We start from the raw sequence: 70,632 nt of genomic DNA on the forward strand, positions 1-70,632 counted from the left end.
TGGGGTGGCTGGGTTTGGTGGGGTGAGTAGGGGTGGCTGGGTTTGGTGGGGTGAGTTGGGGTGACTGGGTTTGGTGGGGTGAGTTGGGGTGGCTGGGTTTGGTGGGGTGAGTAGGGATGGCTGGGTTTGGTGGGGTGAGTTGGGGTGGCTGGGTTTGGTGGGGTGAGTTGGGGTGGCTGGCAGGCGATAGGTGCATCCAAAAGGTTTCTCAGAATTGGGGTGGGCACCCCAACTGAGTCTTGTAAGTAGGTTTCATAGCACTCTGCGACCTTGCACACAATAAAATCAATTAATAAAAGGAGCAGACAGATTTTAAACACAGCCTTCATCTATGTGACCAGCCCCCACCCAGATTTAGAAAGTAACCCCCCCCCCCCAGTATTTGGTTCCAATCACCTGGATTTGCTAATTGGCACAATTCTCCAGACCGGAGGTTGAACTGATTAGTGAAATCAGCTGGCTGAGTTCATGGGTGGAAGAAACACTCAGCTGGACTTTTACTTTCTGACCCCTGGACCCCTTCCACCTCAGCAAGATGCTTTGATTTTTTTTTACAGGTGAACTTTGTGTTTTCACTGGATATTTTTGACTAGGTTTTCGTTTCCCCAGCACGGTCATATTTGCGATGTCATAGTACCTGGCTACATGAGAAAGAAAGACTGTGGCCTACGGTGTCTGTTATGGCCTTATCGAAAATGCAGGTGACTCACACACTCAACCTGTCCTCAAACAGTGGGTGTCACCTTGTCCTTCGCAGGTGCAGGATGTTGAATGCAAAGACGGGTCGCTTTGCAGAAGCAAAAGTGCTAGCCAGCGCTGTCTGCATGCGTTCGTTACACCAAAAAACATTTTGTTAAAATAAAAAAGAAAAATACCAATTCACATCACACTCTGTGTTCAAGTACTAACACAAGTCTTTTTAAAAAAAAAACAGTTTTATTTTGGCAACTTAAGTCATCTGCTGTACTGTATACAAACACGGTACAATTAGTACATGATTTAAAATGTCGAAATTGTACCCCCCACCACCAACCCCCCAAAAAGCTGGATTTAAAAGTAAAGGGTGACATCTTGAGAATCTGGTGGGCTCTGAACATTGTAAGCCATTGCAGTCATCCCACTTTAGTCAACATCATTACGGAGTCTGCAGCAGTTTACGGGCATACAGAGTAACACACAGACTTTTATTCAGGCTTGTACATTACATCTCATAAGACAGAGTTTCAGGACTTTTAGTTTTGGTCCAATCCAAATATTGGCCAAATATTAGTGATGCGGGTTTTATACAAAAATGTAAGGCCACAGTGACCAGTCCTTGGCTTTTTTTTTTTTTTGGGGGGGGGGGGGGGGGGGGGGGGGTGTATTGCACAGCACAGCATGACAATATATCCACACAAGTACAGAGAGATTTTACAATGGCCATTTTAAGTGCTACTTTTTATAGGTGTGCATAGATTGACGTTGACCCACACCACCAAGTCAGTCACAATCTGTTGTGCTACATGGTCTGGGCTTGGTGAAACAAGGGCTCCTGCGTTCCAGTTTTTAAATATCTGCATACATACAGGCCAGGCAGACGTCAAACGACTTGATCACGTCACTGGGTAGCCAATGCCATTACAGGACGGAAATACTTGGCCTATAAAGCACAATCGGTCATTCCAGTCATAACAATGCAACTGTCAACTTTTATAACTGCCCTGTCAATCAGCCAGTCCGACCCCAAAGCGGGTTTCAGCAGTGCACGGCGCTCTCCGACTCCGCTTTCGAAGTCCGGACGTCTTGGAAACGGTCGCGCGCCACCGGCGTAGGACCTTCAGCGTGCTGCACGTGAGCACGGCCGCAGCCATCCACCTCGCAGCTTTAAAGTCGCCAGCTAAGCGACACGGCCGGGTGAATTAACATCTCCGGTTTTATAACCTCGCCCCTGCTCGCAGTCAAAATAACCTAGTCGGTTCGTCTTCTCCCAAAAACTGCAGACATGCTCCGTACGATGCCCTTGAGCCCGGCTGGTCCCTTCTTAGTGGTCCTCGCCTCTCGGATGAGGTCGAGCAGTTCGTGGAAAACCAGCAACACGCCGTGGTAGGTCTCGGCGACGGAGATCTCGAAGAAGCCGCAATCCGAGGACAAGGCGAGGAGCGTGGCTTCCTCGCTGGAGACGGTGCGGCGGTGCTTGAGGTCTCGCTTGTTGCCCACGATGACGATCGGCGTCGCGCCCGGAACCTTGGCTTTGCCCTGTCTGATACACTGCACCTGTCGCCGCACCAGGTTAAAACTGGCTCGGTCGCAGATGCTGTAGACCAGAATGAACCCGTCTGCCCACTGAAGCTGCTTCTCGCTGATGCATACATCCGCGTCGGACTTCTGAAGAGAAAGGGAACGTTGGGTTTAGCTGACCGAACTTTAATTCAAATCAAAGTAAAGAAGCCAAGGCCTGAACATCCCCATTTTATGAGCTTACATTATGTATGCTGAATGATGCATGGTGTGTAAACAATGAATGGATATCACGTAGGCGAAACAATTATTCGAAAAGGGTTATTTGGCTTGTCTTCATAGGGGAACCTCTTAGTTATTTTAGGCCAATAGAAGCCTGTATAATAGGTGTGAAGAGAATGACAACTCCCAGATTGAACCTTTGAAACAGATAGGGTTCCTCTATGGAGACAGAGTGTAGCCTATGCTTTTCATATTCGACATCCCAGGAAAGCTACACTGTAAAAAAATAAAATAAAAAAAACCACTTATTTTTTATTTTTTTACAGTAAATTTATCGGATTTCATCGTTTTTCAAAATGCTGCCTTATAGAATAACAACTCATTATTTAACAGCCACCCCATAAAATAACAGGATTTGTGTACACGTATTCAATGCAGGATTCAATGCAAATTTAGTGGCTAAACGACTGAGTGAGAGGGGAATAAACAGTTCTTACCTGCGGGTGCAACGAATCCCAGATATTGAAAGAAATTTCCCGTCCGTCAATTCTGTCACTGCGGCTGTATATGGATTCTGGAAGGGAAACGGGAGACGTTTTACTCCTGGCTACAGAAATGCGAACACAAGAAGCCCCAGTTAAGATGATCCAGGTGCGGGTTGGACTTTGAGACACTTCGCTTACCCATGTTTCCGTATTCGCCGATAAATCTTCTGGTGAGGAATCTCACTGTGAGCGCTGTTGACAGAGGAAAGGGGACAATAAGTATGTCGTTGAATTTTCTTTCATATAACATGTATTGCCATCAGTGAGCGTTAGCGTATGCATGCAAACTTTATGCCATGATTAGTCTGCATGAGCAGATGTAGATTAGTAGCCTATTCGTTCTAGTCAAAAAACGATGTTTTCAACAAACAGTGGAATGTCAAACTACAGGCTATATATTTTAACAATAATCGCAACGAGCTTACCAGACTTCCCGACATTTTCTGCGCCAAGTAGCAAAACATTTGCCTCCAGTTTTTGCTGGGTTCCGTCCATCGCCTTGCTGTTGCTGCCCGAGTTGGATTTGACTTGAATAACCATTTGTAGGCTACCATACACAAGCAAGTGATCCTTTGCTTGTCTTCGCGGGTGTACAGCGAACGCTTCGTTCCAGCACGATCTACGAACCTACTCTGAATTTTTGACGCTGGAGAATTTATAGACAGGAGGGCGGATCCACTGTTCGATGGAGGCATGAGCGAACCAATGAGAGGGCTGAGCGTCTGTTTGTGAAATTGACAGCTAAAGTGGAATTTTGAGCTAGGTCCCCTCCTGCTGTGATATGTGGAATTGCGTGTGGAATTCATGGAACATGAGGGAGGGGGCACGCGAAAGATTATTAGACCGGTTTGATTACCTACCTAACGCGACGGAGGTGACAAATTCAGTGAAAGCAACAGGCTTTCTCGCTAACCACAGCGTGTAGGCTAATCAATTTCAGTTGACGGCTACGTTGGTAACCAGTCTAATCAGGATCTGGAATTCTGCATACCGGAGCCAACGTTTACAGACGGATTCACGCATTTGAATACGCTAGCCTGTAGGACCTACCCTGAACTGAGTCTATATGCCCCCTGGGATCAAAATAGACTATTCTCATGTCCACCATGTTCGTCACCTACTGTTTCACATTTTAAACAATGCTAAATGTATAGGGTCTATCAACATGTTTCTTCGTCCCTGTTCATTAAGAGAATGTGCTAAAATGGTTATAGGCTTACTTGGGCCTATATTGTTTTCGACAAAAAAAGTTTTTTTCTACTGGTTTAAGGAGAATAGCCTGAGTAAATGAGTATATTACATGAAAGAAAATTAAACTGCAGAAGAAATCGATTTCAACTATTATAAGAACAGACTGGATCAGCAACTACAAACGCCCCATGGAACGAGACGGTCGGCTGTATCCCGCCGTTATCTATGTAGGTGAGGAGTGAGCGAGCCCCCTTGTTTATGACAGACAGGAGACTGCGTGGAGATTATCGCTTCTGCAATCCTGGCGAAACGTAAAACCAAACAAACACAGACATGGTTGTCCAGGCAAGGAAGTTTTTTTTTTTGTGTTTCCACGCAGCAGAAACAAATTCACCATTGTGGGAAAAAAATCCAAGATTACAAAATAAATAAATAATTCCAAAATGACGTATCCTAACCTGCAACACATTCTGTCCCTAAACGCTCTTTGTTCTGAACCATGGCAGGTGCCAGGAACATCAAATTTACTTTTAATATCATGAGCGATAATGGGCATATGGCTATCGTAACACATTTGAACAATAAATATTAAATCTGAACAACGCAAGCCGGGGTTGGGGGGCAAGCGTGGAATCTTTCACAATTTTTGGACATGCTCATTTAGCCTACAGTGAACATCCCGCCTGCATCACAGACAGTATACATACGCGAGAATCTGGTCGTTAAGTATGAAAGTATCCCTAGCGCCCTCTCTTGGCCACATGTCGTCATACAATGATAACAGGGGCCACCGTCCACAAAACGCATAAGGCCGACCGTGTGTTACTACACTCAAAAGTAGACAATTATAAAATCTACAAGAATTTAGAAGGGGCACAGGTGTCAGTAAAATGCTTGCAAACTATGTAACAGTCCAATTTCATACGCCCACATCAAATCAAACTCAAGACAAAATGTTACATTATTTGACATTACAATCAACTTAGTATATGCGGTCCTTATAAAAGTGGTCACATTAGCGCATGTCTGAGGCAGACAGAAGTGTGATTATCACCAAAAGGGCACCGAATATTACAATTGTTTATTATAAACAGTGATAGAAAAGACAGTACCATACAACCAAATAAAAAGCAGTGAGCAGTGGTTTCTCTGTGAATAATGTCCCCTTGTCCACCACAGTACAAGAATAAGAATAGAATACCTGAGTTATCTTCCAAAAAGTGCATTTATGCCACCTGGTGGCCAAACACTGGTATTGTCTACTTTGGAGGATCTGTCAACTCGCAGTGAAGCAAGTGAGCCAGAGACACCACTGCTCCTAGCACTCGCCCCCCCCCCCCCCCCCCCCCCAAAAAACAAAAGGAGGAAATGAGGCACATTCATGGTAATGTACTGGAATAAAATGGCGCCCTTCCTCTTCTCCCTCTTCCACCTCCTCCATCACTCCATCCCTCCCTCCCTCTCCTCATCCTTGCAGAGTTTCTTCATAGACGGCTCCAACAGCTCCTCCTTAACAGACTCCTCCTTCCTCTTCCTCTTCATCGTCTGCCTCGCCTCCTCAGCCCCCTGGGCTTCTGCGCCCCCTTCGAACCCCTCCACCTTCTCCCCCGGGGGCGACTCCAGGAGCGAGGGGTGCAGGCTGCTCCCGAAAGCTTTCCTCAGCCTCTTCTGGAAGGTTCTCTGAAGTTTCGCCACAGGCTTGATGTCCTGAGGGACAGAGGGAGGGGGCTCAGCGAATGAACACGCACGTGCGCGCTAGGGTCGGGTTATCGTTTCGATTCCCGTTCCAATTCTGCTCGTCGAATCCGGTTCTTATCGAATCCTGATTCCGATTCTTGTCATATTGTTTGAGTGCGAAAAGAATACAATGTGTGTTGTATGAAAAACCACCGTTATTTTTAGCAGATTTACGCTGCTAACAAAAAAAAGTAAAACAGAGATAGAGCCTAACGCATCGCACAAAGAAGACAACCCCCACGATAGGGGAAAAACAACTGCTGCGCTCCAGAGTTATTATAAGCAGTTGGTGGATTATCAAGATTTATAAAAATGATGAAACGTCGTTGTGTGGTGGGCTCATCACATCCTACAAAAAAACAAGCAAATGACTGTTTCTGACACTCTTAGCTACAGCTACTGAAAGTTAGAAGTACTCACCGGGGAGAAAGTGGCTAACTTAGTAGAGGAATAGATGTGGCTTGATTCCGGCTTTCTCCTTCGCTATTTTTTCCTAAGTGGCTCGGTGTTTTAGCACAGGAAGACACAAAGCTTAAAATCTGGGATCTTGGGCTTTGTTATTTGTACAGCCTAATATACAACAACGTTTCAGCATTTTTTATAATCTTGATAATCCACTGGCTGCTAATACTAACTAATCGTGGGACCGGGGCCTATTACAGGCACGTTGATGCATACTTTTTACGTAACCAGCCATGTAGATGTCCTGGCTGTTGAATAAAATTCTTTGCATCTCACTCAGGATTCGATGAGCAGGTTCGATATGCACATCTCTTAAGGAATTCCCGGTTCTTGGAACTGGTTCCAGATAGGAATCGACTCTCAATACCCAACCCTAACGCACACACGCAGGCAGGCGCAAAATGGCCACACAGAAAAGTCTCTCACTTCCGGACTCTTCTGAAGGCTGTTCAAGAGAAGCCAGACGTCGGACACGAACTCTGATGGGAGGTACGCCGGCGACAGTTTCTGCAGCAGCCTATCACGGATCAGCGTGATGTCCACGTAACGTGAGGAGGGAGACAGGAGCTGAAGGAGAAACACGGGACAAAATCCCATTGGCCAACACACCTGAGCACCAAAGTTACTATCAGCCAACCAGAGCGCACCTCGCTGCCATAGTTACCATCAGCCAACCAGAGTGCATGTCGCTGCCGAAGTTACCATCAACCAACCAGAGCGCATCTTGCTGACATAGTTGCCATGAGCCAAGCAGAGTGTATCTTGCCGCCAAAGTTACCATCAGTCAACCAGAGCACATCTTGCTGTCAAAGTTACCATCAGCCAACCAGAGCGCATCTCTCTGTTACCATCACACTTAGTGGCTGCAAGTGGTTTACCAGTTTGGACTGCCCACACTCAAATACACACCTCTGGCTGCCGGTACAGGAGAGCGCTGTGCTTCTGACTTATCAGGGTGAGAAAGAGACGTTTGCATTTCTGTGAGAGAGAGAGAGAGATGGTGAGAGGGGTGTGAGGGAGCGAACGAGATATCATTCTTCTGAGAATATACTTGATATCACAGGGTTCCTACACTATTTCTGAAGGAAAATCCAAGGACTTTGCAGGGACATTTTACAATTTGAATGTTCCCACACTTACAAGGCACCTGCAAGGCTTTTCAACGAACCTGTAGGAAGTTAGGAACCCTAGGATCACAAATATGTGATTAGAATGTTATGAAAAGAATATTCTAATGCTGATGTAACGATTACTGCTGGCAATCGAAAGCATTGGAGTTCAAGAATGCAGACTTATGTTGGAAAAACATCCCAAAGAATCTACTCTTCAAAGGGTTAAAGTAAGAATGTTTCCGTCCCCTGTTCACATTGCTCGGATGCCTGGAGAACCACAAGACAAAAAAGACTCCTGGACACTACATCTCCTGCCGATCTCACCAACCTAAATGTATCATAAATAAATTTGCTCAAACTACATCTATTCATTTGAAGGTAGAAAAGAAGGCCATTTCCTTTGATATGAAAAGGGGGTGAGACTGGCAGGAGATCCAGTGTGTCATTTTACTTCCCCCATGATAATTACTTCATGCTTTGTAGCCAGACAAGCTCCAGGGAGACTTACGCTCTGATCGGGCAGTCCGAGGGCGGAGTCTTGCTCTGACACCCTGCTCTGGTGAACCTTGACCTCCCACAGGTCCTCACACACCATGCACTGCCAGCTGTCGCTACCCACAGAGAGAACGTGAGTCCAGGTTAACACAAACACCGTAAGGACCTCCCCCACCCATCCTACGAACCACATGCAGGTCCCAGTCTTAGTCAACAGCTAGGTGAACAGTTCAAATCATGTTACAAATGCAAAGCCAGGGTACAAATCAGTTTGGTAACACTAAAAGAAACCCTGCGAGGGGGGTTTTAAAATAAGCCATCTTTTGCGCACTTGCAATCTTAACGAGTCACATGACGCGCAATGGCTCCGCCCACCCCTAGCCTCCGTTTACCGAACAGCTCTGACGGGTGCATGTGTGTGAATGTGTATGTGTGTGTGTGTGTGTGTGAATGTGTGTGTGTGTGTGTGCGTGCGTGCATGCATGCGTTCGTACATGCGTGTATGCAAGTGTGTGCGCCTGTGTATGCAAGTGTATGTCTGTGTGTGCATGTGAGTGGGTGTGAGCCGGTGTGTGTGCACCTGTGCGCGTGTGTGTGTTTGTTTGTGTGTGAGAGTGCGCACGTGTCTATACAAGTGCGTGTAGACGTCCTGTGTTGGCCTGTGTGTGCGTGAGAGTGTGTGCGTGAGTGTGAGTGTGTGTGCGTGCATTGCTCACCTGTCGGTGACGGGTGTGAGGTGGCAGTCTGCGTGGAAGCTACTCCCACAGTCCGCGCACTGGCTCAGCTCCCCAGCTTCACGGCAGACGGCGCACCTCACCTTCCTGGCCTGGGGGGGCCTGGGGGGGTGCGACAGCGGGACGGCGGCCCCAACAGCCGACTTGGGAGTCGGAACAGGGGAAATGTGGTAATGAATGGATGAATGGGTGAATGGATGAATGGGGGGTTAAAGCTCTGAACACAGACATGCCCCTGAACCACATGCCCCTGCACTTTCTGTCAACCACCTCTGTTATATTTCACCCTGGACAGGCCGAGCAACAGGAATTTGTTTGTGTGCACAAATGGCCTCGCCAAATACCACTGTGGGAAACAGGGGCCCAGCGGAACTTGCTGGATTCTACCGGACAGTTTCAGGTGCATGGACTTCTAGAGACCAGGATAAGCAACCAGGCTTTAAAGACACTCACACTCACATTCGCACATGCACAATGACAAACAATGTGCACAAACACCAGGAGTCTCTTGTTTCAGACACACTGCAGGCGAGGTCACAGCAGAGTTGAGCACAGTGAAGGGAAGCTCCCACCTGGTCCTCCTCGGGCATCTGCTCCAGGTGAACTTCCTGTTTGTTGGCCTGAGGGATGAGGCGGAACTGGGGCAGGGGGCAACCCGGCGGGGGGAAGGAGATGGGCAGCCGCACCAAAGAGACTCTGGGAACCAAGGGCCTATGAAAGGATCACAGGGTTACCAAGCGCCTACGACAGGATCACAGGGTTACTGAGCGCCTACAACAGGATCACAGGGTTACCAAGGACCTACGACAGAATCACAAGGTTACTGAGTACCTATGAAAGAATCACAGGGTTGCCCAGCACCTATGAAAGAACCACAGGGTTGCCAAGCACCTATGAAAGAACCACAGGGTTACGGAGCACCTACAACAGGATCACAAGGTTACCAAGTTGGCTGGCTCTCTCTCTCTCACACACACACACACACAAACTATGCACGTACATACTCACTCTCAAACACGGGCATATGCTCGCACACAGGTACTCATACACATTCTAAAACACGTACGCACTTGCTTACACGCACACACACACGCATGCATGCATACACACACAGTCTCAAACACACATGCATGTGCTGGCACACACTCATGCACTGGTACACACAAGTACATGAACTCTCCATCAAGCAAAGACAGTCTATCATACTGTATCTTATGCACAGCAATACATTTACCATTTCAATTTTTATTACCCATTGTATTGACTGTATTTGTTGTGATTTTATTGTTTTTAAAAATATTATTTATTTCTGTTTCACGTAGTACAACACCCCTCTATTTAGTACCTTTGGTCTTCCTTCCTTGGTTCTTGAACACCTGGGAGTGAGAGGGAGAGGGGGAGAGAGAAAATGAGAGAATGAAGAGTCAGTTGAAGGCAGTCTGGAAGAATACAGTGTGGCTTTTGTTGTGTTGTGACCTTGGTGATGCCTGCCTGCACTCTCTCTCTCAGGAACGAGGAGCCCCAAGTTAAGGTTAATCGCTGCGTCATTCATCACAAAGAGCGCGCCGTTCACTCCCGGTGAACATTTCTGTGGTGAAAATTCGGTGAAACGCCATCTAGGTGTTCCGGTGAAAACCCGGGCTACATTTGACTGAAAAGCGAAAGTTTTATAGCGGACTAGGAAGCAGCCAGGCTATAGCGGACTAAAAGTTTTAACAGCATTCTATACCATGTCAAAGCCTCTTCTGTAAGATTTTTGTTTTTTAACTTCACAAATTGCTTAGTTATTTTTTATTTCCATTTTTGGTATTTTTTATTTTCATTTTCTTTCACTTACTCCCAATGTCTGCGTCCCCCGTCATCTGGCTGTCGTTTTCCTGTAGGACAGTCAATAAAGAGCTAGGTTACTGCCAGGGAAGCCGAGGGCCTGACCGATGGGCCAAACGAAATGTTGCCATGGCACACTTACCTCCATGGGACGCCCCAACAGGTCACTCTCGTCCTTGCACCCAATCGGGTGGGCGCTTTGCAATTTTGACCCAACCGAGTCAAAAAATCTCACCAGCGCCCGTGGGTTCAACCCACCCAAACCTGGAGAGCTGACCGGAGCACTGGCATTTGCCGCAGGAGGGTTCGGGTGAAAGTGTGTGGAACACGGTTCGGACTGGGATGAGGGTATGGTGGAGGCCGTGGGTAGAGGAGGGGCACTTGGGAGGCACGGTTTATTTCGATGGGGCGGTCCAATATATTTGGGCCGACAGGGTGGACGGGGACTCTCGTTAACAAAGAGAATGAGAGATCTGATGTGAGGGGATAATGGAGAAACAGAATGCGGCTGTGACAGGGTCGAGGACAGGGTAGACTGGACGTGAGGGTTTGAACATAGAGCTGGAGGACAAATCTGGGCCTCACTGCACAAGGTGGGAGGTGTCTGAGAGGAAGTGGGAGGGACATGAACGAATGTGGGAGGAATATGAGAGGAAGTGGGAGATGTCTGAGAGGAAGTGGGAGGGATTTGAGAGGAAGTGGGAGGGACATGAAATAATGTGGGAGGAATAAGAGATGAAGTGGGAGGTGTCTGAGAGGAAGTGGGAGGGATTTGAGAGGAAGTGGGAGGGACATGAAATAATGTGGGAGGAATATGAGAGGAAGTGGGAGGGACATGAAAGAATGTGGGTGAGATTTGAGAGAAAGTGGGAGGGGTCTGAGAGGAAGTGGGAGGGATTTGAGAGAAGGTGGAAGGGGTCTGAGAGGAAGTGGGAGGGACATGAAGGAATGTGAGAGGAATAAGAGAGGAAGTGGGAGGGATTTGAGAGGAAGTGGGAGGGATTTGAGAGGAGGTGGGAGGGACATGAAGGAATGTGAGAGGAATAAGAGAGGAAGTGGGAGGGATTTGAGAGGAAGTGGGAGGTGTTTGAGAGGACATGGGAGGGACATGAAAGAATGTGGGAGGAATATGACAGGAAGTGGGAGGGATTTGAGAGGAAGTGGGAGGGATATTAAAGAATGCTGGAGGAATATGACAGGAAGTTGGAGGGACAGGAGAGGAAGTGGGAAGAACATGAGAGGAAGTGGGAAGAATATGAAAGAATGTGGGCGGAATACGAGAGTAAGCAGGAAGTATTTGAGAGGAAGTAGGAAGGATCTGAGAGAAAATGGGAGGGACCTGAGAGATAGTGGGAGGCATCCGACAGGAAGAGCTGTCAGCAGAAAGCTTAGGAGAGGGAGTGGACAAAGGTTGAGCAGGGAGCACACCTTGGCTCTTAGGGTTCTGGATTTTATGAGGGGGTTGAGGAAGTTTCCCTGTGCAAGCAAAGGGAACAGTTTTAACCACAACTTCACCTGGGAGGGGAAAAACAGACAAGGGAATTATGTCAGAGGAGCAGTCAGTTAAAATAGACAAAGCCATTCCTGATTAAAACCATGAAGTCCACCATCCTCTTTAAACACAGATGAGTGACTGGTTTGTGTTGGCGTACCGAAAGTTTGGATTTTACTGTAGACCATGCCGTCACAGCAGAACGTCGCAGCCACCATGGGGGGATTTGGGGAGATGTCACGGGACGCAACGTCTTGCAACTGCCGCCGAATCTGAGGACGCAGTGACAGAGCTAGTGCAACCTGGAAAATCTGCAGACTCAACCCTTTAAGGTGTAAAATAATAAGAACATTCTGATCGCATGTTTAACAGAACATTGTAAGACATAATAGTCACTGCTACTGGTGATTGTTCAGTGGAGTTCTAGAACCTTGATTAGGAATTAATTAATTAAATAAATAAATAAATAAATAAATAAATAAATAAATAATAAATAGAATTCCAAAACAACCTTCTCATCAAAGGTTTAACACGATGTTCACCGAGTCTGAAAACACACCAAAACGAAGCTATGCATGAGCTGCTTTTTAAAAAGTCGCTTTCCCCTCCAGCGACTGGCGACTATTGCTGTGACCTTGCGGCGATCTTCCAGCTAGGCTCCTGTCCACACATCGTGCTGCTTGGGTCAAAGGTAGACGCAGTACTCATAATCCAATTATAGTTCCGGTAAAGATTTGCAAGGTGAAAAATGGTGACTGTCACAAACGGACCGCCGCCAATCGTCGAGGAATAACTCCTACACAGAGACTTCAATCAAGGTTACCCTTTAATACATGATATCATGGAGAGAGATACAGAGTCTGCAGTTCTCTGAGGAATACACAGTTTATTCAGCAAGCTTTATACAGTACCTCCCAGACAAGCAGAGAAACTTACAGGTCTTAAAAGATAAGAGACAACAATAAATCTTTCTCTGAGGGAACTAGTTAAAAATGGGAAGTTACATATTTGGCAACACGTCCGGACTCTGTGTTGGGCAGCCCGGAAACCACGATAAGGCGCTAAACATAAAGATATACACTCGAAATATGCAATCTTTGTAATTTTCCACACAAAAAAAAAGACTGAAAAATTGATTGATGCCCCGTCCCCTTAATATTTCACCCTCTGATATGGTCCGGTTTTCTATGATGTACATTTTGTCATGATTTGATTGATCAGTTTGACCTTTTGACCTCTGATATGGTTTGGTTGGTGAGGGATAAGGGGATGGGGAAAGGGTGGGGTTGTGGCTGCCAGATGGTGAGGATTAAAAAAAAAAAATGTTTTTCTATATTTTAAATAAAATAAATAAAAATAAAATAAATTTAAATGTTCAGAATGCTTGGTGTAACTACACTCCTTGTGGGGCAAAGTGCTTGTGCAACTTGAAACTTGAAAAAAAATGTTTTATCCTTTACCAGTATAACAGGCAATATGTGAGAATATGTAAGTAATTAAGTTTTAAAGCAGTGCTTTGGACGTTAGTTTAAAGAAAACAAGCCCAGGCATGTATGCATAGTCTTAACAAGCCGAATCGGGGAGTGTTAAAGCGGTATAAGAGAGGTTTTTAAGAAAGCTAAAGTAGAAAAAAGCACGCGTTAGTTACTTAGCTGATTTCCTGCGACAAAACATAAGCGGAGGGTCTCTAGGTAGATGTTCACAGCTGAGTAGCGAGGATCAAAATGGCCACAGCGAGCCGGTAAGCATGGACAGAGTTAGGGAGGAGCCACTGTAGCTTTAGAGCAATGCCCCCCACACAAAGTTTCGAAGAGCCCCATCAATCAATAGTCGACGACGTTTTGTACGCCGGGAGATGCATGCAGAAGGCACAGACGCGCCCGTGACACATAGTGGGGATGTGTCGGAACAGGTGGGGTGTCCGTGTGAAGCGCGGGCCCTATGGTAAACATCAATTCAAATTTCCCGCGAGGAGAATGTTTTATGCCTTTTCTTTTTCTGAATACAGATACAGCCCTAAACTTAAGTTTTTCAACAACCATGTAAGAAAGAAAACATTTCTTACAAACAACTTGATTAGAGTCTAAGAAAAAAAGGTTTTCATAATATTACTCACATTTTTAAGCCTTTAAAAAGGGGTTTAAGTGGAGATTGCACACGTTAGATACCATATAAGGGTGTATAAAACATATTGAATAATTACACTGATCTTCATAAAATGTTGTATTAAAAATATTTTTAGCTAAAGCCTACATTGACATCACGTGTTGGTACAAATGGATGTTTATGGTCTGCTCTAGCCTCTGTGAATCCATGCACATGGCAAAGGCATCCCTGCTTTTCCAACGGGGCGAGTGAAGAAGTAGGACCAGAATCAACTTTTGCCATAACGCAACCCCGACGTCACGCTGCGGTGGCCAATCACGCAAGCCGGCGAAATTAAACCAGCAATACAAATACAGTCTCCTTCTATCATTAAATATTATAGTGAGAAAAAGAAATAACAAAGTATGTATTAACAGCTCGTGTGTACCATCCTACAAAGGAGAGCACTTGCTTTGTTTGTGTGTGCGCGCACGTGCGTCTTTTGTGGCAGTAACGATACTACAGTGATGATAATCAAAAGGAATTCTACAGATCTTTTAAGCCAACGTGACGTCACACAAATGGGCCATGTAGTGACACGCCCACACCTCCGCACAACCCTGCGGGAAGGTGCCGCATTGCCAGATCTGGTCTGAATGCAGCCTAACAGGGGCACAGAGAGATCTTTGGACTGGGGGGGGGGGGGGCAGGGGCGAGGTTTCGGGGGTGTACCTTTCGTCTGCAGGACAGCAGTGCCGAGTAGCCTTCTGTGTCCAGGGCTCTCTCTGTGAAGGACAGGAGGTAGGTCTGCCTCTCCTCGAGTTTCTTCAGCACTTCCTGTCTCTCCAGAACACTCTTCCTCTCTGAATCGCACACCTCCTAACCAGTTAATAGCATCCATTATAACAAAAAACTATTAAAATAAAATAGAATTACTATTTTTCCTGAACGAGCTTTGATTGTGGTATCACTCAAAAAAAGACCCTCGCTTGGGTGTTCTACAAGCCCCAGATGGCTTCTCTAAGGCCTTAAGTCCACGCATGTTAACTGACGACCTCGTCGGAAAGGGGGAGATGAGAGGGGGGGTGTTTGCTGTCGGCGGGGGTGTACTATCCAAACTCTGCCCCCTTGTGGCCTGTCCCACAAACTGACCGCAAGAGACAGCTGAGATATGAAACCAATAAGCCCTGAAGCCTGAGAAAGTAATAGAAAGTAAATAAATAATAATTTCAAACGAAGGTTTCCAGTTCAAAGGCATATGGGTGGCAGTATTTTTTTTCCCTCTTTTTGCCAATATTAGATCTCCTTGGGGTGCAGTACCTTCATCTCCCCAGTCAGGGCCACGGCTCGGGTCCACAGTGCATCCCGAATCCTAAGGACCGCGGCCCGCAGTTCCCCGTTCAGTTTGGTCTGCGAGTCATTCAGATCCAGCAGCCTTGTGGGTCAAAGGTCACAGAGAATTGACAACTTGATGCACGAAAACATGCAAAGACACACACAAACACACACGCACACACACATACAAACCACACACGCACACACACACGCATGCACGCGCAAACACACTCACACGCAGACACAGATGCGCAAACGCACCCACGCGCACACACACTTCACTGACCTCCTGTCCAGGTCTGACAGGCCCTCTCTCACTTTTTTCCTCTGCACTCTTACGTGATCCGCCAGAGGCTTGATGCTTGTCCTCTCATTAATTACAGCTTTCTTGAGAACCACAAGGCTTGGAAAAGAAAGAGAGGAAGACGATCAAACTACACTCTACTGCTGTTGCAGACGGGCAGTCACAACACGTAGACTTACAGTCAGTGGGTTAACATGATGCTTGAAAAAGCTGATTTATTGTTTTAGTCCGGCTAAAACTGGACTTTTAAAAATCATGTAAACATTGTAGTCCGACTGAAATCGTACTAATTCAAATTTTTCAAGGTCGGACTAACATACCTCGATAATGCTGTTGGGAGTCGATTTACTACGGCTTGTATACGCTTCCATTCTGCGGAAGTTTCGTAATTTACATAGCAACTACTGGGGCCAAGCGGAATCGATAACGTTTCAGAAAATATTTAACTTTAAAAGATTTAATTCAATCTTCTACTGGGACTTTTGCCGTTTATTGAGGGTGTGACCGAAAATTTTGGTGCCGCTGACTATAATCGAATGTTTTTCACATTTACCGTTCGATTGAGCAAGTAGCCTACCATTCAAATTTTTATGGGTTAGTGCTGTCCGATTGTACCCTACTTCACATTAACCTTGTACGGCGATCAATAAAGGCTATCAGCACAGTACCACTTAATTATTGTCACTTCTATCACCACTGTAATGAACTAAAAAAAGGCGACAAACAACCTTTTCTGTGAGAAATGCATTGTCGAGCTCACGCGCATACACTGCTGGCGACATAAAGCTCCGTTGTGCCCTCACTAGTATCATGGTGAAAAAAAACATATTTTTGGACGGACGAGGAGACCAACTTCATGCTATCGCAAATAAAGGAGTGAAATATCCTAAAATACATGGATTGAAGAAAAACGCGGAATGACAAACTATTCAAAAAAGTTGCGACACAATTGGAGGAAGCGGGATTTATAAGAAGCCTTCGTCAGACACACCTCCGGTCAATAAATCGATTCTTTCCGAGTCATGTATATTGGGACAACGACAATAATCCAAATAAATCTCATCTTTGGCCAAATCGAGCTATTAACGTAGATCGATTTCAACTGTGCACGTAAACGCAGTGTGTGTAAAAAAGTATTTATAAAACGTAGAATCCTGAAAATAAGGTAATGAGGCCATAAGTATGATGAGGGAAGCTGCATTTACTATTTTACTACATTTTTAAAAGCACATTTTGCAATTTTGTCACAGAAGTGGAAATTTCGAAATTGGTGTCTCAAAGGTGCCAGATATCTATCACCCTTGAGAAACTGACAATATAATTTTATCTGGCAAATGCTGTGCTCAATGCTCTGCATAACCATCGAGAGAAAAACAAATAATATTCATTCAAAGTTTCCTTTCCCTCAAACCCCCCCCCCCCCACACCCCCACCCCCACCCCCACCCCCACCCCCACCCTCCCAAACAATTAACAAAGGAAGCAATTAAGTCCTCGGGGCAATTAAATCACAATGAGGGTCTGTTTTCCTCCCCTCCCCTCAAAAGTATAAAAACAGTCCTGAAGTCTCCCCTTGGAAGGTTTTATTACTTTATTACTTGAAGAGATCAGCCAGGCCACGAGAAGGCCACACAAAGACCAGAGGATGTTCCTTTGATTTTAATGCAATCTGTGACATTTCATTGAAATCACTGATTGAAAATATGAATGTCATTATAGATAATGGTCGTTGAGGCGTGATAGTTGAAATCTACATTTTTAATGAAACCTTTCCAGCTTCAAGTGGAAAGTGGTTTTGGAAACTGCGATCTGGTTTTGTAACATGGAAAATATTTTGACTGAAGCTGGAGATTACAACTGGCTGGCCTTCCCAATTATCTGTGAACAAATGTCACCTCTTTTCTCAGAAGCAGAATTAAACTTTCATGTTTTTTTAAATAGCTGAGCTGGATTACTTACTAACACATTCATATTCATATATCACAGTCAGTTTTTGGTGCTTAACTTCAGCCACTTAACATACATTGTGATGGACATTCTAGCGTCGATATCACACATTTCAAAAATGCCTCGAGACGTGGGCCTGCGGTCAGGGGCGTCATAGTGGGGGGGGGAAGTGGGACTGACTACCCAGGGGCCCGAAGGGGGGGGGGGGGGGCCTCGAAAAGCCTGGAATGATGCGTGAGAGACATGGATCAAGAGAGGAAGGGGGCCCACAGAGGCTGCTTATGTACAGGGCCCAGAATTTTGTGCTACACCCCAGCGTGCGGTACCACACCTGTGACCGCTGTGCGAGGTCTGCCCGCAGGTGCGGCAGATGAGCTCATCGCAGGACCGACAGAGGAGGCTCGCGGCGTCCCCGTCGTGGGTGGAGCAGTGCACCGTTGGGGCAGATTCTGAAAAGAAACGGTTCCAATTGGTAAAATTCACACACGTCGACACACAGCCTGCAGCGTCAAAAACCGCCTGCCAGATTTAAACCTCGGACACCACGAAAGTTAAATCTCTGCCAATCAGAGGTATTAATCCTTCAATTAACTATGGGGAAGAATAGAAAAGCAGTAGTTCTCCTAGCCTCAAGGGCCAGATTTGAGTATCCCTGATACAGGGTATGATGTTAGCGAACACATGACAGTAATATTCATATAATTCCAAATGCTTAGCGATTTGAGCCATATAGGACTTCCTGAAAATAGAATTTGCCAGGAAGCCCTAATGTACTTAAAAAATGTTTTTTCACAGTTTTTTTTTTAGCCAGCTTTTTCCTCTGAACAGTCATTATTTCTAAAACATGACTGAAAACACACTTCTATAGCCTTTCCTACACCAAACTCCCTTTACCATCCTCAGTGTTTTAACACACTTGCCAATGTATCTTTATTAGTGTTTGTGTGTTCAGTTTGATCAATATTTATGTGTTAATGCTCATTTACACTGTCTGTTTTATACCTTTTTATAAGCCTACATGTTTCTAACTTTTATTCTCATTTTTGAACCTTGATTTGTATAGTGTGTCGATGACTTGCTTTTAAATAAAACTTGAAACTTGAACAGGCCCAGAAATTAGAGGTCTCACTCACCAGAGCCACTGAAAGAAGCAGGCTACTCTTGCATTTTGTTTTTCTGAAACAAGTTGTGCGCTGAAAATATGCCAAGTGGGAACGCTCGCAACAACCTGCCTAAATTTGACCGGGGGACTGGTGACAACAGGACGACTAGCCCCCCCAAGCAGCTGACCCAACAGGTCAGGAGGATGTGCGTACCTGTGGGGGGCTTCTGCGGCAGGACGGCGTGTTCGCGGGTCACCTTGACCCTCTTGTGGGCGGAGACGCATTCGGGGCAGAGAGCCTCCCCACACTCGACGCACCAGCCCCCGGCCCCCGCTCCCCCGCAGCCCCCACACTGAGAGAGAGAAAGAACAGGATCAGAGAGAGGGAGGGAGAGATGGAAGGATGAGAACAGGAACAGCCCGTTTACACTGGCACGCGTTTGAGCAGTGCAGTGCAACCAAGCTTGCGGGTGTGACCCAAATTGCCTTCGCACTCTTGCCGTCCAGCGACACGGGGCACCCGAAATGTGTAAAGTCAAGGTAGCACAAGCGCCCTGGCTGTGCGCGGTCTGATTGCTGCTCCTTTGCTAACTGACAGCTAACCACAGATGAACAGCATTAGCTAAGCGGCTAATGAACGCGGCTAACCACAGATGAACAGCATTATCTAAGTGGCTAATGAACGCGGCTAACCACAGATGAACAGCATTAGCTAAGTGGCTAATGAACGCGGCTAACCACAGATGAACAGCATTAGCTAAGTGGCTAATGAACGCGGCTAACCACAGATGAACAGCATTAGCTAAGTGGCTAATGAACACGGCTAACCATGGATGAACATCATTAGCTAAGCGGTTAATGAGTGCGGCTAACCATGGATGAACAGCATTAGCTAAGTGGCTAAAGAACCCAGTTAACCCCTCGAGCCAGACACTCACCTTACTGATTGGCTTGGATGGGCCACTCGGGGAATCCTTGTAGAAGAAATCATCAGTAACACCCATGGGAGAGTATTCCACGCCACACACCAGACATCTTTGGCTGGCTGGGGTAGGAGGAGACACCATTATGACAAGCCAAAATAAAAATCAGCAAATTGACGCTGTAAGACCACAAAAATATGTGATTAGAATGTTCTCAACTTAACATTCTAATGCTGATGTATCAATCGCTACTGGTAATTGTAAGCAATAGAGTTCAGGAACACTGATTTTGAATGAAAAAAAAAACATTCCAATAAACCTACTCTTCAAATGGTTAATATTACATTGAGCATTGGTCAGCTCTCCAGTTTAAAACAGCGATTTTTGAATCTCAATATCTCTGACGATTCAAAACCAATCTCAATTCCATTTCGCAGGTGGACTACAATTGCCATGGCTCTCCAACTACCAATTTTGGTATAGCTATGGTACCTCATTACTGTGCTGTGGATACCCCCTAAAAAATTTGCATGAAAAAATTACTTTTTTTGCGAACATAACTTAATTTAAATCCCGCTTAACCCATTCTATATGCTGTGATAGATCCCTTGTATTTCTGCCACATTCCATTCTACTGAAACTTTACACCAGGCTGGCTGTATTTCTTCAATATTTCTTCCCATTGGGGAGTTTTTTCTCGCTGCCGTTTGAGGGTTTTCTCCACACTGGGAGTTTTTACCTTATATACCTGCTATTAAGATGTTCCGGTCTGGTGTTTGCTCTGTTTGCTATTTTTTCTGTTTCTTGCCTTGCTACTCTGTAAAGCCTCTTTGTGACAGTTCTCTGGAAAAAGCGCTACTGAAAAAAAATTGAATTGAATTGAATGTAGCTACTAGATAGCCAGTTCTATTAACCTCAGGAACTGTATTGTCTTTGCAATCTGTTAGCTAGGCAATTACAGCTGGGGCGTCACGTTATTTTTTTTAGTAGGATCTTCGTGGCAACTTTCATGTCTAGCGAGCTACCTAGCTAAATGTCTAACTTTAACTAATTTCATATGGCTACCTAACGACTAACGATGAACATTAGAGATAGCTAATAATTCCATTTCACAATTTTGTTTTGTGTATTTAAATTCGGTTACCAATGTGTTTAATTCATTTTAATTGGACCAGTGAGTGCATCACACAATTTCCCACACCCACAAAATCACTCAGTGGGTTTACATGATGCTTGAAAAGGTCGAATTATTGCTTTAGTCTGGCTAAAACTGGACTTTAAAAAATCATGTAAACACCTTAGTCCGACTGAAATCGTACTAATTCGAATTTTTCAAAGTCGGACTAACATACCTAGATAATGCGGTTGGGGGTCGATTTACTACGGCAATCGCTTCAATTTATAAGAAGTCTTAGTCAGACATACCTCGGTCAATAATTCGATTCTTCCCGAGTCATGTATTTTGGGAGAACGACAATAATCCAATTAAATCCCATCTTTGGCCAAATCGAGCTATTAATATAGCTCGATTTCAACTGTGCATGTACTGACTGTCTGATTTGATAACAACAGGAGTTTAACTTGTTCGTGCAATTAAGTAATCACAAACAAAAACTATGTTTTAATGAAATGTTTCCGTTTGCTGAAAGCCTCAAAAGACAGGAAATTGAATTGATCAGCCTGCTCTCCATCAAGGGGCATCAGCACAGATCTTTGACTAGAAGAACTACAACCATGTTGCCTACTGTACTTCAAACAACATGTAGCCTACTGTGCAAAGTGTCTCCGTGTATACACCTTGATGGAGAGCAGAATGACGTTAGCGTTAGGGCTGATCAATTTAATTTGCTGTCTTCTGATGCTTTCGGTAAAAGCGAACATTTTACTTAAAATGCTGTATGTTGTGATTAATTAATTGGTAGAACAAGTTACATCTGCTGTAAGAGTAAATAGACTACTGCACAGAAGAAATATACATTTATGCAATACAAATGCCCACGCAAAAAACAATTTATTTTTGTTAAAATTGAAATAAAATTGGTACTAGGCTATGAACTACACCCTGCCGCAGCTGCAAAACTTTACTCTACTTACCCCTGTCGTCCACGCCGAGAGCATGTGGGACACACTGACTGCACAAGGAGTGTAAACACGGTAGAAGTTGGGGACGTTTGTCTGGTCCCAGTTTTGTTCCGCAAGCACCACAATATCCAAAACGCAATACCGGTCGCAGCGATGAGACCGTTCTACTGTCATCATCCTTTTTCACTGGATGAGACTTAAACCCGTCTCCGCTCACACAGCCGTCGAAGAACATTTCTAAACGAAAAGGCAAATTTCTTTGGAAAATCACAAGGCAAGTGTACACAGGTTTTTGAATAGATTGCTCATATAGAAATGCAAATCAAAGGTGAAATAGCGTACCGTAAAAATTTCACAATGTACTTAAAATTTACAATGGATGCAAAATCCTTTCGAGGCAACACTGACTCATTGGAGTCCCCACAGTGACTTCCGGCTACCACATGTGCAAGAGCACCAACAAACTGGCTAACAAGAAACTTCGTACTTCGTCCAGCATTTCAAACTGCTCTACAGGAACACTGGTACTGAGTTTTGAACATGAAGGCTCGAGATTGCAACGGAGAAGTTATACACGCATGCGCATAGGCGTAGATTTCGAGGGTATGCAGAACACGTGCATTAGTCCCCCTGAATTTTGTGTTTTCCATTTCCACCATAAATTGATGCAGAAACGGCACTAATTGGTGTATACAAATTTACCAGAATTTTGAGTGTTTGGCGCTCAAAATTTCATGGGGGAGGACCCTCAGACCCGTCCCCCAATGTTCAAACGAAACCTACGCCACTGCGTATGCGTACCTTTCATGAAACTATAGAATAGCATTTAAACCGTAATATCTCAAGATCCATGCGAGGTTACCGAGGACCGTCTGAAATACTGTGGAAAGGAAGTGCACGTAAGCCTACGGCCATCACCACTATGATCATATCAACATTACTTATTACTTGTACAGTTAAGAGTGGTTAGACCATGGTCAAAGTATAAACAACCAGCAGAAACCTCCACATAATACAAGCACAGTCTCCTATAATGTAAACTTGGCTTTTCAAACAGACAATGTCATGAGTGATAGAACCCGCAGGGGCTAGATGAGGTGAACACCTGTCTTATGTAAGAAAGGGGAGGTGAACACTTATTTTTTTATATAAGAAAGGAAGGGGGCTTGGAAATAATGGTGTAAAATCTGGGCAGAAAGTGAGAAACAATGGTGTATTGGAAAGAGTCAAGTAAAATGATGTAAGCATGTGGGAAGTAATAAGGTTAAGCTCCACAACAGGAGGAGCTAACAAGATAGGATAAAAAGGAGTGTTTGGCCCCAGGGGAATTCAGTGCGTCGTGTGTGTTTTTGTGAGTGTCTTATGGAGTGCTTGGAGAGTGTTTGTATTGATCTGTGCAGATCAGCCCGGGTTCTTGCATGTTATCTTTGAATTGCCTGCAATAAATCCAGTTGCATCAGACTCTGTGAAGTGTATATTTTGAAGAATTATTCAACAGTGTGAGGAGAACACCCAGCGCTTCTGGCCCAGGCTGGGGCCTGGTTTTCCCACATTGAATTGGCGAGCCAGCCAGCCAGGAGAGGCTCGGGGAAGCCGAACGCCTGGACGGAACTACTGACGCCTGGTTCAGCAGTGGCCACAAAAGCAATAAGGTAAGCAGAGCCATTTTTATAAGTCAGCACGCATAGTTGGATCTAAGAGCAGTGTGTATCCGCCCCGGGCCGAGGCAAATACGAAGCCTCTCCTCCAAAGAATCTAAAACTATGGTAAAAAGCTATGGTAAGAGAAAAGAGTCTGATGTGATGTTGTGCCTGAAATAAATGTTATGTGTTTGTAATGAATGTTACGTGTTTGAAAAATATGTAATGTGTATAAATTAAAAGAGTGAAGTGCGAATGTGAGAAATATGTCAGTGTGTGCTTAGGATACTGATAGTCTGTTGGATCCTTGTCTGTGCTGTGTTTGCTGGAGGTTTTGTGTATTTGGCGCTGAAGCAGCTCTGACAGTTCTGCGGATACCGCTCCATGGCCTATGTCTGGTGAGCTTCATCACCCTCGCCATTGTTCTGCCGATCGTCTTGCTCTTGTAGTCGTCTGCAACGTGCCTACATCCATGTTCCAAAACTGTTCGAAAAATGTATGAGGTTTTTGCGTTCGCTTGTGTGCTTATTTACCTGTGTTACAAAATCTGTGAAACGTACGATCAAAACCACCCTAGTCAGAACCGGTCTGACTGTGTAAACTGATGTGACACGGTGTGAAAAAAAGTACATTTTACCCAATCTTCTTTCCGGTCTTATAATCTTATGTAACGGGATATAGCAAAACGCTGTGACAACAAAGGACAAAACAGATCCTGCTTAGAACCGCTAGCCGAGCATTGACCATGATAATTTATTCGTTACCAGAAAGAGCTGACGGAATGCTTCTCAAAAAACATTTCATGTGCTGGGACTTCAGTGACGACTCTGACTCTAGCAACGAAGGCAATCAGCCACGTGAATTGTCCTTGGAGTATCAAATTAATAGCTAAGAGACAGATTTATTTCAGCTTTTATGTACTATATCAGATTTTCAGTGGATCAAAAGTTTACATACACTTTTTTAGTATTTGGTGGCATTGCCTTTTAATTGCTTAACTTGAATCAAACGCTTGGGGTAGCCCTCCACAAGCTTCTCATGATACTTTGCTGCAATTTTTGCCCATTCCTCCTGACAGAACTGGTGTAACTCAGTCAGGTTGGTGGGCCTCCTTGCTCAGACACGCTTTTTCAGTTCAGTCCACAAATTTTCTATGGGATTCAGGACAGGGCTTTGTGATGGCCATTCCAATACTTTCACTTTGTTGACTTTAAGCCATTTTGTTACAACTTTGGAGGTATGCTTAGGATCATTGTCCTGCTAGAAGACCCAGTTGCGACCAAGTTTTAACTTTCTAGCTGATGTGTTGAGGTATTGCTTCAGTATTTCTAGATAATCCTCCTTCCTCATGATGCCATCTATTTTCTGAAGTGCACCAGTTCCTTTTCCAGCGAAACACACCCACAACATGATGCTGACACCCCATGCTTCACAGTAGGGATGGTGTTCTTCGGATTAAAGCCTTACCATTTTTCCTCCATACATAGCGCTGATCATTATGGCCAAACCGTTCAATTTATGTTTCATCTGACCAGAGAACACTCCTCCAAAGGGCTTGGTCTTCGTCCTGGTGATCACCTGCAAACTTCATTCTGACTTTTTTTATGCTGGTCTTGGAGTAGGGGCTTCTTCCTTGTGTGACAGCCTTTCAGGCCATGGCGATGTAGGATTCTCTTAATGGTGGATGTAGATACTTTGGTACCTGATGCCTCCAACTCCTTCACCAGTTCCTTTGTAGTTGTCTTGGGGTTCAATTGAACCTTTCGGACCAAAGTTTGTTCAGCCCTGGGAATTAATTTGTGCCTCCTTCCTGAACGATCGTGTCCCAAGATTTTTATATTTGCATACAGTTGTTTGTAGAGATGCTTGTGGTACCTTAAGTTGTTTGGAAATTGCTCCTAAGGAGGAACCGGACTTGTGGAGGTCCACAATTTTTTTCTGAGGTCTTGGCTGAGTTGCTTGGATTTTCCCATGGTATCAAGGGCAAAAAGGCAGTGGCTTTAAAGGTAGGCCCTTAAATACAGCCACAATTGCCAATTAACTCCCGATTAACTCCTAATTATGACGATTGGCCAATCAGAAGCTTCTAAAATGTCATTAAATCAATTTATAGAATCTTCCAGACTGTTTAAAGGGACAATCAACTTGATGAAAAACAGCCTACGTGTATGTACATTTTTGGCCTCAACTGTATATATTAAAGCCATAAATACAAAGGTATCTTGAATGACATGCAAAGTTAAATTAAAACACATGCTTACATACTTTTCTGTAACACTTTTTAAGCAAATCAAGGTGGTTTAATGACCTAAATATTATAAAATGTGCCAAGAATGACAGTATAACAGTGATTAATAAAAGTGTGAATAAAAGAAGCATGGTTTGTTAGGCTTTAAGAACGTACATGAATTCTGCTTTGGTTTTGATGTTTGAAGGAGAATGAGGGCAATTACGGAGAGAAAAACGTGTCCTTATACAAGCACAAATTAATGAAACATTTATTTACAAACCATTTACAAAGGCAATTCCATATAGCCTAAGTTTAAAAATCTTCAAAAAGAGACACCCATGGCACTTGACACTTCTCAGTCATTGCACATCTGAAGCGTACATCTAAGAATTTTTGTTCGGGGTCCTTGTGGCTTTTTCCTGCACTTTACAAACTCTCTAGAGAGCAACCTGAACCTATTCGATTTCGGCCCTATATACATATCGCCCAACAGATGGTGTTGCAGGAACCCGAGTGCCTGCGAGTATATTCGCGGATACTGTAAGTGAAACGTGTAGTATGTTGCCAGCAAGGTGACCACGGCATCCAGGACCGTGTTGGCCTGGGCGCGTGCGATCACTGTGTCCCCCACGATGAAAGCGTCCAGCAGGCTGTCGTCGGTGACGTGGAGGACGAGCCGGGGAGGGTGCGTTTCTCGGGAGTTCAGCTGTAAGTCGCCGGGAGACGCGGCCTGCGCAGGGAAAGAAACGTTTTCCCGTTTAACCGCGTTTCGCTTCCACGGAAACACATTCCATTTTAAAACAACCGCAATACACGAAGGTACCGTAAGCCTAAATACACATTAAATTACTTGGCAAGTTATAGCCTTGCGATTGTAGCCGGTAAATAAATCTCCATCGTGTGAAGGCGACAATATGCACTTATGTTTTAGTGGAAATCTATCATGATTGAAAAACATCATGACGTAGCACAAGCAGAGTCTGGTTTACCTGACTAATGAGAAATAGTCTTGTCTTGATGTCCTCCATCTACACAATAGGGATGGGTGATTTGATGCTTTTTAGTGCTTGAGTATGTGATAGAAAAATTATGCTTGTGTATATATATATCAATGGAAAATTACTGGAACGTGTGCAGAGCATAGCGTGTCTGAGGACGTGTCAGTTTGTCCTTCCTCAGCCACACAAGGTTGTACCCGCTAACCACAAGAATTTATCTTTGATGCACACACAGCTGCAACACCTCAGGTGACCTTTCAACTTAATTACCCATAAAATAACAAACGGATAAAGCTGCCATGTAAAAACAAAGAATGAAGCTAAGCGTGCTAATTCGCCTGAATTTAAGTAATTTGTTTTCGGTGTATTGTCCTCGAGCAGTCCTCGTCTTTTGAGCACTTAAATGCTTGTGTACTCGTGACCATCCCTATGACAATGCTTTGAATTAAACCTTCAATGCTCACTCTTTGGACGGACACTGCCCTAAAGATTTCCAGTCTAATGAATTCTGCGCCCCAGGAACCAGCGGGGTATTTCAGAGGGGTGTATAAAATGTGCATATAATTGTTATTTTAGCAGTAGTGATGCGAAATGGAACACTTGGCACATTGTGGCGTATAGTAGTTGACTGTTTACCTTGCATACAGTAATCACAGACGCAGAAATTTCCCTTTCAAATTTTGTGTTTTCCTCAATCATCGACAGCACAGGAAGCATCCTCAGCTCACCCTGCAAAAGGCAAAACAAAGCGAAAGTCCTTTAAGTGAACGCAATTAAGCCATATATAAAGTTAACTGCGCACACGTCCTTAAATACAAAACACAAAGCACCCTTTCCACAGTCTTTTAAAGACAAAGTTCTTCTGCAAGAGGCCTACCTCTTTCTGTGCTCCCATCATAGACTCCATTACATTGAGGAAATTTTCAGCTCTCTGTGGAATGGCATCAAATTTCTTCCCCCCCAGCAGCATGGCAAACTCATACATGATCTGCAAAATTAAGGAGCAACAGCAATAAAAACATACATACTGAAAGTAAAAAAAACAACAACTCTTAATAATTTCAGACCTCCTTCAGATATGAAAATATGATTTGCAAGATAACGTACATTCGGAATAGAAAGTTCAGCATGACTAAATACTCACGAACGTTCCCAATCTGAAGCACGGGTAGGGTTTGCAGATGGGCAGGAGTTTGCCAGGAGGCTGTCCGTCAATCCAGGTCCTTCTGGTCTTGAAGGTCTCCTTCAGGACCCTTTTGATGCGGTCTTCGCTCGGTCTCGCTTTATCACACTCCTCTCTGATCTCCTCCGTGATATTCCAATGGTAGTCTTCCGGAGGAGTCCCAGTGGTACCCTGCACGTTCATGGATTTGGCTCTTTTGGAGGTGGTAGCTGGACAGTTGAGGGGAGGGTCTTTCCTTTTCAAAGGCCATCGTATGCGGCACAACTTTTGACTCGGGCATTTTGTCAATGATGACTAGAAAAAAAAAAACAAATGTTGAGCCATTACATTAAAAATACATCAACCGCAAATTTCAGAACAATATGTTGGACACGTAATAGACCGATAATGTTTTTCTGGTATACTTGGCGCTCTGCACAGTAAGTCCAGAGTCCAGAGCACAGCAGAGAGAAGATCCCACCTGGTCCTCCTCGAGTATCTGCTCCAGGTGAACTTCCTGTTTGTTGGCGCTGGGGACGAGGCGGAACTGGGGCAGGGGGCAACCCGGTGGGGGGAGGTAGACGGGTAGCCGCACCAAAGAGACTCTGGGAACCAAGGGCCTATGAAAGGATCACAGGGTTACTGATCACCTACAACAGGATCACAGGGTTACTGATCACCTACAACAGGATCACTGGGTTACTGATCACCTACAACAGGATCACTGGGTTACTGATCACCTACAACAGGATCACTGGGTTACTGATCACCTACAAGAGCATCACACGGTTAACGAGCACCCCATGGGATACAGAAATGTAGTGGGAGGTCACGATCTGCAATGACTGACTTATATGATTGTGTATTATACAGTGACTACCTGAAGGGGCACTGTGCATTGCATTGGACGCTCTCAATTGTTGACAAAACATTTGTTGACAAATCTTGAAACCAAGATTTACTTTAACCTTGTGTAATATTTACTGTATTTGACAATATGTTAAAAGCAGCACCTTTTGTCTGCTTCCCTGGGCTCCTGAAAACCTGAGTTAGAAAGAGAGAATGAAATGTATTCAGAGAGGAAGAAATACATGTATGCACACATCTCCTTCTGTGTCTGGGGTACAGCAGTTTTGGTGCGGTGAGTGACAGAGTTGGCCATTTACTTACTCTTGATGTCCAAGCCTTCAGTCTCCTCACTGTGGCTGATTCGCCAGTCCATGTCATTGCTGTAATCTGTCTTGCCTGCTGAGTCTGCATCTGTTTTCCGTACGACCTCCACAACGGCTCCCACGCAGGTTTTGTCGCTGTCCATCTCCGCCACGGTGGAGGCGCGCCCGGTATCTCCGGCAGCAGGGTTTGCATGTTTCTTCCTGCCTGTAGGGGGAGGCCTCTGGGCCAGGAAGTCTGCCAGCACTTTCAAACAGGGCACAAGGGCTGGTCTAGAGAGAGGTGAGATTACATGAGACCAGACTGGTAAGTTAAAAAAAAAAAACATCTCTGGATGTCACTGAGTAAAAACAACAATCCATATCAAAATGGTGTCCCATAACAACAGCCTAGTTAGATGAGGGAAAGTGGCTCGTCCTCCACTCAGGACTCACAGTTTGACATGTCCAAATCTTGAAGGCTACAACAGCTGTCAGAGCAGATGTTCCAAAACTAGACCGTTGACACCAAAAACAATTCATTCCAAAAAAGTTCTAATACCCAACGGCATTGTGATCTGAGCTGTCTCGAAAAAGTCAGAGAGGATGACAAAGCTCAGGTGTACTTTGAGAAGGAGAAAGTGTAATCAGTAAGACTTGCAATTGTTTTTTAACGTAATGGAGTAAGGTTAACCTATCCAAAATTGTTTTGCAGGGCTGTTCAGAGATTGTATATGATCGCAGCCATTACACTGTTACTTTTAGCAGCTGTATGTGAAATGCTCTCCCTTGAAGGCAAAAAATTTGAGACTAATTTTAAAACCCTTTCTTGTCGTTACTGTAGCACTTAAATGAGTACCTCCTATCTGCCTTCTTGGGTTTCTGATCGTCACCTGGAGAAAGAAGAGTGGGAAACAGAAGCAGACAAGACAATGAGACCAAGACAAAAGAGAGACAAAGGTGTGTTGTACACCTATGGGTGGTATTCATCTGGGGGTTAGGGGGAAAGGGGGAAAAAAGAAAATTAAAATCACTTTGTCCCTCAGAATCGCGTCGCCACACCACGCCACAGCCCCCCCCCCCCAAACCAAGAGCGTCTTTTCCCCCAAACCAAGAGCATCTTTCCCCCAAACCAAGAGCATATTTTCTCCCAAACCAAGAGCATCTTTCCCCCAAACCAAGAGCATCTTTCCCCAAAACCAAGAGCATATTTTCCCCAAGCCAAGAATGTCTTTTCCCTGAACCAAGTGTCTTTTCCCTGAGCCAAGAGCATCATTCCCTCGAGCCAAGAAAGTCAGTCCCCCAAGCTAAGAAAGTCAGCTGGTGGTGGGTCTACTTACCCTCATTTGCAAGGTTTGTCTCTTTGTCATTGTTGTCATCTTCCTGCAGGACGTAAATAAAAAAGACCAAGTCATTTCTGATGGGATTGTGAGTGAGAACTAAGCTGAGTGAAATGCCACCAGAATGATGGATGGTTCTTTCTCGCTGGGCCTCTTACCTTCACAGGACATCTGAAGAGGTCACCCTGGTCCCCCAACTCAAATTGGGTGGGGTTTTGGGGGCTTGATCCAGTGTTACCTGGAGAGCAGGCAGGCATCTGGAGGTCTACCCCAGCTGAATCCAAGGAACTGACTGACAGCCCATTGACTGATGAGTCATCAGTGGCTCTGGAAGAAGCAATCTCACATGCCGAACTGGTATCAGATGTAGGTGTCGCCTCCTCGCTGGGGTCCCCAGCACACTCTGTGATGTCCGCCTCCACCACGGTGGACGTGGGCTCATTTTCAGCGGCAGCAGGGTTCACGGGTTCTTCCTGCGCACCACCAGCAGGGGGAGTCCTCTCACACGGGGAGTCTGCCAGCGCTTTCACAGGGGGCGCCAGGAAAGTTCCGTTGGCAGTCTGGTCTTCTGTGGACGCGGCAAGACCGACCACTGTGTCCAACGGCATAGACTCACTCGAGCCTTGAGCTTCTGGGAGAATGGCTGCCTGTGCAACGGTCTGTGAGATTTGGCTGCAAGGACTGCTGGCAGACGTTTGTATGGCAGGAGTGTTGGCATTAGCCATTTGACCATTTGGCGTGAGAGGGATGGGGATCGTGGGGGCAGCGTTCAAGGAGACAGAGTACAAAGCGACAGGTAAGGAGAGGGGGAAGGTAGAAAGGAGGCAAGGCAGCATAACTGCCCGGGAAGAGAGGTTAGAGTTATAAATATCAGCTATGCTGTGACAGGGAGAAATTGCGGTGTGGGAGACAGCTGGGGTTCCGATAGGTCTGTAGGAAGAAGGGCACAGCATCTGAGAAAGACTGGGACCCTTAGCAGAGGAAGTGGAAGGGTTGAGAGAGGAAGTGGGAGGGTTGCCAGAGGAAGTGGAAGGGTTGAGAGAGGAAGTGGGAGGGTTGCCAGAGGAAGTGGGAGGGTTGCCAGAGGAAGTAGTTGAGATGTGAGAGAATGCCGTTTGAATTTGGGAAGAACTAAGAGTGGGAAGGTTGTGACAGGAAATTGTCAAATCGTGAGTGGAAGTGTTAGAGTTTAAAGTTCTTGAAGTTTGGAAAGAAGCAGAAAGGGCAGAAGCAGCAGATTTATGAGAGGAAGTGAGAGAGTTGTCACAGTAAGTAGGAGGGTTGGGAGAGGATGTGGGTGGAGTTTCGGTGGTGAAGAAGACTTGGCTATTAAGAGTCTGGTTTTTGTGTAGATGAGGATTCTTTCCGATAGCATTTTCATTATTTGTACAAGCAAAAGGGACCTTTTCAACCACAACTTGACCTAAAAAAACAAGCAGGGAAATTGTGTCAGAATACACAGACACACTGTCACAACACTGAACTGAAATTCAACAAATTGAACTAACAACAGCATTCATAATTAAAAACATACCATGCAGAATTTTTACCTTGAAAATAGAAAATAACTATGCTAAGGAATATCTGTGGTACACTCGCAATCTTTGTTTCTATGCCCTTTTGCCAAATCTGTGCATCTTTACCTGTATTTGTTACTCTAAAATGTGTTCGAAATGTATATGGAGAGGTGGGTGTGTCTACAGAGCCTGTGGTTTCAGCGAAGTGTGTTGCTATCCAGCTAGCTGCCGAAATAGTGGAGATGAGGCCCAGATACAGTGAAGCAAAAAGGCTTATGTCTTGGACAGTTCTTTTTCCAATTTCTCAGCCTCATAATGGCTTCCTTGACTTTTACTGACACAACTCTGGTCCTCATGCTGACAGATGCCGATAACAGACTCCAAAGGCAGACAAGACTAGATTCAAGATTCAAGACTAAATACAGAAAGCTCTCTCATAATTGCAATAAAGAAGCAATTGATCAAACCTGACTAATCAGAAACACCTGCAAAGCCATTTGCCCCAGACATTATGACATTGGGGGGGGAGGGTGCTCAACCCAACTCCCCTCCCACCCAGGATGGGTAGCATGCTGCCCATAGCCATGTTTGCTCCCTGCAGTCCGGGCCTCTCCCCGTTTGGTTGTTTTGTTAGCCGCTATATTTGTTTTTGCCGAAAAGCATGTTTGTTTGTCTGATTGGGCCCACGTGAAGTCACAACCGAATTCTGACGTGAGCCAATTTCCCACTCAAGCCCCTCTATACCCATGCCTTTTTCGTCACCCATCGTAAAGCTAGGAGGGGGGGTTTGCCTTGGAGGACACACTCTTTGCAGTTCTGAATCTTTTCGTATGTGCACACAATTTAACTTACATGCCAGCAATGTGTGGGTATGTCAAAATTTTAGGTGGCAACTAGACAGTAGGGTGGCTGGACTTGGAATTTGTCAAAACCAGACAACATACACACTTTTTGGACAGGGGTGGGGTGGTGGGGGTCTTCCTTGGAACTCATGTTAAGGGGGGGGGGGGGGGGGTGTACCGAACGTGGCCATGTGACCGTAGGTGTCCTGCGCGCAGTGGAAGGTCAGGTTCATCATGCAGTCTCCCGGGGAGACGGCGTGAGACATGACGTCCCGCAGCTGCGACTGTATCTGTGCGAGCGAGGAGGCGGGGGAGAGGCGGGGGGGGAAGGGGGGAGTCAGAGAGTTAGACGACCCTGGTAAGATATTTCTTGAATACATGACAGAAAGACTTCTAGAAAGTTCCAGGCAGGGAGGGGCTGTGATATCCTCTGCTTGGTACAGAAAGATAACCGGGACCTCATCAAATATTTGCCCATAAAAGGATGAAGGTTCTAAACCAGCCCACAGGAATGTCAACTTAGCTCAAGTTACAAAAATAAAGACATAATCACCATCTTATTATTATGCATGCATTTGAAAGTGTAATCCAATAGACTTCTTGCAAAAGGGCATATGGACACGATTCATCTTGGATAAGCAGAGCTCAGGTGCTTCCCTCATTTTTAATGCAACAATGAACATTAGTGGGACTGTGCTGTATTCCTCCGGCAGAAAAAAAATCCGTTATTGATTTTTTCAAAATGGATTCTCTCCCCCCCCCCCCCCCCAATGTGTGCAGTGCTTTGCATCACATTCAGTTCAGTCAAGACAACTTGCATATTAAAAAATACATGAATATATAAATACATTTTTTAGTTTGGCACTGAATGGATCTGCTTCAGGTACTACTACCCTGTCTAACAGGGAGTACTATACATGACCCCTACTAAACAGGAGGAATTCCAAAAAAACCCCCCCAGTATTTAGAAGCAGATCCAAACCACAGGTGGTGCTGGGTCAGCGCCATTCTGAGCAGCTGCACACAAGAGCAGCACAGGCAAGCAGCAGCACTGAGCGGTCTGAGCAGAGTGTTGGTCTAAAAAGGCACTCCATTGGTGATGTGTGCCTGCGATTGGATGGGTAAGAGAAAAGTGTTGCGTGTATGCAATTGGCTGATTATGGAAACGCGCAAGGATGTGGTTACTGGGGCCGACCGATTGGTCGGCTGCAATTTCGAGTTTGCTAAAAGAACATTCCATGCGCACCGCTCATTTGCACAACTGGCCAATTGACTGATCGATCGATTAACCGTACATCACAGAGCCCGCCTGATCCTTGGATCAGAGAAATAATGGTTTGCCCAGCATCATAAACAGACCATCGCCGGGGCACTGGCCTTCCCGAGCTGCATGCTGTGGATAGTCACGATCGTGGCTGAGCACAGATACTCAAACCTGGCCCTGGAATCCAAATCCGGCCCTGGTTTTCTTTTCTCCCCGCTATTTGACTGAACAGTTAGCAATACCAACTGGCCAGACCGTCTTCACACCTGACCCCCCAGGTAAAGGGAGGGTGGAAAACCAGCAGGGCTCAGCCGTCGAGGACCGTCGTTTCAGTAACGGGCACACAGAGATCTTTGGACTGGGGGGGGGGGGTGGTTTTGGGGTGTACCTTCCGTCTGCAGGACAGCAGTGTCGAGTAGCCTTCTGTGTCCAGGGCTCTCTCTGTGAAGGACAGGAGGTAGGTCTGCCTCTCCTCGAGTTTCTTCAGCACTTCCTGTCTCTCCAGAACACTCCTCTTCTCTGAGCCACACTGCTCCTGGTCAGTAAACCACAGCACATTTATCATTTTCATGATTACACTTATGTTGCATGCAATATTTCCACACAAGACTGAGAGAGCTTGGTTCTGGGACCTTATGGTGGGTTAGAAGGGCATAAAGAAGAAGTCTGTAATGTCAAAATGGAGGAAGCAAAAAGAGGAAGAACAAGCCGTCTTAACAGATTTAGGAGGAAGAACCAACTGTGGTTTAACACAGCAGAACCTTTTTCCTTCCGCGGCACACTTTCCAAATTTACAGAACCTCACGGCACACCACGCCGACAGGAAAAATCCGCGAGTCACGTACTGACGTTGCTGTGACGTGCCAACAGTAGGGCTAAATGTTCTTTTGGGGTTTTAATTAAGCGATATGCATTTTAATGACATTTATTTTGTGAATAAATTTTGTGAATGGGATTTGTTGTTTGCGAATGTAGTTTTTTTAAAAATTCATTTGAACATTAAAATTTTTTTAAAGGATTTTTCACACGGGACACCTGACGGCACACCAGTTGGGAAACGCTGGTTTAAACAGATTAATTTTCCCCAAAAAATCGTAATTTTGAATTTTTCCCCCCATCACCCCGCAAAAAAACCTGCATACTATGTATTGCTGTAATCTCTGTAATGTATTTACATATTTTATTGTATTGTAGTATTTGCTCAAGTATTGTATTGATGACATTAGGTGATTTTTTTGTCGAAACCTGCCCAGGTTTTTGGATGAAAATGTGCCCATTAGCTAACTCCGGCACATTTTACGCTGATGAGGAAACTGAAACATTGATTAACGTGCATTGTGCCTGCTAAATAAACAAATGAATAAACAAATAAAATAAAAAAGTGCCAAAAAAAAGACAAGCTGCACCATAAAACTCTACAGTATGTTTCCTTTGTAACCGTTAAACAGGCAACGTGCACCAGGAGACACAAACTCTTTAACATCCTGTAGGGGGCATGATTGAAGGTTTTCACCCAATCAAGTTATCATTTATCAAAAGTCTTGTCTGGTACTAGTATCTAGGTGACATGACTTGGTTCAGGTTATCTGTCATCGTTTAGTCAGCCTGATCAGACATCATCATGGCTGCCAGTGGTGCAGGACATGCTGACTGGAGGGTAAGTAATTATGTATTAATCACAGTTATTTTCAATAAAACAACAATATAAATTCATAAAACTAATTATGACTATTGTCTTAATATGCTGACGAAGAAAAAATGGTCTAACGGTGTTTGTGGTGTTATTCAGCAACTGAAATGTATGTATCCCCCTGAGATACATTGCCAGATTAGGGGTGGAAAGTTGGTCAATGTGTAGTATTCAAAATTTAGTTTCAAACTGGAAGACATGTTAATGTTAACTGCAAAAACAGGTATTATCATTCACAGAAATGCATCACTGCTGCCCTTCACAGCGATATTCAGTGTTTGCAGAATAATACTTTTTTTTGCATGTGCCAAAACCAGACATCCAATCAGAGGACAGTACCTGGACTTCCGCAGCCAGGGTCATGGCTCGCTTCAGCAGGGCGTCCCGAACCCTCAGGATCGTGTCCCGCAGTTCCCCGTTCAGTTTGTTATGGAGGTCCTTCACGTCCAGCAGCCTTGTGGGTCAAAGGTCAAAGTCAGAGATTTGGGGGGTGGGGGGGGGGCAAATGCTCCTTGATCTTTGGTTTCACCTTGTGAACAGCAACTGTGCACAGCAACAAGGCAGGGGACAAAAAAAATTGCAAAACGTGCAGAAACGCTCCCATTCTCGCTTGAAACACGCAACGCGACCGACCTCCTGTCCAGGTCCGACAGGCTTCTCCTCACTTCCTGCCTCTGCAGCCTCAGGTCCTCCATCACAGACCTGATCTGACCCTTCTCCTCTGCAACAGCTTCATGGAGAAACTGAAACCTGGGAGAGACAGAGGCCATCAAACCACCCTCCACTTTGGCCTTCAGGACGCACAGGCCAGTGGTGCCCAATCACGTGCCACGGAGGGCCGAGAGTATGCAGCTCTTCATTCCAACCAATCACTGCACATGCTGATTTCACGAATTAACACGCTTTAAACCAGAGAAGGGGGAACTAATTGGTGAAATCAGCAGGTGAATTGATTGGTTGGAATGAAAACCTGCATACTTTCAGCCCTCCATAGCACATGATAGACCACCACTGACATGGACTTACAGTTGAACCCTTTATGACAGTGTTTCTCAACCTTGGTCCTGGGGACCCACTGCCCTGCATGTTTTAGAAGTTTCCCTGCTCCAACACACCTGATTTAAATGAATGGGTTGTCATCAAGCTCTGCAGAAGCCTGATAACGACCCATTCATTTGAAACAGATGTGCTTGAACAGAAAGACATCTAAAACATGCAGGGCAGTGGGTCCCCAGGACCAGGGTTGATAAACACTGCTTTATGACAAGCCAAAATACAACTAAACTAATTGACACTGTGAGGTGTAAGACCACAAGTATGTGATTAGAATGCTCTGAACTGAACATTCCAATGCTGATGTAACAATCGCCACTGGTAACGGAAATCAGTGGAGTTCTAGAACACTGACTTGGAATGCTCTAAAAGCATTCAGGGAAGTTGGTGCATGAGAACACGAAATAGAGGGTACGCATTGACGTCACTTTCCCACCGGAATACACCCCCTCAGTTGGGACTGAGTGGCAAAAAATGCTGCCACATGGCTGCCTTTACTATAGGAAACCGCAAAACCAGGAGTAAAACAAACGATTATCTGCTTAAATTAAAGGCAGTTGGACTCGACAATGATCCTTACAACTAACCAAAGAACCAGTGGTCCATGGACATTCAACAAGAAATCGGAGCTATCTTTTTACAGACTGCTGGTATGATTTTACCCAAAAATCCAACATAGCTGACAAAATGACAACCACAAATCCACGTTTCGGTGCCTGGATTCCAGTTGTTTCTGCGAATTGCAGCGATCTATTTGCTTCTCTTTTCTTTAGCTTTCGGCAGTCTATAAAAAGATAGCTCTGATTTCTTGTTGAATCTATTTGTACAGTCAATCGCACAACAGCTCTTTCCCATTTTAGATGTGTTTTTTGTGTTTTCACGGCATTCAAGCTGAACGCTAACGCTATCACTCAGTAGTCTTTCTGCCACTCAGTGGGCGTAACCGCAGTGACTTCCACCTACTGTGACGTCATGTGCATACCCTCTACTGAGACTCAGCCAGAGGTGCCGGGGGAGGGGAGTGGGGGAGGGAGAGAGAGTGGCAGAGAGGGGGAGGTAAGAGAAAGGGAGGAGAACAACCAGTCCACAAAAGTTTCAAATCAAATTACTATTGCCAAACCACACGTTTCAAAGAAATAATAATAATAATAATAATTCAGGCCAAACTCCCGCTCTGTTGCCATGATACAGGTACCGCGGTGCCTGTGAGGTCATACCTGTGGTTCCTGTGCAAGGTCAGCTGACATTCGCGGCAGGTCGCCTGATCGCACAACTGGCAGATGAGCTTCACCCGCTCTTCCCTGTGCGTCGAACAGTACAACGTGGGCGCAGAGACTGAGAAGAGAGGGGGAGGAAGAAAAACCAGGTCAAACTGGCACGTGTGTACCGCCAGCCATCTCAGGCTTTTACCGGCATTGCATCACGGGGCCGGCTGTTCCTGCAGAGCGTGACTTTAACAGAAAACAAGGCAACGGAGGACATTATGGGCCAGTAGATAGACACAGATTAAGCTTAGTCCCAGTTTTGTATCGAAAAAAAAAAAAAGAATTTTAGGACCAGTGTCTGTGAATCTGGCCCCAGGAGGCACAGTTCTGATGCAGTTGGAAAGTTGGCATTACATAGCCCGACAGTTGGAGTAACTAAACTACTATGTAAAATAGGGGAGGCTCCTAATCCTCTTTCTCACTCCTTTGTCCTCAATGGCGGGGGAGAAATGCAGCCCATTCACTACACTCATCACACAAAAGGACTGTCTTTCAGCAGGGGGGGGGGGGGGGGTGGAGGGGTACCTTCCACACGTGCATTTTGACCCGTAAATGTCCAGGAGTCGATTTTCTGTGCCAGCCTCATGTGTGAACACAGCCAATTTTCACAGAGTCAATTTTCCATACAAGACCGATTTGCCCAGTGAGATTTATGGAAATCTTCTGCCCCGGCTCCAGTGTGAACAAAAGCAGGAGCATTTCCGGGCAAATCCTTTCGTTTCTGCCATAGTTTCTTTTAATAAATATTTACTTAATTTGCCCTCAACAGTTCCTTTGTAAATATGACGCCGGGCACCCACCGCACGCGTCGCGTAAGCGTCGCGTAAGCAGCACGGCGCGTAGCGTGTCTCCACTGGTTCCGTTTGTGTCGCGCAAAGGCTTGCTTAAAGCTCTATATTCCTAGTAGCTCTCACAGTCTGCAGTGGGCTTACATCGTGTATTTCACGTTTGTTCAGGACTTTTGATTATGGGTAAGTGAATACTTGGTGAGAGACCTTTTTCAGTCTGTTAATATGGTAATATTTTTTAACACATGTAAATACGTGAGAAAGTAAACGCTTTAAAGAATTACCATAAGCTTAAATCGCAACGTAGCCTACATAATAATCAATCTCAAACTGCATTAATTTATTTGCTTGGTTAACAAGCGTGCCAACTTTATGAAGAATATTTAATGATAATAATAATAATAATAATAATATTAATAATAATAATAATAATAAATAATCCGTAATCAACCATTGGGAATTCCCGTGTCGTCTTGTCATTCACGTCAAAACGTGTGTAGGATCAGATTGAGTAAAATCAGCTAATCATCAAAAAGATAGCGTAACAGTTTAATCTTGAAGGGATATGAACACCACAACGCCATGAACACCGTAAGCTTTGAAGTACAAGTGCAATAAAGGCTTGCTTACAACTTCATTTATAAAATAGCTGCATTTTCATCGGCAAGACCACTAAATAATCTGATTTTTTAAAGCTCTGTGGATTATCTGATTTTTATTAACAAGCCCTTTTTGAAAGCACGGCGAACGAAGACATCGGAGAAGTCAAATAGACTGAGCAACGGTTGGTTAAACTACCTTCCAACACTCGAGCTAACAAACCGCTGCTCGTGCATTCACTTCTACATCATTCAATAGGCTACCTCTTTCTGTGGTGTATTTTCAAACTTATCCCACCCCCTCCGCAAAATAAGATAGCGAAACTAAGTTTGCCTTTTCCCCAGGTTCCAGTTTTTTTTTCTTTTTTTCTTTTTTTCTGCAAGGACAATACAAAAACGAAAAGGCTTGTATTTATTTAGCTGCTTATGAAATATCTGGGAGGGAACTAGGCACACATCCCCAGTATGATAAGGATGAAATATAAATCAGAGCATGTATACCTAGCATTTTAGAGCATATTTCTGTTTATAAACAGGCCACCGTGACGCGCGACAAGCCGAAAAAATAGAACAGAAGCGAAAAACTACGCTTCAGTTCGCTTGTGTCGCGCGAGCTTCGCAGCCGGTTCGCGACGCGTTCGCATCTGGTGGAGACGACATCGCCCGCTGCCGTTGTAACAACAGTACTTCAACTACGCTTCAGTTACGCGTGTAGTACGCTCGCGGTCGATACGCGTGCGGTGGGTGCCTGGCTTCAGACAATGCACCAAGAAAAGATACTGGAGATGTGCGATCATGTGAAGGAACTTTGAACATTTTAGGAAGGGAATACACAGCGCCAATGTCCTTGCTTGACAGGGCTTTGTGTACTGTAACAGCACCAAGGTCTCCGACAAGACTTTTTCCGCATAGTGGACCCATGTGTGAACGAGGAAAATCACTACCTAATCCGGATATTTAAACCCGGCAAGGCTGCGGGCTCCATATTTTCTCCCATCTTTTTTTTTATCTGGGAGGTCTGTATGCATGCATATGCATGTGTGTGTGTGTTTCTGAGAGAATAATTCTGCACATGCAGGATAACACTTCTTGTAAGTATCTGTCCTTCCTGTTTAGGGTCTTGACATCTTATAGCAATGAAGATGTGGAACATGCAATGTTAGTCCTTAGCAAAATGAGGTCTCGGTAGAGAAGGACTAGCATGCTACCGAAATCCACTCAGAGGACTGACCGCAGTTTCCTTGTAATACTGAAACGTTATGGATTCCTAAGTGGTACCAGGATGTTTTTAGGTCGAATCCTCTGTATGCCTGGGACAGGTAGGGGACGTGCGTACCTGTGGGGGGCTTCTGCGGCAGGACGGCGTGTTCGCGGGTCACCTTGACCCTCTTATGGGCGGAGACGCATTCGGGGCAGAGAGCCTCCCCACACTCGACGCACCAGCCCCCGGCCCCCGCTCCCCCGCAGCCCCCACACTGAGAATGAGAAAGAACAGGATCAGAGAGCGGGAGGGAGAGGTGGGAGGATGAGATGGGAGGAGAGTGATAAGCTAACAGGAGGGAAGAGGGATAGGGAAAAAAATAAGGAAGAAAATAAACGGGGAGAGCAAAACAGAAGGAAATGGTGGGGATAAAAAGACATGAGTGGAGAGAGATGGAAAGAACATGAGAAAAATAAAACAGGAAAGGGGTAGCCTAAACAAAGAAGGGGCGGAGAACTACTGGAATGAAAAAAGTTCTTTCAGTCCAAGAGAGAGAGAGAGAGAAAGCTGCTGCCAGTTTTAGAAAAACGTTCAATAGCCTACAGGACATAGTTTACCATTCCCAAAACCAGAATCAGCCATGCCAAACATTTTGGGGCTAATAACGAAGGTCCCACCCCTACACCCTCACCTGAGTGGTCTGCTGGGATTTCTTGAAGAAGAGATTATCGATAACTTCTGTAGGAGTGTACACTGCACCACAGACTGGACACTCTGGTCGGACACAGGTAGGAGAAGGAGACGCCATTATGACAAAATTCCAAAAAGTAAGCTAATTCATTTTACTTTAACTAAAAGTAAAATGATTAATCGTAAGAGCTAGAAGAAGTTATACTCCTGCTGTTACTCGTTAACGTCAACCTTTGTTTGCGGAGGTGGGAAATCTAGCGTAACATTTCTTTACTGGTCCAGGCACGTGAACCGATAGACACCAACACATGATGAGGCATACGCAACCTACCATGAGACAGCAAACGTTCTATTTTGGCCATACAGCTTTCTTTCTTTTTTTGTTAACCACCCCCTGTGATAACAACCTCTCAGTCTCACCCAGCCCCCCCCCCCCGCTATCGCTATCTATTCCTAAAATCTCCGCTACCGATAATACAGCATATGCACTCTAAACGGTCTGTGCACGGCGCTGCACTGTTCCCACTAGCTAAACGTTACACAAGAACGACATATCGTGGTCTTTCCCACAATATGCCCGAATGCAAAGGAAAGAACATGGGCTTGCTCGTGCAGAGAAAAAGAAAGCATACAAAACAAAATTCTGCAAGAAGTCATGGGAACTTCCGTAAAGAAAACGTTACTCACCCCTGCGGTCCACACACACACACTTTTGGCACAAGGAGTGTAAACATGGTAAAAGTTGAGGACATCCGTCTGGTACCAGTTTTGTTCCGCATGCAGCACAATTTCCAAAACACGCTGCAGGTCGCGTCGCTGAAACCTCCGCAGTATCACAATGCTCTTCCACTGGAGAAGACATGAAACGAGCTCCAGTCGCAGTCGTCATGAACAGACAGATAACCCATGTGAAACTCGTCACAGATCTCTCTAATTTAGGAGTGTGATCGCTGCAAGCCAGTCGTCCACGTCGGTTTCGAAGTAGGGCGACCAACTCTAATTTGAATGACCTATTTTATTCTTTGAGTTACCGACTAGATAATGCTATTGCATAAAAAGGCTAGCTCCTTTCTTGCACTTTGTCCAATATCGCAAGGCGCTCCATTGACACAATTCGTACAAAAAAACAAGCTAGTTGAACCATAACTCAGTAAATTCTCAGATTCCTTCTAAACAATGGAGACGATGATTAAAAAGTTACTTACCCGTACTAAAAGTCGCAGAGCTCATTGCGTCCATGTTCTCCGCACGCCATGAAACCTAGGTTCGGCTGAATACCGAAAAGAGGAGTTGCCATGTAGTTTTTAATACCCTATTGGCAGATAGTCGGAGTGGATGCAACCGAGATGTTTACGAAAACGTCGCCCCCTTCTGGGTTGAGTAGAGTTGAGCCAGGTTGAGTCAAGTTAAGCTTGATTGAGGCTTCTAAATTCATGAAGGGGATGAACAATGTGAACCACAGGACATTCTTCAGGTTGAGTTCTGTTACAGTTTTTCTCAATTGTTTAAACGCGTTTCCTGAAACTATAGCTCAATTTCTCAAAACTCTACACACAAAGCACAGCAACAGTTAACCTTTTGCCAAAACTACACAAATCTCTTGCAAAATGCATTCATGCATTCAAAACCATGTTCTCTTTTCTCAAAACTGACTTTTTCCATCAAAATGATTCACACAGGCCTCATATGAATAGGTCTCATTGAGCATTGGTTTCACACTGGTGCGATAAATTTAAAAACACAATCATCAAAATACTGTATATATGTTCTGGCCTCATGAGGTCATGTTACATATTCAAGTGTATAAAATTGTGTAAAAATTGCTTATTTTTTCTCCTTTTTTGAAGTTTTCAAGGGGTCCTGAAATAGGCTGCAATTTTACAGTAAATATAAAGACTGTTGCCATGATACAATACAGGGAATATATCATCGTATAAATAGTGCATTTGCTAGGTAAACCTAATTCTAATTCAGTACAGTACAGCATGTGTGAACTGTTATCAGTTTGAGTGTTGTTGTTATTGTGTATGATACAATGCACATTTACTGTATTATCCTGCCAATGAGGTACAGTTGGACTGCACTCACAACCCAGGTTCCATCTTGAGTCATACTGAACATTGTTAGAAGTGTTTTTTTCATTTCCCTTATCAGTGCAATTATGAGTTTTGCCAAAATAGATAACATTTGTGTCTTCTCAAAACTAGAACATGCTTAGACTGTGTCGGTCTGGACAATGGATGTAATGATCTGTTATCATATATGAAATCAATGAACAAATTCAAAAAGGTAACAAAGCAAATCTTTATTTGTTACTGTAAAATAAATCTTTGCTCAGCAGACTGCAAAAATAAAAATCGTAGTTTGTAGTCCTGCTGTAAAAAAACAAAAAACAAATACGTGATCAACCAAAGTTGCACATATTTCATTTGAAATATTAGCTCGTCTCCCTCTTCTTCGTCCACCTCATCCACCTCGTACACGTACACCTCCTCTACCTCTACCTCTACCTCTACCTCTACCTCTACCTCTACCTCTATCTCTACCTCTACCTCTACCTCTACCTCTACCTCTACCTCTACCTCTACCTCTACCTCTACCTCTACCTCTACCTCTACCTCTACCTCTACCTCTACCTCTACCTCTACCTCTACCTCTACCTCTACCTTGCTGTGCTGCGTGTTGCTCCATTGTTTTCCAACACAATAGAAGTCACCTGAGGTCTCTTTTATGGTCTGACAGATAATTGAAAAGTTTAGCCAATTGAGTTTGAGCAGGTGTGGCATGAGTGTGACCAATTGGTACTTAAAGTTTGACATTTGAAGGCCAGTGTTTTCCATGTGAACAAACAAGGCTTGATTATCACAATTGTGCTGAATAATGAGATTTTGTGTGTAGAGTTGTGCAAAAACCTTAGAATTGCTATTTGAGTGAAAACAAAGGAATTGTGCTTAGAGTTTTGCAAAAATAGTCTTAGTCTTAAATAGTTCCAGTTTTAGCGTGTAAACATTTGAGAAAAACTGTAACTGAATCTTTTTTACTTAAGTAAAAAAAAAACAATTTCCTGAATCAGCAGTTCACATCACATAGCACTAGTGGAGAGCTTTTCCTCTGAATAAACCTCCTCACTGTCTGTCCTTGGACCAGGGACACTCTGGAGAGACCAGGAGAAAATTCCAGACATTCTCCCAGTTTGCTCAGGGGTAGTAACACCCACGCATGCAAGAAGAGAGCTGCAAGCACCGCCCCCACCCCCCCACCCCCCCCACACACACACAAACACAGCTTTGTTTTACCAAGTCACACAACATAACGTCTAGTAACTACATTTGCAAGGTTCCTTTTTGAAATTAGATGGCACCACACCTTTCCTCTATTCTAAACAAAAAATGTGTAATTTTGTAGTCCTCCTACCATGGGACAAGCTGAGAGATAACAATGCAGCAGGAATACAGACAGGGTGAAGAACTGACTGACCTTTACCTCTGTGCATGAGACATGCATTTAACCCCTTCTGTAACACCCCCGTTAAAAAAAAAAAAAAAACATAATCCTGAAAATGACATACCCAAAATAAATGGGTTACTATTCTTGAGCCATTTTGACTACTGGCATAATCCTGGTTTCTTCTGAAAGGTAACCCTTGGGAGTTTGTTTTCCAAGTATTACAGAAACAAAGTAACAGAAGCTCAAACACAGGTAAGCTGGATGTTTTATTCTCACCTTTTTTTGAACGGACACAGATGCTTGTGGGCGTGTTGTGTCTGGTGGGCTTTCAGTGCCGTGAAAACGTTTTTTTTTGCCAACAACCCGATTTCCTCTATTACTGCACATTTGTCACACTGAATGATTTGAGAACTTCAAGCAAAATGTTATATTAGACAAAGGAGAACTGGGTAAACACAAAACAATAAAAATTATTTCAGTTATTTCATGAAAAAAGTTATTAAATACTCAAATCATCATGGCGACATAGCTCAGGAGGTAAGAGTGGTTGTCTGGCAGTCGGAGGGTTGCCGGTTCGATCCCCCGCCCTGGGTGTGTCAAAGTGTCCCTGAGCAAGACACCTAGCCCCTAATTGCTCCCAACGAGCTGACTGGTACCTTGCATGGCAACCTTGCATCGTTGGTGTGTGTGTGAATGGGTGTATGAGAGGCATCAATTGTAAAGCGCTTTGGATAAAAGTGCTACATAAATGCAGTCCATTTACCATTCATGTGAAAAAGTAATTGACCTTTAAGTTACTCAGTCAACTGACTTGTCCTGACTCGACCCTAATAAAGATGCTGTGGACCTGAATCAAGCCATTCATGCCCAAAAACCTCCCAGTGTTCTCAGAGTTAAAGCAAAGAAGAGGGGGCTAAGATTCCTCCACAGCTCGAATGGTGGTGCAAACTGAAGTTTAAAGGGGCAATTACTTTTTCACGTGCTATGTGTTTGCTAACTTTTTTTTTGAAATAACAATTTAAAATGAAATAACTATTGAAAACATGCGTTTTATGTTATATACTCAATTTTGTTGTTGGCCTGATTTTTGAAATACAAGAAAAAAGAACCACATTTACAAAATTAACAAAAATCAAAAACAAAATACACAAACAATTTAATAAATGAACAGGTCTTCAGCGGTTCTGGTCAACAAAGGAACCTGACAAAACATTCACTTAATAGAACTCTTTATTACATCAGAACAGGCATAAAAGAAAACTTCTTAACCCGTGATGGGAAGTGCATTGTGTGTGAGGTTACATATATGAACAGGGTGTTTGGTGGCCGTACACAAAGCCTGGCGTCATGAATTGAGCCCTCTCCCCCCCCAGCCTGCCCCAACAGACACCGAAAATTAGCTCCAGTGCTCCCCCACCATTATATGCACCATCGCTAAGGACCCAGGGAAAATGGCTGATGTCACGGGGGGCTTTGCTGCCCCGGGTTCGACCCCCCTAATGGATGAACTCGTTGCTCAGCTGGAGCTGGAACCCTTCCAAGTGTTCCTTCAGCCGCTCTCTAACGTCGCTGCTCCCCGCCGCGGTCCTGGTCTCAGCCTGGTTTTCGCCCCGCCCCTTAGTCCTGGGCACGCCGCCCCCGCCCTCCAGGCCCCGCCTCTCCCCCTCGGCCGCGACCGCTTTCTGAAAACCGGCCGCCGACACCACCAGGCGCTGGAAGGCCTGCCCGCCCGCCACGGCTGCGACCGTCGCCCCGGCAGCCGTCGCCTCGGCGCCCGTCCTGCCGGCTCCGCCCCCGCCGTCCTCCTCCGCGGCCACCGGCAAAAGGACCAAGCGCCCCTCCACGCCCTCCTGCACCCAGAACAGCCGCTGCTCCCCCCCGCCCCCCCCCTCGGCGGCCGCGAGGAGAGAGCACTGCGGGGCGGCGGCTCCCCGCTGCAGCAGCTGCATGGGCTGCGTGGGCTGCATGGCCTGCAGCTGCAGCGCGGCGTGCAGCAGTGGCTCCGCAGGCTGCGGCGGGCCGCCAGGGGCTGCCGGGTCCCCCGGGGGTTTCGGCACGGCCTGCTCCACAGTCACAAGGTGGAGCCCCGCCTCTCTCCCGCTAGCCCCGCCCTCCCCGTCCTCACAGTAGTAGTAATAGCAGCACTCCTCCGCGCCCGTCTCTCCACCAGTTTCATCGTCCTCCTCTTCCTCTTCCTCGTCCACCTCCTCCTCCTCCTCCTCGTCTCTCTCCCCCTCCCACGGTTTCCGAGGCCTCCCCCTGGGTCGCTCCTTGCCCGGGATGTCCCACCCCTCCCCGTCCCCTCGCCCCCTCCCGCAGTAGAAGCAGAACCCTGGGTCCTCCCCCGGGCCCGCCTTCGCGGGCGGGGGCGGGGCCCAATCGCCCCACTCCCCGGTCTCCCCCGGCCCCGCCTCCAAAAGGCCCAGGTCCTCCTTCGATCGCTCCGCCTCACTCTCTCTCGGCTCCGCCCCCTGGCGAGCGCCCCTCTCCGCTGGCCCCGCCTCTCTGGCGCCGGGGCCCTGCCCCGGGGCCGGCCGTCCCCTGCCCCCGCCCCCCTCCCGGAAGCCGTGCCGGACGCGGGTCTCGCGGAGCCAGAGGAGCGTCTGGCGCAGGCGCGCCTCCCGCCTCCGCGCGGCGTTCAGGAGGCGCACCGACTTCTCCAGGCTGTCCAGGGCCTTGTCGTAGCGCTTCTTCCACACCAGGGGGCAGAGCTGAGCGTAGCTGTGCTCCCTGGGCAGGTAGAAACCCGGGGGAGGCGGGAGGCGGCGCATGTAGCGGGACGGGGAAGGGGGGCGGGCGGGCGTTTCGGACGGCGGAGGGGACGGGGGCGGCGGGGAGGAGGAGGAGGAGGGCGAGGGAACGGCGGCAGTCGAGGCGGGCACGGAGGAGGCCGTTTCGGACGGCGGAGGGGGCGGTCCCGAGGGGGGGCGGGGCGACGGTGGGGCGAGGGAGGCTGGAGGGACATGGGACAGCCCAGGGGAGGGGTGGGGAAGAGAGGAAGGGGGGGGAGATGCAGCAGGAGGGAGGGTCCGCTCTAAAGCTTTGGCCGCTCCCTCACTCTTCAGGTCATCCTCTTCCCAGCCGGCTTCCTCAGTCTTCTCCGTATCCTGGACAACAGCCCCGCCCCCTACATTTGGACCCGCCCCTGTCTGAGGGTCCGGCTCCTCCTTCTCCTGCTTCAGTGAATTAGACTGCCTCCTGTGAAATGCAGAATAAACACAATAAAGACGGTTTTACACTCACACTCACACACTTACACATACACTTACACACACCTATATATACACATGCAAACATACACACACACACTTACACACACCTATATATACACATGCAAACATACACACACACACACTTACACACACCTATATATACACATGCAAACATACACACACACTTATACATACTTACACACACCTATATATACACATGCAAACATACACACACACACTTACACACACCTATATATACACATGCAAACATACACACACACACTTACACACACCTATATATACACATGCAAACATACACACACACACTTATACATACACTTACACACACCTATATATACACATGCAAACATACACACACACACTTACACATACGCACACATACACAAATGCACACACACGTATATACACATGCAAACACACAGATGCACGCACACATCACCGCGTACACACACACATACACACATATACTGTGCACACATGCACTAATACACACGCGCCTGCACACACACACACATACACACATGTGCACGCATACACACACACTTAAACATATACATAGAATTACACATATGCCTGTACACACATGCGTGTGCAAACACACACATGCATGCGCATACACACGTGCACACATGCAGACACACACAGACACACGTGCACACACATGCAGATATACACGCACGCGCACGTGCGCACACACACACACAGACAGACGCACACACACAGACACACGTGCGCACACACGTGCAGATATACACACGCGCACACGCACGCACGCATACACATGCAGACATACACATGTGCGAGCACGCGCACACACACGCACACACACACACGCGCACACACACACGCACACACACACAGAGTTTTGGGTACCGCGTGCGTCTCTTGGCGCAGGCCTGCTTGCTCGCCCCTCTCTGCGCCCTCTCAGCGGCGGCGCGTCTCTGTCGCGGGAGCGTCTCGAACACCGTGGGCAGCGCGTCCTCCTTCAGCCTCCGGTACCCGCTGTCACACCCACGGGGAGCAAGGGACAGAGGCCGTTACCCAGCATGCCGCAGGGCGCCCTCCTTCACAACACTACCGCACACACCGGGCACGGCACTGCAGCCCAAAGGCACGGTCACACCTGTTTCGGGCTGTTCACACTTAATGCGATTCTTCAGGGTCAACTGGATATTAACCCTTTAAAGGTGCCAGATCACAAATATGCGATTAGAATGTTCATAACTGAACATTCCAATGCTGATGTAACAATCACTACTGGTAACCGGAAATCAGTGGAGTTCTAGAACACTGACTTGGAATGCTCAAAACGCATTCAGGGAAGTTGGTGCATGAGAACACGAAATTGAGACTCAGTCAGAGGTGTGGGGGGAGGGGAGTGGGGGACGGAGAGAGATTGGCAACGAGGGGGAGGTAAGAGGAAGGAAGGAGAACAACCAGTCCGCAAAAGTTTCAAATCACTGCTGGTAATTGAAAGCAATGGAGTTCTAGAACACAGTGACTTATAATTCTGAAAAAAACATTCCAAAAAAGCAACTCTTCAAAGGGCCAGGCTCCTAATTCTCAACACTGACAGTTCTGTTTCCCTACCGCTGAAGCAGTGCTACCAACTTTATCCCACGGAAAGTAGCTATAAAGAGTCGCTAGAAGTCGCTAAAAGACGGCGTACGCTAATTTACATATTTATGATGTTATCATGCTACTCATTTGAATATGAAATAGTGAGTCTCACTGGCAGGCGGTGGACTGTAGCTTCTCTCTGGCTAACTAACCAGCCGCTCTTACGCGAGCTGTACAGCGACAGAGAGCGGGAAACAGCAGACCCGCCAAACAGAGCTGGCGACGGCTTTCCAAAGGAGTTCGCGGTCCGCTGAAAAAGTCGCTAGATTTGTCGCTAGGCTCGTTAAAAATTTTTTTTTTTTTTTAAAGTTGCTAAAGGGGCCTGAAAAGATGCAGAACCTAGCAACAAAGTGGCCGAGTTGGCAGCAGTGCGCTGGAGCTGAAACACTCCAATGTGTTTCAGCTCTTGAAAAGCCATTAAAGGGCGTGACGGAGTACAGAGCAGCAGCAGCCGGTGTCCTGTTCTCTTGTAAGAGTGGCTAACAACCCACCGATTAAAATGGTAAAATGGTGTTGCGAAATCCACCATTCATATGCTACTAATGGGTACCCACCACAGTGGGTCTGGATCTCACTATACACAAAACACGGGACACTCACAGGAAACACGGGAAGCCGCGTTCCTCACAGGAAGCCGCGTTCCTCGCCGCGCGACACGGCGGGTGAGATAACCCCGCGGCGGAACTCACCTGACTCCTGACAGCTCGAAGCTCTCGGGGGTGAAGTGCTTGGAGCAGAAGTAGATGAACTGACTCTGGGGGTCCCACTGTCCTTTCCCCTGGGGGCCCGTGCGCCGCGAATTTAGGATCCACAGGGTACGGCGGGGTTTCCCGCGTTTGGGCAACCTGGATGAAGGAATGAATGAATTTAACTATTTAAAAATGAGACTTCATTCTCATTCCTTTAAATATTCTCTAGGCTAGAAATACACAAATGCCTGCAGGCTTATTTCCATTGTAGTCCTCTAACATTTAAATATACAGACATGACAGAAACATCCAATACAATACAGTTAATGCAATGCAGATATGACAGGACAACACATTCACCACAGGACAGGCAGCATACTGGCAGGTTGGCAAATTATACACTGCCTGGCAAAAAAATAGTCGCCGTTAGGATTTTTTTGGACAGTGCCCACTGTACAAGCCTCTGGAGGCAGTGCTATGATCTGGGGTTGCTTCAATTAGCTCAGCAATGTTATGCGGCAATAAAATGAAGTCAGCTGAGTACCTGAATGTACTGAATGACCAGGTTATCCCATCAATGGAGTTTTTCTTCCCTGACGGCACGGGCATATTCCAGGACAACAATGCCAAGATTCATTGGGCTCAAATTGTGAAATAGTGGTTCTGGGAGCATGAGGAATCATTTTCACTCATGAATTGGCCACCACAGAGTCCTGACCTTAACCCCATTGAAAGTCTTTGGGATGTGCTGGAGAAGACTTTACGGAGAGGTTCGACTCTCCCGTCGTCAATACAAGATAATGCAGTTCTGGATGGAAATAAATGTTGTGACGTTCCATAAGGTTGTCGAAACAATGCCACGACGAATGCGCGCCGTAATCAAAGCTAAAGGCGGTCCAACGAAATATTCGTTGACAGTGTCTGACTTTTTTTTTGGCCAGTCAGGGTATACATATATATATAAACATAGACCACGGACCCTCAAATCTGGGCCTCCAATGAGGGACTGATTTAAACCTGACGCGCCAGGCCAGTGTAACCTCTGGCCAATCAGTGCCATTACTGGACTATGGACTGTCGGGCAGAAGAGAAAGCCAGCAGCACTACTGAGTTTGAGTACCCCTGAGAAACACAGTAAGTACCAGAGAACACCCTCCCCCAATATCGTGCCCACAGCACAACGTGACATCATCACTGTGGTAAACCAGCAGGAAACAGTGGGAGGAGCCTGTGGGGTGGGGTGGGGTGCGGTGGGGTTGGGGTTGAGGGTTGTCGGGCCCGGTGCAGCTCACCTGTGGAAGGTGATGCCGGCTTTGCGGGTCTCTCTGGTGTCCCGAGACTTGCAACCTGCGGCAGAACAATGCCTGGGCATCTGGGGGGGGGGGGGGGGGGGGGGGGGGGAGGGGGAGGGCAGGGGAGAGAGAGAGAGGTGGAGGGAGGGAGGGTGGGTGGAGAAAGGAGGAGAGAGACAGGGAGAGGGGGGGGGGGGAGAGACAGAGAGGGAGGGAGAGGGGAGAGAGAGGGGGAGGGAGAGGACAGAGAAACAGGCAGATGGAGAGAGAAAGTCTTGGCATCAAACTATATAGGCCCACTTATCACATTCTGGACTGATCCAGTCACATAGCCTACACATTCTTCTAATTCCTGCTGACTCAGGTCTGAGCAAAGCATCTTTATCTCACGGCCGGGCAAAACAACTTCACCCAACCGCTGACGAACAAACGGAGAAAGTGGGGGGCGGTGAAAGTTACAGACTATTGTTAAAACACAAAAATTCCTAGTTAACCATAGCAACCTAGCTAACGTTAACAAGTTCAGAGCGGACAAGAACATCGACTAAGATCACTCGGCACTTGTAGTAAACACTGCAGCAATATTGGGGAGAAATAATTATTTTTACAATATGTTGTGATATCCATACTTACTTAAACTATTTACTAAAGGATGTAGGAGTGGTTTGGCAACTGGGGGAAAGAGGATTTCAGTGCTATGGGGGTGCGAAGTTATGCCCCCCAGGAAGAACACTTTAGAAAAACAGCACTTAAATGCTAATTTCTAGTGACTCTCGGCAGTATTTATTCATTTGCAGTTAAAAATGCTTATGTAGCTGGCTCACATCCTGTATCATTGGATATTATCATTGAGCCTGCATTCAATAAAGAATGTATGATTTAAATGTGTTCATCTAATTGACTGCTTCATATTGAATTAAATTATTTAATCTTAAAACCTGGTATAGAGCTTGTTTTGACTTGTTGGTTGATTCCACCAGTGCACTGTAGACTGACTGACCCATCAATGAATTCGGCGATTTAATAAATAATTCTCATTTTAAATAACAATTATTATTATTATTAAATTAAATCACGTAAAATATATTTTACATGTTGGGTAAGTGAGGTGCTTTAACTGGTGATTCGGTTGTGTTCGGTATTCAGAGTGCCGGACATCAAACGAGGGTGTTAACGGTTAAAACTGGTGGGTTTGGACAATTAAACATATTTAAATTAATCCTCACCTTGCTGACACAAGGGACCCCTCAATTCGAACACTGATGCTATCTACAATAACCCGAAGATCATTTACTTAACAGTAACCCAGATGATTACAGTAGATTTTAGTTTAGAAAGTACAATTGATCTTTCGCAACTGAAACCAGACATAATTAATATGTAGGCTATAGAACGTCACTTCAATGAAGAGACAGCCTACCCATTACGAGTTTTTATGTCTCACACGTTTTCTCAATGGCTGCACTTGCAATCAAAACGCAAAAACCTAATTTACAAATATTGATCGGCAAAAGGCTAGCCAAGCCATTTTCTAGACCAGTTTTATTATGTTTTATTCCTGGAACATGGCACAGATCATTTCAAAATTCTGACACTAAACACAATCAAGAACACAATGGAAAACGCGCATATTACTTCTTATAGTTATCCAAAACAAAAGTTAAACGAAATTAAGTAAAGCGGTCCGAAAAACAAATGTTTAACAGTGCGAAAACATCCAGGGCCTCAAATCAGGGTGTTACATTTATAGAGCGCCAGCCCCGCCTAGCGTGCACTCCGTAAAATCGCGCTTTTCTCAAAATATAAAACTGCATCAGCGGCCGCTTGTCTTTCTATTTAACTCGAATGAGCTGGCTAGGTCGTTTGCAAGCAGTATCGGCACAATATACTCACAAATTCAACCCCACGCTTAATTTCCGAATGTTTCTCCCACAAACCAGAGTCAAATTAAATTCCTTATAAAAACATGCAATATTATTATAAAGTTTAAGAAAGTCTTAACGCGAATAAACAGCCAAAATCACTTTAGCTAGCCTGCTACGAAGGCACTGCGTGCAATTTTCCAGATTTACGCTCTTTCTCTTGTGCGAACCACTGCGCGATGACTGAAATATATAAATGTACAAGCGACACAGTATTTAAGCGCAGGCGATTTGACTGATGCCCCGGAGTTATATTTTTGTAGCAAAGTTCAATTAACTCACCACGCAATCTCTCGACCTCACGAAGATGGCCGCTGTCTTCTTCCTCGCTGATGTTTTTTTGATGTAGGCCCGCCTCTGTGCGACCCATCTTTGTTCCAACGGACCAATAGCCTTACACGGTCATGGCGAATGACATGAGCCATTATCCAATAGAAATGTTATTTTAGAAAACCATCAAGGGATACTAGTTTACTGGGATTGCAAGGTAGCAATCTACATATTAGATACATTAGATAAAAGATACATCTAAATAAAAACGTTTTCAACGTACAAAAATGCCTCATGCATACAAAACACTGTCATTAGTCATTAGTTAAAACTTGCTAAATCTAGACCTGTCGTTTTTTAATATTAATATTTAATATTAATATCAAAATGGGGCCAAGTTACATCAAACAATTTTGGTTCTTAGCACACAAAGAAATTAAACAAGCTCTATTCCAAAAGAATGTTAACCAATGTTTTGTGAATTTTTATATGTAACCTGACCCTGCATTTTTTCATCTCAATATCTGAAGAGAATGTGAACATTCAAAGTTTATGTGTCACATGAAAGTCTCCAATGCCAATGATTTATAGTGAAAATGAACTGCTATTTTGGCTATTTTTAAAAATAAATTATAATACTATTTTACTTATTTGGCCAAAGTATGTGACTTGCAAGCATACAGTACATTAATGGGGCAAACATATGTCTGGATAGGTTTGTAAGATTCAACATCTTTTTAATAGGCCTAAATATTTATAAATTTTATCTGTATTTATTTGTATTTTAGATGGCACCAGAGTGACTGCCTCTCACTCTGCAAAGAGCCTGGGGGTGGTCCTGGATGACCAAGTGGACCTCAAGGAGCACATTAAGGCAACATCACGATCCTGCAGATTCCTCCGTTACAACATCAGGAGGATTCGACCATACCTGACCATACACTCCACCCAGCTACTTGGCCAGGCAATGGTGACCTCCCATCTCAACTACTGCAACTCCCTCCTTGCAAGTCTGCCAGCTTATGCCATACAGCCACTTCAGATGATTCAAAATGCTGCTGCTTGACTTGTCTTCAACCTTCCGAAGTTCTCCCACTTCTCTGCTGAGGTCACTCCACTGGCTACAGGTCACTGCCAGCATCAGGTTCAAAGTCCTGACCCGCGCCAGCTCAACCACTCCGCTCTGTGGCAGCAGGCCACCTTTCAAGCCCTGCCGTCCGGGTGAATGGTTCTCACTCATCCCTAGCACAGAGCTTCTCCACCCTAGACCCCCAGTGGAGGAGTGAACTCCCTGTTCCTCTACAAACCACTCCCTCATTGCCAATCTTCTGCCATGGTCTGAAGACTCATCTCTTCAAACTATACCTGGACTAAATAACTATCACCTCTCTGCTGGGCACTCCCAATCTGGGATCATTTTCATCACTTAAATCCAACTCTCATGCTACACATGTACTGTACCTCCTGTGCCACTTTCATGTACCTCCATCCAGCACTTAAATTGTACTTTGTATCATTATCTTGATGTTGTAGCTTGTCATGACTCCAAGTTTAACTTGGCATAGGTTAGATCAGAGTCATGTTTACTGTGTGCACTGGACTTAATGTGTTCATGGCTATGAATAACTGTTACAAAGTCAGTACTGTACATTATTGGACCTGTGTTTTGTAGTTGTTCCAATGACCTTCAGTATGCACTTATTGTATTGCTTTGAATAAATGCCTCTGTCAAACAAATGTAATGTAATGTAATGTAATGAGAGAGAGACATGCATACACGTACATACTATGAGCTCCATAACATTTGGGACGAATACATTTTTTTTTCTTCTTAATTTGGCTCTGTACTCAACAATTTTAGATTTATAACTGAACTATTTACATGCAGTTAAAGTGCATATTCTGAGGTTTTATCAAAGGGTTTATGCATTGTTGTTTCGACTTGTAGAAATTACAGAACTTTTGATGCATTGCCCCTGTTTCAGAGCACCATAATGTTTGGGACAAATAGCTTCACAGGTGTTTCTGATTAATCAGGTGAGTTCAACTGCTTCCTTAGTGCAGCTATAAGACAGCTTTTAGCATCTAGCCTTGATCCCAGGGTTTCGATTGCCTTTGGAGCCTGTTATTGCCATTTGTCAGCCTGAGAACCAGAGTTGTGTCAGTGAAAGTCAAGGAAGCCACTATGAGGCTGAGACACAGGCCAAAGCTTAGGCTTAGAAAAAGCAGTTGTTTGGAACATCACTAAAAAGCGCATTGATGAGCTCAGTAGTCGCAATTCTTCAGTCATAAACCGTGGAGTTCTTCCTTAGCCTACCCAGCCCGTTGTGATTTTGTTTAAGGTTTGGCTTATGTCTTGGACAGTTCTTTTCCTAAGTTCTCAGCCTCTTAGTGGCACCATTCAAGCCACACAAACCCATTCTGGCTCATCCCAGTCCTGCTCCTCCAGGGACTCATCGAGGGGAACCCCAGTCATGGCCCAGACAGGGATGCAGGCCCTCCAGGGCCCGTCCAGGTCCGACCCTGGGGCTGGGGCAGGCCTTGGGTGGGGCACAATCAACAGAGCGCCGGGGACCCCCACACCGCTCACAGGGCAGCTCTGGCCCAGCCCCCTCGTCACCCCCCCGAGAGACATCGTCTGCAAATCGGACGTGTCCCAGACAAAGGCTTCTCTCCGAACCTCTTGTCCCGTACCCTACCAGGGGAGGGGTAGGCCTTGGCCTCCAGACTTTGGAGTTTCCCCAGATAGTCCAGGGGCAGGTCCCCACCTCCACCCATGTATAGACCCGTATGGGGCCGGTGGGGAGGAAGGCTGGCTCGCTGTGCCTTTTGTTGATGGTGCCTCTTCTGCTGCCTTGCTCACCAAAAACAACAACAAAAACAAAACAAAAATTCCAAGGAAAAAAATGTATTCAATGAAACCATCTGTCCACCAGGGGGCGATATACCTGCATTCTTCACCACTGTGATACAGGGCTGGAGCGGCCACTGTATCACGTGGTGAACAGACAAAAAGGGATGATTGGCTTATTGCTCTGTATTAATTATACATAGGCTTTAGATAAGCAATAAACACACTGCAGCGGAAAAGGCCAAGGTTGGAAACTATGAACTAAAACATTGCCCCTGAAAACAAAACAAAACCCAGTGCCCTCTTACAGTCAGCAAGTCCCAGAAGTGTCCTTCCAGGCCTCAGACCCTGGCCTCTTTCATAAAGCCCAGCCATAGGCGAAGTGATTACCATGAACCACAGCTGTGGCTATAATATGGCAGGTGCTGCCCCCTGGTGGACAGCACAAGTGCCTTCCTGGCATCACAATGTAGATATATACACAGACAAGTGAAAAATTAAAGGGAAAAACTTGAATAAATGAGTGGAGAAACATGACAAATTCAGATGCTTCCATACAGGTGTACTGCATGACACAACTAAACAATTAACATCCTATCATGCTCTGTGGCATATATTAAAATGCTGAGCAGGCCCAGTGGACCTCAATTTTGGATCAAGATGGAAAGAGAAGATCTAAGTGACTTTGAAAGAGTGTTCATTACTGGGGCACGGATGGCAGGAGCTTCATTCACAAAAGACTGCTCAGCTGGCTAGTCTTTCATTAGGAACAGTGACTAAAGTGACATCTGCATTTAGATCTATGGGAAAGACATCAGTAAACAGGGCCAAAAATTGTGGTGGAAAGCGCACATTCGATAACCGTGACGGTCGTGCAATAGTACGCTATGTAAGAAAAAACAGAAGAGCAACTCTTCCTCAGGTGACTCAGAATGTCAATGCAGGACACAGTCAGACTGTCAGCAACAACAATCAGTCAACAAATAAATAGAGAGGGATATTATTGTAGGTTTGCAGTGCGTAAACCCCTAATTACAAAGACAAATGCACATCTGACAGCTCCGTGGTGCCAAAACCATAGGCACTGGTCTACAGAGATTTGAAACGAAGTGATATGGTCAGATGAGTCATCCTTCACCGGCCTCTCGACAAGCTGGCAACCGCGTGTGTAGCACAAGAGAACAGCACAGGCCTGAATGCTTGGCCCGTGCAGCAAGCGGCTTCAGCTCATTGTGGGTGTTGCAGGAAACGTGTCGCTTTTCTGTTAACGAAGAGTCATTTCAAGGACATCTGAATTCCCCCAGTAATATCAGGAAGGACAATTAACGTTTTCAATGTATCACCTCTTATTTCATGCTGGGATTAAAAAAAAAAAAAAAAAAAACATTTTTGCTTTAAGAGAATAATAAAATATTTGCCTTCATCTTTAGTAAACACTATACATATTTTAGAGAATTAATAGGTGGGATGACATAGAAGAATTTGCTACATTATATGTATGGCCTGTCTTGCTGGGCTACAAGTATCTCCAGATTTCTCTGACACAAGACTATCCACATCTCCACCAGTACATGAAAGACTCCTCATTTTGCACAACATAGTTTCAATGTGCAAAACTCTTAACACAGAATGCTATACTGCTCATTTTGGGTTCAAAATGTAATATAGCATGCAAAATAAAAATACCAGTGTCAAATCAGAGAATATTATGTGCAAATGTTTATCACAGCACCAGAACATTAGATATGTCAAACAATGAAGTTAAATCACTGCTGCATTTTCAATATATATATATATATATATTTCAACAGTCATCATCAAACGATGCTGCCAAACACAAAATCCTTCTTATCAAAAAAGAGTTTGAAAGTGTTCTTTGGTCATAACGCAAAATGCTATACTCCTGATCTTGGGCTCAAAAATCATATATAGCATGCACAATAGAAACAACTGAACCAAATTAGATTGTATTTCATGCTAAAGTTTATCATAGTGTCAGAACAAACAGTTCATTGTTGAAGTTTACAGTTTTTTTCAATTGCTAACAAGCATCGATCAATACTGAAGCCACTTTTTTCAAAACTCTTCATACAGTCTGGATTACCAACATGCATATTGGCCAAACAGTTAATCTCACTTCCAAAACTCACTCAAACCACCAAAACACCTCATACATGTCTCAAAATAAACTTGTTCAACCATAACACTGGCAACAATTCTCACTCAGAGAGCATACATTGTCACTCATAACATACTGGCCTAAAAAACACTAACAACAGGGAGCACTTTTATCTTTGAAGTTTGAATGATTTTTCACATAAATCAGTATTTCATTATAAAATAAGAATGACCCCTTTTCACTTTATTGACTGTACTAAAGTATATGTAACAAGAATGAATCAGAAATTCAGCAATGTGCTTCAATATTCTGTATTTTATATCTTTGCATATACTAATTTACTTGTGAAAAATAAAAAGTTGAAACAAAAAAAAAAACAATTTCCTGAAATTCCAGGGCTGCAATAATAGTCACGAAAAAAAACCAACATGTATAGTATAATCACTCATACTGTACAGTACTGTAAGGGTTCCAGTTCTCCCTCTCTACTGCATTTGGCCACACGTTCTCATCAACATCACATCTTATGTCTTCTCTGGCGATGCATCTTAGAAAGTATCTTCTGGAATGTCTAATCCAACCCAGCAAGTCTTCAGGAGAAATGTCTCCACGCCCCGCATTCATGGCATCTCAACAGAGACCACTGCTCTTGGTCTTCCTCTCCTTTGTCCTCCACGATTCTCCCTCTCCCTGCCACTCTTCTTTCCCCACCAACCTGTCTTCCTTGATCCATTTTAAATGTGTTTTTAACAGTTTTGAAAACAGTGTGTTAGCATTTGAAAAATGTGCTGCAAATATATAGTGTTTTGCAGGTGGTGGAGTATGAATGAGAAAAGTTCATGGATTTTGGAAAATGTGGTCATTGAATGTTTTTTGTGTGAAAGCAATGAAAAATGATTCACATTTTGGTCCAAATAGACTTCTGTTTCACTGACTGTGTGAAGAGTTTTGATCATGTGACTTCAGTTTTGACCAATGTATGTTAGCAATTGAAAAAAAAACTGTAATTACTGGTGCATTTTCAAATACAATGGTCATTATCAAATAATGTGGTCAAACACAAAATACTTGTTAGCAAAAAAGACTATGCAATTTGAAATTATGTACAGCAAGCAACCCCTGTGATAGACTGCAGTATGGCGCTTGTGTTTTTATGAAAGACAAACAAAATATTAGATTAGATTATATGAAGTTTAATCATTAAAGAAAAATCATACAGTAATGCAGTACTGTAAACTGAACTGTATTGTACAATAAAAACAAAAACAACAGTAAAAGCAAAAACAGTTACAGTAACAACAAACTTTACTGTAAAGTAAAAAAAACTGCTTTTCGGTGCTTACTGTAAGCAGCATTTTGCCTCTCCGCTTCATTTGGCCACAGAATTTCGTTGATGTCGCATCTGATGTCTTTGTTGGCAAGACAGCGCTGGTAAAATCTTTTAGAGTGCCTTATCCACCCCTGACACTGCTGGGCTGTAATGTCATTGCATGCCTCATCCATGGTCTGAAGAAGCGTTGCCTGCTCATATGGACTCCTATGGTATACCTTCCACCTCCAGGCCGATGGGGTTCAGAAAGGGGGAGTAAGGTGGAAGGAATTTTGATCGGAACGCTGGATGGGCTGTAAACCAGTCTCGCACAGCCAATGCACGATGGAAGTTTACATTGTCCCAGTGTATGTATGTATGTAAGGGCGCACAGAGTTGTATGCCCCCAGCAGAGGGTCACGAGCCTCAACTCCACTGCGGGAAATAGCAGCACACATTGACATGTTGGCTCTACGCTGTCCCTGAACATCAACAGTGGCCCTCCGCCCAATTACATACCAGCCCCGATGCCGGCGCTTCATCCATGTATATGATCTCATGCTGCCCTGCTCCAGCATCAATGTCCATCACGCTCTGAAATACAAAACACATGAGCATTACCGAGATAAAAATAGACCAATGCTTTACTGTAAATACAACTCATAAAAAACACGTTTTCAACGTACAAAAATGCCAAGTTACTCACACATACAAGACATACACCGTCTATAACTCATTCATTCAGACAGGCAAAATCCAGGCCTGCCATTAAAAGTATTGATATCAAAATGACACCAAGTTACGGTACTACAAACAATATAGGCTATCTTGCCTCACTGAAATTAAATAAGATGTATTCCAAAGCAATGCTACCCAATATGTCCTCAATTCTTTCAAGTCACTTGGCCCTGTGTGTATAACATGCAGTACATGGACAGGCCAAACATATGTGTGGATGGCTGTCTCACAGTCAAGATTGATTGAATAGGTGTCTATATGTCCAATTTGTATTGGTATGTATGTATTTTGCTGCCCAGCCTTTCTGTTGCGTGAATGATTGTATGTTTCTTGGTATAAATGTTTGTTTGTAAATGTGAATGTAACATGCTGTGAGGGAAATGTCCCCATGGGGATAAAGAAGTTCTCTATGTATGTATGTATGTACAATATGTATTTTACATGCAGTATTTATTGTATGTAGCAAATATACAATAACTTGTACATTTACTCAAATTCAGTTCAGAAGCAAGTATAAACATATGTTTTCTGGAGAAATATGTAGTTACTCACCAGGAGTTTTCTACATGAATTTCAATGTGTTCCATGAGGCAATTCGAAATATTTGACACTCTGATCTGACACAATGTTTGCATGGCATTGTAAAATGGTAAGATTACAAAACACAATACTGTTTTGTAATCTTACCATTGATATAAATACTTTTAATGGCAGGCCTGGATTTTGGCAGTCTGAATGAATGAGTTATAGACGGTGTATGTCTTGTATGTGTGAGTAGCTTGGCATTTTTGTACGTTGAAAACGTGTTTTTTATGAGATATCATTTATTTTTTGCAAAGCGTTTTATTATGAGAGTGAGAAATGCGAAGTGACCCTGTAAGAAACGGTTGTGGATTATGGCTATCCTTGTGTGAATTTGTACAGTCTGATGAGCATGTACCGTTTAGCAGTTTCGGTTTGCTATATATGTAAAACAGTGGCTGTGACAAAGGGTGCGGTGGCGTAATTATAAACGCATCATTAACACAGGTGAAATATGGCCAGTGTATGTACTCACGAATTTGACGGCCATCCAACGAGCCCCGATTGACAAAAGAATCAGCAAGTTCGTAGAATTAGAGCTCCCTAGGTCGCAACTTGTGTACCCTGGAGATGCACTTTTAGTGTTTGTAAGGTTTATAAGGCATTTTGATAGGCTTATCTGCAGGTAGGAATCCTCTTTGCTGTTTTGCTGAGCTAGAACCGGAAAACTTGATAGTGGAGAATAGGAGCAGACGCATATGTCCCAGCAGACTTTGCATATGAGAAAATAACTAGCGTGTGAGATAAATTAGAAATGATGAAATTGCGTAGTTGAAACAATATGTTTTTAGCAGAATGGGCATGTAGGGGAAGGTTGACATGATCACAGACTATAGTGCGAAGTAAATGAAGTGACCATGAGCGAGCTTAGTTTCCTTATCGAACGGCATATATACCAGTCTGTATAAAGCATTAGTCATGAAAGTGGAGGGTTAAGTTATGTGTGAGATCTATTGCACTGATGTGCTTTTCTCCTCTTCAGTGGTAGTTGTAATTATGAGTGAGTCATGATTTTAAAGGTAATGTTTTAATGGGGAGTTGCAGAACGTACATACATAGTAATTGTGTGTATGTGGCTAGATAGAGAACAGGGCGAGGTAACATGAATGTAGAAACGTGGCGTTTGCTGATAAGAACTTTAGTATTTATGAAATATACTGTAACACAGACATCAATATCAATTTTACAGTTACTGTAATTTCAATATACAGTGACTGTACAGTAAATGACACATATTGACTTACCACAGTTGAGGTTTGGCTGCACAACCCTCCCAGCTTCAGTGTTAGACCTCTGTTTACCACATGGTCGACAATAGTGGCTCTAATTTCATTTGACACAACTGCTCTTCTGCCTCCTTGGCCACGACCGCGACCCCGTCCACGACCACGACCACGACCCCGTCCACGACCCTGTCCTTCTTTACCAACCTCAACCTCACCGACCTGCTCCATGTTGGCAGAAACTGCCATTTCTAAGCAGCCTTTTACATTACATTACATTACATCACAGGTATTTAGCAGACGCTCTTATCCAGAGCGACGTACAACAAGTGCATTAGTTCAAGGTGCAGAGATGCAGAAAAACACACTAGAGTGAAGTAAAGATCGTAGTGCCAGAAGTGACCACATAGATCAGGACTCCAACCCTGTAGGGTAACCTGTTCAGCAAACAAACAAACAATCCTGCCAAGTACAAACTAGCACTGAAATCACATTTGCCTAATCAGAATCAGACAAAAACAATCCTGCCAAATAAAAACTAACGTGATCGCATTATGTAGTGGTCAATTGTGTTGCAATGCTACTCACCTGGGCAAGGTTGTTGGAAGTACTGAGACATGACTACAAACACCTGTTGAATTGATTTAGTGATTTGCATTTGTAGTAATACGCATTTGAACATTGTTATAATATTAGGTGGCTGTATTCTGAGAACGGAGCATATGATTTAGAGTTTGGCACTTTGTATTGACAGTTTTGCACTTTGTATGTCAGCATAGGATGTAGTGTCTAAAGGTAAGAATTCTGCAAGTCAGTTTAGCACTTTGCGTTAACAGTTTTACACTTGTATGTCAGCATAGGATGTAGTGTCTTAGAGTATGAATTTTGAAAGGCAGTTTGGCACTTTGCATTTTGAGTTTTGTACATTGAAATTATGCTGTGCAAAATGAGTCAAAGCCATCGTAAAAAAACTGTGAATGTGTGCCATATATACCAATATTTAACGTCTGAATAAAATTTTGAAGCCGTGTTTTGTCTTTATGAATGCTTTATTGCTGGGAATGACAATAGTTCCTGAGTGAGTGAGCAGAGTAGGTAAAAACCAGCAAAAAAAAAGGTGAAAAAATAACAAAAAACATCAGCAAACAGCTTCGATTAACACTGGCGGCAAATATGCAACAAGCTTGTATAAAATAGCTGTAGCAGGAAACGGCTACATTGGACGGGTTGCCGTGGGGACTGCAAACACGAACGTGGCCTCTCCTATTCGCCGACGTGGTCCTCGAACCCGGTGCGGTTCCCCGCGAGCAGCGCCTCCCACTGCTCTCCGGCGAGGAACCCGTTTCGGGAGTGGAACCTCCTCGCCAGCAGGGGGCTCACGGGGGAGGGGATGTACTGCTGGCAGTCGCCGCCACCCAGGCTGGGGGCGCAGGTCACCTCGTAGGAGAAGAAGAAGGTCCCGTACTGGAACATGCAGCTGTCGGTCACCTTGCCCCGCTTGAGCTTGAAGTCGCACTGCCCCAGCAGATCACTGTCCCAGCTGCTGTCGGCGTCGTACACCGTGAATTGGAGCCCCTTGAGCGAACCCATCCGGATGGGCCCGAATTGGAAGGCCTCCGGCCAGTTGGGGTTGTCCTTGTTGTCGATCACGCGGGTGCGCTCGGTCCGGTCGCCGTAGGTCACCACCACCGAGCCGTCGGTTTGGGATGCCCGGTCGCCGTACAGGTCCCGCGCGTAGAGCCCGTAGACCCTCAGATCGGCCAGCCCCGGCGCTGTGGGGCAGCAGTTGGAGGTCATCTGGCTGTTCTGCCCGCAGTTGCAGCAGCAGGAGTCCCGTCCGCTGCTCCGCCCCACCTGGCAGGACCCGCTGCACTTCGTCACCAGCGCGTTCTTTCCGATGTACTGCCGGATGGCCTCCTTCAGCCCCTCCCTGGCCGGGTCGCTCTGGCTCATCAAGAAGAACAGGGGCTTGGCGGAGTAGTACACTACGTCAGGCATGGTCTTCAGGGACGCCTGCCATTGCTGGTGGGCCTGTTGATCGTTTGAGAAAAGCAGGTTATTCACCTCGACCTTCCCCCCCACCACCTCGGACTGGCGTTCGCTGAACATGGTTCTGAAGCTCTCGCTCGTGCCCATCTTCTTCTTGAGCTCGCGGCAGTGCCGGGCCTCAGCGCTGAGGGTGACGGTCCTCTTGTACGTGGCAGAGGCCTCCACTTCCAGGCAGTCCTTGACCGCTGTGCTGGTCAGTCCTTTCATGGCGGCTTGGCAGTCCTTGATGGCGGTAATGCCCTTCAGTCTACCCCCCAGCTTGACATGTGTTATGTAATGAGTGCCGTACGTGTCGATCAGGTCCATGTAGGCTGATTTGGTGCTTGGGGTGTAGCTTTTCGGGAGTTTTTTTAACGACTCCACAAACTCTTCGTGAAGACGCTGAGTGGAAGCCAGGGTGTAGCTGGAAGGCAAGGGGAGGGAGGACATTTATATCATATGTGTGGGTGTGTGTGTGTGTGTGTAAGTGTGAGTGTGCGTGTGTGCGTGCGTGCGTGCGTGCGTGCGTGCGTGTGTGTGTGTGTGTGTGTGTGCATGTGTGCATGTGTGCATGTGTGTATTTGTGTGTGATTGTGTGTGTGTCTTCTCAACACAACATCTAAAACAGAATTTGTATAACGTGATGTTCAGAGCTGCCAGGCGGCTGGTGTTTTAGTGTGTGTTTTGTGATTTGCCCCCGAACTGGCACTTCAAACCTCCCCTTTCCACCCCTCAGTCTGAAGGGCTGCCTCACCTGTAGAAGCTGCAATGGACCTGGTGGCTGGTGAAGCTGTACTTGTCCTGCTTCGACTTGGCCATGGAGAAGGTGGCTTCACGGGAGTGGGTTCCTCCAAAGGACACGCTGGCCGCCAGCGGGATGCTCAGGCCCACCTTCCAGTTGTTCGTCACGATGGAGGTGGTGTCCTTGACCAGGGACTCGCTCGATTCGTACTGCTTGCTTGCGACGTGCATCTTGCATTTGGGGATGCACCTCCAGTTCGTCACGCCGGCCGGAAGCTTCTGCTCTTTAGAAGACAGGCACGCGTTCCTCACCAGATTGCAGGTGCCATTCCTTGTCCGCCAGTTGTCCAGGTTCACCACGTAGACGCCTTTGCGCTCCATCTTTACGATGTCCAGGCCCTCTCCCGCCAGGTTGTGTCCGGGGACAAATTCGGCTTCCTCGCACTGCTTAGGGGTACCGGTGAACTTGGCTCCGGAGACCCTCGGACCGCACAGGAAGTGACACGCACACCCCAAAATCAGGAGTCGCCACAACCCCGCCATCACTTTCTCATCCAAAAATATTTCTGTCAGATAGGAGAAAGAGAGAACATGTAAATATATGTTTTAAAAATGTGTGCTTTGTAAAAAACATAAATATATGTTTTTGCCCCACATGGAAATATGTGTATAGGGAATATTCATTTATAACGAAAATGAGCGCGATAATTAACAGCATAGCTAAAGCATTTACACAGTCCTGCATTGCTAGCACAGTTTGCATTTTTGTAGACCACAGACAGTTGTAATTTGCTGTTTTTTTAGCGATTTTTTAGTCATAGGTTTGATTCCTGGGTAGGACATTACTTAACCTGAATTGCTTCAGTATATATCCAACTGTATAAATGGATGCAATGTAAATGCAAAATGGTGCTGGACAAAAGCATCTGCTAAATGCCCGTAATGTAATGGGTCACTGGATGCTTCTTCTTGCTCTTAGCATTCGTATGGAGTAACCTTTCTTTTTTTTTTCATATTTCTGCAAAATATATAATATTGGTATATATTTGTACCCAAGTCAAAAGGTAAAAATAATGGAATACTACAGCTCCACACTGCTGGACTATTGAGCACCTATGTTCCTTCTGTAGAGTGACTTACCTCGTTCTGCTGAGTAATTGAAGACAGTATCTGGTTAACGCTGCTCTTTGTGTGTCTTTATATAGGAATGCATGGGCTTTGGTGCACAGCGTTAGGGGTGGGGTTGTAGTAGTGAGAGAGATAAAATGTGTCACAAAACCAAAAATGGACATAGCAATGTATGCTAATACACCATGTTTTACTGAGAGGAAAAAGCTTCCAGTTGGTTCAAGAACGAGATTGACAGTTTATTGTAGCTCCACCTTTTATGTTGTTCATGAAATTGGACCTCTGTGTTATTATGGGCTGTTTGTGCACTGTATACACAAAAAGCCAAGGAGAACACAAATAAAGGCAACTTCGTACATCCATGGCATCACCCCGGTGGAGTTTCATTGGCAAATAATCCACACCATCGTAATATAGAATGTACCGTAGCAACGTCATTGCGAAATTTTCCTCCGCTTCTGGTAAAAACAAAGCGTGTTATTCCTGAACGCTGTCTCAAGCTTACCGCTAACTCAATTTTCTCTTGCCAGTGTGTCATCTCCTGCTTTGGCAATTTCTCATCAATATATTTATGCAAAATATTTTAAGCAGTGAACATTCCAAGAAGGTGTACCATTTGAGCAGAATCAGTTTTGTTCCATGTAGTGTTCCTGTACACACAGATGGTTATACTTAGATAAATACAATCCTACTTACCATCTCTGTTTTGAGACTTCACCGAAACTTCAGCTTCACCAAAATTCCCGAGTCTTCTATAAATTAGAACATACCATGAGCGGATAAAATGGAATTGCCTCCTTTTTTGGTCTTATGATACTGAAGAAGTACACAGTACTACTGAAATAATGACTGCAGTCACGATTCCCCTTGCCCATGGAGTCATCGTATATACAGTGAGCTCCAAATACATATTTTTTCTTGATTTGGCTCTGCACTCCACAATTGAAGATGATCCATCAAACGATTCACACATGGTTTCAAAAAAATTCTATACACTTTGGTGTCAGCATGGAGCAATTACATCACTTTTTATACAACCTCCCCCCCTCCATTTCAAAGCACCATAATGTTTGGGACATATAAAAGTTACACAAATGAAAGCAGTCATGTTTAGTACTTTGTTGCATATCATTTGCATGCAATTACTGCTTGAAATCTGTGACCCATAGACAACACTGGGTGCTGAGTATCTTCCCTGGTGATTCTCGGGCAGGCCTGTACTACAGCCATCTTCAGTTCCTACTTATTTCGGGGGCCAGTTATCTCAAGTTTTCTCTTCAGCATATAAAACACGTAAATGGACTGCATTTATATAGCGCTTTTATCCGAAGCGCTTTACAATTGATGCCTCTCATTCGCCAGAGCAGTTAGGGGTTAGGTGTCTTGCTCAAGAACACTTCGACACGCCCAGAGCGGGGTTTGAACCGGCAACCCTCCGACTGCCAGACAATCGGTCTTACCTCCTGAGCTATGTCGCCACACGTGTTTGAATGGATTCAGATCACAGGGAATGGTTTAGCCAAGAATTTTCCAGTCTTAGCTTTGAAAAACTCATTAGTTGCTTTAGCAGCATGTTTGGTATCATTGTCATGCTGTAGGGTGAATTGTTGGCCAATGAGTTTGGGTGCAGATAAGATGCTTCTGTACCCTTCAGAATTCATTCTGCTGCTGCTATCAGCAGTTAAATCGTCAATGAAGTGACCCAGTACCTCTGAGCCTTGCATGCCAAAATCATAACACCTCCACCACCATGTTTCAGAGATGAGGGGTGCTCTGGATCTTGGGCAGTTCCTTTTGGCCTCCACACTCTGCTCTTGCCATCACTTGGATACAAAAATTGTGGGAATGACAATCTAGCTTCACACTGGGCACCACTTATGTAGGCGTAGCAGTGTAACCACACAATTAAAAATCAGTCTCATATGATTTTTCATATGAGTGACTTGAAAGAATTGAGGAAATATTGGGTAGCATTGCTTTGGAATACATTTTATTTATTTTCGGTGAGGCAAGATAGCCTATATTGTTTGTAGTACCGTAACTTGGCGTCATTCTGATATCAATACTTTTAATGGCAGGCCTGGATTTTGGTAGTGTGAATGAATGAGTTATAGACGGTGTATGTCTTGTATGTGTGAGTAACTTGGCATTTTTGTACGTTGAAAATGTGTTTTTTATGAGATATAATTTCTTTTGCAAAACGTTTTATTATGCAAGTGAGAAAGGCAAAGTGACCCTGTAAGAAACGGTTATGGATTATGGCTATCCTTGTGTGAATTTGTACTGTCTGATGAGCGTGTACCGTTTAGCAGTTTCGGTTTGCTATATATGTGAAACAGTTCAGAAGGGTGCGGTGGCGTAAGCGTAAATGCATCAGAAACACAGGTGAAATATGGCCAGTGTATGTGCTCACGGATTTGACGGCCATCCAACGAGCCTTCATTGACAAAAGAATCAGCGAGCACGTAGAATTAGAGCTCCCTAGGTCGCAACCCGTGTATCCTTCTGTTGTGCTCCGTTGTCTGTTATTTCGTGGAGATGCACTTTTAGTGTTTGTAAGGTTTATAAGGCATTTTGATAGGCTTATCTGCAGGTGGGAATCCTCATCGCTTTTTTGCTAAGCTAGAACCGGAAAACTTGATAGTGGAGAATAGGAGCAGACGCATATGTCCCAGCAGACTTTGCATATGAGAAAATAACTACCGTGTGAGATAAATTAGAAATGATGAAATTGCTAGTAGTTGAAACAATATGTTTTTAGCAGAATGGGCATGTAGGGCAAGGTTGACATGATCACAGACTATAGTGCGAAGTAAATGAAGTGACCATGAGCGAGCTTAGTTTCCTTATCGAACGGTATATATACCAGTCTGTTTAAAGCATTAGTCATGAAAGTGGAGGGTTACGTTATGTGTGAAATCTATTGCACTGATGTGCTTTTCTCCTCTTCAGTGGTAGTTGTAATTATGAGTGAGTCATGATTTTAAATGTAATGTTTTAATGGGGAGTTGCAGAACGTACATACGTAGTAATTGTGTGTATGTGGCTAGATAGAGAACAGGGCGACGTAACATGAATGTAGAAACGTGGCGTTTGCTGATAAGAAGGTTTTGTATGGTAGCCAAGTGAAGAAATATAGTTAGTAGAAATGGCACAGTGGTGAACTGGTGTAACTGTTTAATAAAAGAAATACATTTGCCATCATGAAATGCATATGGGTGGCCGTGAGTGAGTTTTGGTAAAGCAAATATAAGCGTAAGAAAACGTCAGTGTAAAAGAGGAAATTATCTGCCTGAGGGCAAGGCGGGATCGAATCCTTCAACCGGAGGTTTACCAGTCTGTGACTTTGTTAGTGCAGCACCATGACATAGCTATGCAATGCGTGAAATATCATTAGCAAACCTGTCCGTGGTTTTAAAGAAGAACACAGGCCAGTAAGCACAGAAGAGCTCCCGTTGAATCCATATGGCTTTGCAATATTGTAGCCGGTTAATAACTGAACGTGCAGACGGTACGGCATAATGAAGTGTATACGTTCGGTGAACGGTGGGTAGATATGGTGCAAAAGCAATAATTGAGATGTAGTACACAATTATTAGTGAGGGTAAAAGCAGGCTACAGAAACGTGCTCCTAGCTAGGCTTGAATCTAGGACCCCATGTTCCCAAGACTGTAACCTTGCCCATTAGGCCACAGCAGACTAGCTGTTCAAACTGGAAATGTTTCAGAATAAAAAGGTATTGGTATTTTGCGTGTCTATGCGAGTTTTTGATTGGGTCGTGTAGGTGAAGATTTGGCTGTTGTCGGTAAAGTGTCCAATGGGGAGACATGTTGTTAGTGGGATAGGCGGCAGGAAAAATAAGAAGAAGAAGAAGAAGAAGAAAACGCAAAATCCTCTTAGTTTGGGGCTTTATTGCGTGGACATGTGAAGTTGTTTATGAATTCTGTCTGTTGAAATGGGGTGAGAATGTACAGAATTTAATGTTTTTAAGGGCTGAGTGTCTGTGGCTGTTGTGGTTATTTCTGTGGGGAACCCTGAAAAGTGCCAAACTCTCGGTGCTGTATAGGTATGGGGCATGCCCCCGCCAAGGCGTAACTTGGCGGGATGGCATACCTGCCATCCCAGTAATGTAATCGGCGTGACTAAATAACTTTGCTCAGCTATGAAGGAGTATTGCTCCCAGTAGTGCCTGTGTAAAAGCC

At 45.0% G+C, this 70,632-nt stretch overlaps 4 protein-coding genes across 8 annotated transcripts; all 4 read right to left on the reverse strand.

Moving 5' to 3' along the window:
- Positions 1-1,342: 1,342 nt before the first annotated feature.
- zgc:64022 (uncharacterized protein LOC393336 homolog) lies at positions 1,343-3,625 on the reverse strand. The gene is made up of 4 exons (XM_035428444.1): positions 3,410-3,625; positions 3,123-3,176; positions 2,937-3,013; positions 1,343-2,364 (listed from the first exon to the last, which is right to left on the reverse strand). Exons 1-4 carry the CDS (start codon positions 3,522-3,524, stop codon positions 1,948-1,950), a joined length of 663 nt encoding a protein of 220 aa, XP_035284335.1. The 5' UTR covers positions 3,525-3,625; the 3' UTR covers positions 1,343-1,947.
- Positions 3,626-5,507: 1,882 nt separating this feature from the next.
- LOC118234598 (transcription intermediary factor 1-beta-like) lies at positions 5,508-42,593 on the reverse strand. Of its 3 annotated transcripts, XM_035431246.1 has the most exons (20): positions 42,444-42,593; positions 41,926-42,087; positions 41,240-41,322; positions 40,684-40,822; positions 37,913-38,030; positions 36,276-36,392; positions 35,982-36,096; positions 34,341-34,487; positions 32,867-32,978; positions 30,488-31,752; positions 30,330-30,372; positions 29,849-29,882; positions 29,012-29,283; positions 28,855-28,885; positions 9,288-9,426; positions 8,698-8,858; positions 7,995-8,097; positions 7,284-7,352; positions 6,801-6,941; positions 5,508-5,882 (listed from the first exon to the last, which is right to left on the reverse strand). In XM_035431246.1, the coding sequence occupies exons 1-20, from the start codon at positions 42,475-42,477 to the stop codon at positions 5,616-5,618; spliced, it is 3,552 nt and encodes a 1,183-aa protein (XP_035287137.1). In that variant the 5' UTR covers positions 42,478-42,593; the 3' UTR covers positions 5,508-5,615. The 3 variants fall into 3 exon arrangements, with proteins under 3 accessions (XP_035287137.1, XP_035287138.1, XP_035287136.1); XM_035431245.1 differs by lacking the exons at positions 5,508-5,882; positions 6,801-6,941; positions 7,284-7,352; ... (1 more) ...; positions 8,698-8,858; positions 9,288-9,426 and adding exons at positions 25,933-26,411; positions 27,316-27,408; positions 27,557-27,667; positions 27,824-28,156; positions 28,323-28,461; XM_035431247.1 differs by lacking the exons at positions 28,855-28,885; positions 29,012-29,283; positions 29,849-29,882; ... (9 more) ...; positions 41,926-42,087; positions 42,444-42,593 and adding exons at positions 10,061-10,091; positions 10,553-10,592; positions 10,685-12,057; ... (7 more) ...; positions 21,824-22,048; positions 22,154-22,384.
- Positions 42,594-45,897: 3,304 nt separating this feature from the next.
- thap7 (THAP domain containing 7) lies at positions 45,898-53,791 on the reverse strand. 3 transcript variants are annotated; one of them, XM_035431250.1, is made up of 6 exons: positions 53,724-53,791; positions 51,520-51,599; positions 50,228-50,383; positions 48,792-48,920; positions 47,219-47,883; positions 45,898-47,176 (listed from the first exon to the last, which is right to left on the reverse strand). In XM_035431250.1, exons 2-6 carry the CDS (start codon positions 51,597-51,599, stop codon positions 46,182-46,184), a joined length of 2,025 nt encoding a protein of 674 aa, XP_035287141.1. In that variant the 5' UTR covers positions 53,724-53,791; the 3' UTR covers positions 45,898-46,181. The 3 variants fall into 3 exon arrangements, with proteins under 3 accessions (XP_035287141.1, XP_035287139.1, XP_035287140.1); XM_035431248.1 differs by having other exon boundaries at positions 45,898-47,883; XM_035431249.1 differs by lacking the exon at positions 53,724-53,791 and adding an exon at positions 53,413-53,697 and having other exon boundaries at positions 45,898-47,883.
- Positions 53,792-63,569: 9,778 nt separating this feature from the next.
- On the reverse strand, positions 63,570-66,476 carry LOC118234603 (perforin-1-like). The gene is made up of 3 exons (XM_035431256.1): positions 66,443-66,476; positions 65,316-65,868; positions 63,570-64,985 (listed from the first exon to the last, which is right to left on the reverse strand). The coding sequence occupies exons 2-3, from the start codon at positions 65,843-65,845 to the stop codon at positions 63,797-63,799; spliced, it is 1,719 nt and encodes a 572-aa protein (XP_035287147.1). The 5' UTR covers positions 65,846-65,868; positions 66,443-66,476; the 3' UTR covers positions 63,570-63,796.
- Positions 66,477-70,632: the final 4,156 nt, after the last annotated feature.

This window comes from Anguilla anguilla, chromosome 8 (assembly GCF_013347855.1).
Source record: "Anguilla anguilla isolate fAngAng1 chromosome 8, fAngAng1.pri, whole genome shotgun sequence".
Classification (NCBI taxonomy): domain Eukaryota; kingdom Metazoa; phylum Chordata; class Actinopteri; order Anguilliformes; family Anguillidae; genus Anguilla; species Anguilla anguilla.

Coding starts and splice junctions, on each gene's coding strand:
- zgc:64022 (XM_035428444.1), bottom strand. CDS start 3,524: ATGGTTATTCAAGTCAAATCCAACTCGGGCAGCAACAGCAAGGCGATG. Junction 3,177..3,409: donor AGAAAATGTCGGGAAGTCTG/GTAAGCTCGTTG, acceptor CTCTGTCAACAG/CGCTCACAGTGAGATTCCTC. Junction 3,014..3,122: donor CGGCGAATACGGAAACATGG/GTAAGCGAAGTG, acceptor TTTCCCTTCCAG/AATCCATATACAGCCGCAGT.
- LOC118234598 (XM_035431245.1), bottom strand. CDS start 42,477: ATGGACGCAATGAGCTCTGCGACTTTTAGTACGG. Junction 32,979..34,340: donor TGCTGTCCTGCAGACGGAAG/GTACACCCCAAA, acceptor TCGCTCGCACAG/ATACAGTCGCAGCTGCGGGA. Junction 30,373..30,487: donor TCTTCAGATGTCCTGTGAAG/GTAAGAGGCCCA, acceptor TACGTCCTGCAG/GAAGATGACAACAATGACAA.
- thap7 (XM_035431248.1), bottom strand. CDS start 51,599: ATGCCCAGGCATTGTTCTGCCGCAGGTTGCAAGTCTCGGGACACCAGA. Junction 50,384..51,519: donor GCCGGCATCACCTTCCACAG/GTGAGCTGCACC, acceptor TCCTTCATCCAG/GTTGCCCAAACGCGGGAAAC. Junction 48,921..50,227: donor TTCGAGCTGTCAGGAGTCAG/GTGAGTTCCGCC, acceptor TGGGTGTGACAG/CGGGTACCGGAGGCTGAAGG.
- LOC118234603 (XM_035431256.1), bottom strand. CDS start 65,845: ATGGCGGGGTTGTGGCGACTCCTGATTTTGGGGTGTGCGTGTCACTTC. Junction 64,986..65,315: donor GTCCATTGCAGCTTCTACAG/GTGAGGCAGCCC, acceptor CTTGCCTTCCAG/CTACACCCTGGCTTCCACTC.